This window comes from Coptis chinensis, chromosome 1 (genome assembly GCF_015680905.1).
Source record: "Coptis chinensis isolate HL-2020 chromosome 1, ASM1568090v1, whole genome shotgun sequence".
NCBI classification, from domain to species: domain Eukaryota; kingdom Viridiplantae; phylum Streptophyta; class Magnoliopsida; order Ranunculales; family Ranunculaceae; genus Coptis; species Coptis chinensis.
Genome location: NC_141456.1, coordinates 16365774 through 16437343, shown reverse-complemented (window position 1 = coordinate 16437343; position 71570 = coordinate 16365774). Strand labels below are relative to the sequence as shown.

General features: G+C 37.5%; 4 protein-coding genes across 10 annotated transcripts; 1 reads left to right on the top strand and 3 right to left on the bottom strand.

The window, feature by feature from the left end:
* The first annotated feature begins 20610 nt into the window (after positions 1-20610).
* Positions 20611-26743, top strand: LOC147522519 (Exostosin family protein). 4 transcript variants are annotated; one of them, XR_015213120.1, is made up of 4 exons: positions 20888-22046; positions 23523-24212; positions 25467-25617; positions 26483-26743. XR_015213120.1 is itself a non-coding variant. In XM_086594023.1 (3 exons), the coding sequence occupies exons 2-3, from the start codon at positions 21081-21083 to the stop codon at positions 24051-24053; spliced, it is 1497 nt and encodes a 498-aa protein (XP_086450149.1). In that variant the 5' UTR covers positions 20611-20868; positions 20974-21080; the 3' UTR covers positions 24054-24395. The 4 variants fall into 4 exon arrangements, 2 of the variants coding, with proteins under 2 accessions (XP_086450149.1, XP_086450145.1); XM_086594023.1 differs by lacking the exons at positions 25467-25617; positions 26483-26743 and adding an exon at positions 20611-20868 and having other exon boundaries at positions 20974-22046; positions 23523-24395; XR_015213121.1 differs by lacking the exon at positions 25467-25617 and having other exon boundaries at positions 20882-22046.
* A 1111-nt stretch (positions 26744-27854) lies between these two features.
* LOC147522518 (uncharacterized) lies at positions 27855-32363 on the bottom strand. Its single transcript, XM_086594011.1, has 8 exons — positions 32127-32363; positions 31784-31982; positions 31644-31715; positions 29939-30009; positions 29647-29803; positions 28979-29065; positions 28805-28894; positions 27855-28286 (listed from the first exon to the last, which is right to left on the bottom strand). The coding sequence occupies exons 2-8, from the start codon at positions 31928-31930 to the stop codon at positions 28167-28169; spliced, it is 744 nt and encodes a 247-aa protein (XP_086450137.1). The 5' UTR covers positions 31931-31982; positions 32127-32363; the 3' UTR covers positions 27855-28166.
* Positions 32364-33551: 1188 nt separating this feature from the next.
* On the bottom strand, positions 33552-64326 carry LOC147522517 (aquaporin NIP2-1-like). Of its 4 annotated transcripts, XM_086594001.1 has the most exons (7): positions 64155-64326; positions 63993-64045; positions 63778-63905; positions 63422-63646; positions 34252-34446; positions 34063-34124; positions 33552-33927 (listed from the first exon to the last, which is right to left on the bottom strand). In XM_086594001.1, exons 2-7 carry the CDS (start codon positions 64024-64026, stop codon positions 33675-33677), a joined length of 897 nt encoding a protein of 298 aa, XP_086450127.1. In that variant the 5' UTR covers positions 64027-64045; positions 64155-64326; the 3' UTR covers positions 33552-33674. The 4 variants fall into 4 exon arrangements, with proteins under 4 accessions (XP_086450127.1, XP_086450123.1, XP_086450132.1 ...); XM_086593997.1 differs by having other exon boundaries at positions 63778-64045; positions 64155-64320; XM_086594006.1 differs by lacking the exon at positions 64155-64326 and having other exon boundaries at positions 63993-64052.
* A 638-nt stretch (positions 64327-64964) lies between these two features.
* On the bottom strand, positions 64965-70692 carry LOC147522516 (GDA1/CD39 nucleoside phosphatase family protein). The gene is made up of 8 exons (XM_086593985.1): positions 69811-70692; positions 69065-69177; positions 68514-68621; positions 66929-66980; positions 66340-66513; positions 66075-66172; positions 65758-65954; positions 64965-65519 (listed from the first exon to the last, which is right to left on the bottom strand). The coding sequence occupies exons 1-8, from the start codon at positions 70370-70372 to the stop codon at positions 65249-65251; spliced, it is 1575 nt and encodes a 524-aa protein (XP_086450111.1). The 5' UTR covers positions 70373-70692; the 3' UTR covers positions 64965-65248.
* Between the last annotated feature and the right edge of the window lie 878 nt (positions 70693-71570).

Below are 71570 nucleotides of genomic sequence, written 5' to 3'. Positions count from 1 at the left end.
TCTTGGAGTCGCGGTGAATGCAGTTGATATAACGAAAGGGATTAAGGCCCCGGATCTAATGTAGCCTTCTTAATTTTGCTCTGGTTATCTTTTGAGCTATGCCTCGCCTTACCATTACTTAACTCGAAAAGCACTCCCCAATATATACGCCAAGTTTTTTTTTCCTATATCTATCATAGACTTTTCTTCTTTTCTTTTGGGTTTCAATGTTTATACCCGAACTGACGGCCCTATCCTAAAAGACACCTGAATTTGTGTTATGGGCCTCCAAAGTTGGAGTACGCACCACTTCTGGAACAGGAGCATGTGACACTGCCCCCTCACAAAATGTGTTATAAACCTCGATCCCATTGTTGGCAGGTTCTTGATTAGAGGATTCAAAATTTGAATTTTGAATTTCTTCCGCAACGTCTCCAAAACAAGGTGGCCTACTCAACTCTGTTTTGACGTCAGCAAAGCTTGCTACACAATTTTGGGGACAACTCTCGGAATGAAACTGAGCCACGGGAAAAAGATGCTACCTTGATTCGCTATGTCTTCCGCTACACACGCCGACCACTCTAAGATTTCTTCTTCCTCCAAAGCATCAATCTCGATATCAATCTCCACCCACACAGGAAATACATATCCCCTTTCTTCCAAGCTAATGATTCTTGGAATGGCACCCAAGTCAGTAACTTGGACTTTAACCCATTCTTTCTTACCACAAGAGTTCAAAGAATACTCATCAAGCTCTATTAAGATACCAAAATCTTTTATGAGGGAAAGAACTATTTCTTTGGTTCTGAGATGTAAAAGAATGCCCGAAAAAGCTAATGAGACTTCTCTGGTTTTAAAAATGGAGTTAGAGATACTGCCCAATTTTAGATTCCAGCGCTTAAAGATGACTTCCCTTTCCCCAAATGGAAGAGTTGGCATCTTCATCAATCTCTCCACCTCTCTCTCCCCAAATGATGTAGGATGAGAATGTCTATTTTTAGATATTTTTATTAGTAGTATTATTAAATTGATTTAGTTGTTTCAGGTATCTAATTATTCAATCAAATCAATTATCAAAGTTATCTCAAACCTAATATTTTTCTTCTCCAAAATATTTTTTAATCTATTCGTTTAATTTCTTAATCTCTCTAGTTCTATTCTTTCATCAAAGATTTCCATATATATTTTTTCATCAAATCAACTCTCTTATTTGAGTTGTTTCCCACCAGATCATCACACTGTCCCATTAGATATCAAAAAGTCCGTAACTAGATACGAGTAGCCAATGAATGAGTACTCTAAATAAGCAAATGAAAGCATAAAATTTCTCAAAACACCAAACAGATGTTGCTTATGTTTCATTTTATTGTAGTATGAAAAAATTCACAAATGGTTAAAATTTTGTGGCAGACTATCATGTCCTCACTTTTATTGTACTTTTGTTAGGAGTTCTCACTTTTCACTAGGCCAACTTCCTTCTGCTGGATTAAGCTATCGAGTTGGACCTTTATCAATATGGTGTACCATTTAGCCCAAAACTGATTAGTCGAGTTATTAGAAAGCCCAATTATTTGGGAGGTAGGGCCGTGGGGGTGTATAATCCCACACATATGCCTGCCGAGCCTATAGATTTTTACAATCTCCATTTGAGATGTCTTTAAAATTGTATATGCATAAATATTGAATGTCGAGTAGGAAGATCCTCTCCAACTTTCAGAGTGATGTTTTTGGGCATTTTGCAAAACTAATTATCTACACATAACGGCATTCCACACAGCTTAAAAGACTTGGATTTTATGCCATCAAAGACCATTAATACTGAGTAGTTGAGAATGCTCCCAGTGACCCACGTCAGCCCCCTTTTTTTCTCTCAGACTGACACATCAGATTTTACATAAAAAAAAAGAATTCTATGCCTGATTTCAATTGTTCGTAGCCCAAAATAGTTAAAAACTTCTTTCTCTACTATTTTTTTAATTCTACAAAACACTCCCAACTTTCAAAAAAAAAATTCATCTCTTCAAACCCTCTTCTCTTCTTCCAACAGGAGATGACATTCTAGGTCATCGACTCATCACTCTTTCCAGATTGCAAAACTCGGGTTTAAGTCTATTGCTCATTATCTCATTCAAACCCGACGTGCGCGCTGAGACAAATTTAGATTAAACTAAGAAATTGTTCAGACAAATTCTGGTTTTCTTTTTCACTTTCTGTAATTTCCCTTCCCTTTTTCCTATACTTAATACAATTCTCAGCTCACTTAGCAAAAAAAAAAAAAAAAAAAATCAGATGATAGAGTGATATCAAAAGTACAAAAGAAGATGTTGTTCTCTGGCAACACCTCTCAAATCCCTTTGTACCGAATTTCATTTTTGTTGAAGGTATGATTCAGCAGACTTGCACAAAGAAAAGAAAACCCCACATTCTAATCTAATTCTAATCTAATGAAAGATTATGGTTTAAACACCGAACAAGCTTCTCCTTTTGGTCGCCTCTATCTCTCGCCCTTATTCTAAATGATTTCTCCTTGAAGCCCTGCATATCAAAAGGTATATTTTCCAACTAAATTACTTTTATTTGTTTTAAGTTCATCAAAACCTTACTTTGTGACTTTTATCATTTTCAATTCTTTTCATGTAAACAAAACTATGTTGTGCTGATGTGAAATTTTTTATGTGGGTGTTATTGAATTGGAATTGGTTTCTGTCTGATGTATGTGTGACAGAAATTCGTTATGTATGTGTTTCCCAATTCACAAAGTTATCCTTAAAAAAAAATGAGGATTAGTTTGAAATGAGTTTCTATTATGTATGTGTGACCTGAGTTTCAGCATTGGCAATTCCATGTTGGAAGAAAATTGGCGCAGCATGAGCGAAAACGCGACGGAAGCCGTTGAGTTTCGCCATTCGGAAGTTGATGAGTTCGGGAAATGTTTAGTTGCCCAAATGGCATTGTCTACTTCCATAGAACTTAATCTGAATCTGTTACTTACGCTCACTTCTTTTTTCACCTTAAAATCTCAAGTAGCAAAAAGTAATTGGTACGAGTTACTGAAGGTTTTTTTATTCTTCGTTTTTTTCCTTTATATTTAACCTTAGCTTACCAAAAAAAAATTTGCAGGTGATGATATTTTTAAGTGCTCATGGAGTGCCACTTGCTTATGTGGAAGAAGCATGTGACCCTTACAAAGCAGAGATGGAAGAATGTGTGGATTTGATAATGGAAGAATTAGAGAAGAGAGGAAAAACTAATCCTTTTACTCTTGCTTATCAGGTACCCGCTCAATTTTATTTTATTTAGAAATATGGATGGATTCTCAGTTTGGTGACTCTTTATTGGAAGTCTCTGGTGATGCTATATAGTTACTCGAGGATGAAAAAGAAGTCTATTTGTAATTCTATGAAAAAAAGTAGTCTCAACTCTCAACTCTCAACGTCCATACTATTCCATACTTCACAGTTTATTCTTTTCAGATTATGAAGAATACGGAAGTTTTTCTATCCTTAATTGAACATTGCTTTTGATAGCTCTACTTGAACATTTATTTTTTCTTTTCCTTCTTTGTATCTGCTTGAGTGCTTGATATAAGAAACATCTTTTTTTTTTGAAACAGCGTGAGGAATATGTCGATAGCACCATATCTGAAATTCACAATACGTAAGATCTATATATGATCACACAGTGTTTTCTGATCCCTTCGTTGACCTAGACACAAAAATAAAGTAGGGGAATGCAACCATGAGAATTCTAATAAACCAAACCAAATATACTGAGAGTTTTTTACATTATGTATGTGTGACCTGAGTTTCAGCATTGGCAATTCCACGTTGGAAGAAAATTATAAAGATGAGCTTAAAACGCCGACGGAAGCCGTTGAGTTTAAGCCATTCGAAGTTGATGAGTTCGGGAAATGTACTCCTCGCGCTTTTTTCTGAATTTGGAAGTAAGATAATGGATTGAGACGTGCGATTAGTGGATTATAGAAATGTGTATGTTAAGACTTAAGAAAGTGTACCTGATAAAAGAGAACCGAAGCCACAGATGAAAATATAGCCGTCGGATGAAAGTAGAGATGCGAAATCAGATTCGTTGTTGAGTTGGGTCCAAGTTTTGGTAATTGAAATTGATTGTGGATTGTCGGATGATCCATGCTGATGGTGGGGTGTGCTGATTTTTTGAATTTCAGTGAAGAAAATTGCTGGGTGGTTGGAGTAGAGGGAAAGAAAGGGAGTTTGGAAGGAATTGGTGGTTTGTGGCACATGTGTTGAGCACGTGATATATTTGAAGGAAGTGGTCAGAGAGAATTGGCATGGACCATTCTTTTCTCTATTGGTTGCAGCTTCAGGGAGTGAATTTTAGTAGTTACCATTTCAAAGCTGCTGCTCATATAGTCATATTCTCATATGTAGCGAGTAGCTAGGTGGCAAAGAAGTGAGAATTACGTTCTTGGAATTTTGTAGAACCCAGGTCCTCTAAAACTTCCGATAAAATTAGGCACTTTTCAAGGATGGTAGATATTTCAAACAATTTTCAAGTGAATCTGTCCAATGTGTATATTTGATGCTCTTTTCTTCGTAGAAAAGGTAATCGCCCATTTCTTTATTTGCAAAATCAAATGCTTTTAATGAATTGCTTCCTTTAAAATCGATGTATGAGGATTAGGTTCAAATGGCTTATGCATCAAGGTATAATAACTCTCTTTCTTTCTCTTGGTGTTCAAATATTTGAATATTTGGATAAAAATGATTGCTTTTTGTTGTGGGTTTGAGTTGTTAGCTACATTTGGATAGAAATGAGGAGACCCGTATTAAATCTAGATGTATTATGAGCTTTGGAACTGTTTTTAGATTTTAAAGTTGATTGGGCATGTGATATTGTTACTTTGATTTTGAAGTTGTTATTATAGGAAAGCTTAAATTGGACTTTTGTATGATTTGTTGTAGATAATGGTATTAAGTTCTAGGGTGTTTATTAGTTATTGGTACTGGAGTAGATATGTTACTCCTTGAAAAATGTTTATCCTTTGTGACTTTTTAAATTATATATCAAAGCTGTTATTATAGGAAGTTAGAACTTCGAAAAATATTGATATTTTTGGTATGAGATTGAGTTGTACAGTAAAAAAAAATTTGATTGAATGGAATGTTGTCTTTTTTACTGGAGTACGTGTTTTGTGTAGAATTGGGCAGTCTTTTAATTAACTGTATATAAGTGTATTGGTATGAAGTACATAATAATCTATGTAATGTCAGCGATAGGATTTGATCATAGTAAGCATTACTTTGAATTCAAGCATTTGAAGTTTTAATGGATTAAAAAGAAAGGATGACCAAGGTTCCTAGCCGTATCAAAATGAATAGTGGTTTAAGTAGCTCCATTCTTTAAGCAAAACTAATGAATATGCTACCTGGCTCTTATTGTTAAGTAAAACTGGTGAATGTGCTGAGTAACTAGCTCTATCACTAAGCAAAACAGATAAGTGTGCTAACTGGCTCTATCGTTAAGCAAAACTGATGAATGTGCAGCTGGCCTTTTCGTAATTACCATAATGTTTGGCACTATATTGATTTCGAATCATTTGTGCGAGAATGCAACCGGAAATTTTTCTTGGTGCCATTGCAAATCTAATTGATGAGGTTGGAGGTGCCTGTAGTTCATATTGAGGGTCTTCCAGGTTAATGTTTCAAATGGACATGTCAATTTTCCTTCATCAACTGCCAAGATCTATATAAGATAGACATTCCTTGACTCTTTCAATGTTCTTTCTTTTTCTTCAAGAAGTTAATGACGTAATATATAAAGTTGGAAATCAAGAGCACCACCGGACATAGATCATGTGTTCCTTCTAGCAATCTCATCTGAACTACGTTGTATGAAATGAATTATGACCAAGCTTTTTTCCTATTTCTATGGAAAATTTCGTAAGTAGGGCATGTAACGTACACGTGGTTATACTAACATTGCTCTTGAAATGGCAGGATGAGTTGGAGATAATAACAGCCCACCAAAACTTTTGTTTTAACAGAAAAAATGGATGAATTCATTTATGTGCTTTCCAAGACGAACTACAGAGAAGTACACAGCTCCTTTCTAAGATGGACCACAGAAAAGTACACATCCCTATTGCGCTCCAAATGCTGAAGGACTTGCATAGGATTTTGGGTTGGTGTATTTCTTCACTACCTTTGTATCTGTTTAGAGTTAAGTGTGAAGACTTAGCCCTTGCAATGTACTAACGCTTAATCCAACACTTCTAAAATATTACAAGGCATGCATTACTTATGCTATTTTATACTTTTTTTTTCCAGAAATTATTGTTAGTTGTTAACTCAAACTATGATATGTCCCAAACTCCCAATGATGTTGTCTTAACATACATGCAGGCAAGCTATTCATACTAAGATCATGCAATGAGGCTACACTGAGTTTGGTAGCCTCCCTCATCTTCATTCGCTTGAAATTTGCGGAAATTCATTAGATGCTTTTCTAATGCAATTGCTGCGAAACCTTACTTCTGTACATACTTTGGTGATCAAGGACTGCGAAGAACTGATAAGTCTACCTGTGGGAATAAAATGTCTCACAAAGACTAACGCGGGATGTACATCAAGCTGTTGTGGATAGTTGGATTCTTTTCCGGAGGGATTAGAAAAGCTCGAGCGGTAACATAGCTAATGATTGAGGGATTACCGATGCTAACATCTCGCCCCTTGATCCCCGCCACATTTAACAGCCCTCCGAGTCGAGACATTAGAACTCAAAGACTGTCCAGAATTGGAAATATCAGCCGCGCAATTTCAGCATCTCATTTCTTTATACAAAAGTTTTCTTTTTCAGATGATTTTTTTTCAATAGATATACAAAAGTCTTCTGATTTATACAAAATCACAAAGCTAGCTATTGATCAATCATATGATTGTTATAACGTGGATTTGTGATGATATTTTCATGGAGTGTTTTCTGCCAATTTGATTTTCGCACTGCAATTTGTCAATTCTTTTTGGTATTCTAAGAGTATTCTCGAAAGAAAAAAAGAAAGTATATGTATGTAAACTGTTGAACTATTTTATGCCGGTATGGCGATCGATATCTCAGATGACCTTTACCTTTCCTCTGTTCTAACCGACCTAAAGTTAGACTATAGGGGGTGACTTCTTTCAAATAATTAACTTAAAGGGGTTCAAGGCGATAATGGGATCTAAAGACAACAACAATGCGATAGTGGCAATCCAGTTGACCTATATACCAGTCTTAACAGTGTGATAGTATAGTGTTGACTTTAATTCCTACTTCTCTCTATTTGTGTAGGGGAAGCTGTACGAATTAAAAGGTGTAGAGGAAGGCTTTTTGCCCTGCAAAATGAACTAGAAGTGCCTCGGGTTTGGTTGCCATTTGATTATGCCCCTAGATTAGCAACCAGAAGGGCCTCGGAGATTTTTGTTTGAAAGATTACAAGGTGATCTCTATACTTGAATTTTCTTATAGGCTACTAACAGAGAGGGATCAATTCATTGTTCTTGCATTTGATGGGGTAAGTATTACTTACCAAAAAAATATTTACATATTTACATTTTTTTTTGGGTGTTGTATTCATAGACGATTCCAAAAGTAACCCTAAAACAAGAAGTGCAACAACACATTCGACAAGTGGTGTAATTTGGCAATACATGTCTTTTTTCTAAAAGCATTTGTGTTTGCCCAAAAATAATTATGTCTCAGACGTCTAATTCTTTCCCCAAGCAATTATAAAGACCAACATTCCCAACTAATTTTAAAGCCCAACACACTAGAATAATAGGCTTGAACTTTTTCTTTTAAAACATTGAATAGTTAATTAGTTCATCATCAAAACAATAGCACAATATACAATTATAATAGCCCAGAGTAAATCAACTATTAATATAGTAAGCCGGCCACAGGCCGGCATATTGGCTAGTGATTGCCTAATAATTCAGACTAGCCTGTATCGATCCCCAAAATATATTTGGAATGCTCTGGAATAAAGCTCAAGTTGGAACAAGGCTAGACCGAATATTCTGTCCATCAAATGAGTAGTACTTGTTCTTGTGCATATATACACCAAATTGGTATTCAAGATTTCAGGTCTTCAACAAATATCTTTGCGATTTTCTTTGCCATTGATGAAAATTTCTGTGTTTATGCAGAGTGTTGATATTGTCCAACATTTTACCTTGGAGATAATTTTATTCACAACTCTAATTTTTTTTCCGTTTAAAGCCATAGCTCTACTAAGAGCATCTTTAATGGTAATACCAAATGAATACCAAACACTAAATTCTTAAAAATTTGGTAAAAACCATTTTCAATGGTGAGACCAAACCATTCCCATTTAGGGGTGTCAAAATGGCTTTTAAACCCTCAGCCCGCCCGCCCCGACCATGCTCATAGGCCGAAAAAGCCCTCAAAATGAGGCCTTCACACATTCGTGGGCTGGGCCTACCCAACCCTCAAGCTTTTGAGGGGAGAGTAAGGGCCTAGACTTTGAAACTTAAGCCCAGCCCTCATTAGGCCCTCAATATTTATTACATATATTTTAATAAATTTTTTTATAATATATTTCATTTTAGCATTAATATGCTAAAAATCACTTAAAAGAACGCTTATCTATTAAGTTTGTCAACCTTATAATTTCATTATAATATTTATATCATTTATATTTTATGAAATGAATTTAACTGATTTTAATTGACTAATACAACTTTAACAAGTTTTTTTAGTAGTTTGAAGTTTTAATTGTGAAGTGCATTCGATTTTATTATTTTTAACTAATGTTTCTCAATTTATTTTGTAAATCAAATGTATAACATAGTAACCGGCCCTCATGTTTGGCCCTCAAGCCCGGCCCTTCAAGTCCTCTCGAGAGGGTTGAGGGGCGGGTAAAGGCTTCGAGATTTAAGCATTGGCCCGACCCGACTCGGCCCTCGAGGTAAATGAGGGTAGGGCTAGCCTGGCCTCAAAACATGAGGGCTTCACTGTTTGAGGGCCGGGCTCCCATTTGGTGTTTGGTTTGATGTTGTATCAAATGTACGACGCGGTGTTCAATAAACTGCGTGGTTTTTCAAACACTGCATGGGTTTGTGGGCTATTGTGGGTTTTTTTGGCGTAGTTTTCAGAAAAAAAACGTGGGCTTTGAAATAACATGGGTTTTAGGCTAAACTGTACGACGCGGTGTTTCAAAAGGTGTGCGATGATTGAAACACCGCGTGGGCTTTGGGCTTTATGGCGCGGTGTTTCGAAAGGTGCGTTGGCTATTCTGGCGCGGTTTATCCAAAGCAGCGTAGTTTGGTGTCGAATTTTTGATGTCTGGGCTGAAGTTGTTTGGTGTTTATTTGGTCAAAAAATTTAGTGTTTTTCAAGTCTTACCATTAAAGATGCTATAACATAGTATCATTTAAAGAATGTTTATTGTTGAATAAATACTACTTTTGTCTATGATTTTAATTTGTAATCACGTTCGAATATTTATGGTTTAGCAATTGTCTCGCTTGATTTGAATGGTAAACAAAACTACCAGCCTTTTTTAAATTAGTAGAAATAATGCAGATCGAACGTTATGAACTTAACCAATTAGAGGGAATCTTCTATATAACAAAGAAGGGCGGAGTGGGTTGACAAATTCCAACTCACAAGGTGATACACAAGGTGATACGTGGTCGTGCCACCCCCTAACCATAGCCACTAAAATGTTTTCTGGGGTGAGTTAAGAAGTTTTTTTGGGGTGAGTTTAAAAGTTTATCTCACCTCACTCACCCCACACAAAAAAGGCCTGGACTGTTTTTGGGCTGAATTTTTATGGGCTGTTGAGCTCTGGAAACATGAGTAGGGGCGGATGCCGAAAAGCATGCGCGACCGTGGTCGCATCAGCGATGCATGTATCTATGTCGTACTCTGAAAATATGAATAGGGAGGGCAGATATGTTTTGGGGGCACCGAAGGCACGCGTATCTATGTTGTACCAGGAGGGATGCGATCCGGCACCGAAAAGCTACAGATCGGTCTTGCATCGCACGGATAAATACTAGTTTGATATAAAGAAGGTTTGGCAATTGAACCTCATAAACTCTGAGTCTAATAAATATCACATCGAAAGGGTTTGTTCATTCACAATTATTTAGATTACTTTCGTAGTTACATGTCTCATGCACTTGCATATATTCAACACTCATTCCATTTTCCAAATTCCAAAAGGTCCTGTATTGGGCACTCATCAAATTGGATTGGTTGCCCAAAAAAAAAGAAATATTACAAGTTTGCCATCAAAGCTCAGGCCCAAAAACCAATCCAACCGATCTCGCCATAACGAAACCCTTGGGTCGTTTGAATGTACACTCAAACGGTCTCGCCATGTCGTTTGAGTATATACTCAAACGATTTATCAATATCGTTACGATCTCACCATGTAGTTTGAATGTACACTCAAACAACTTCACCATGTAGTTTGAGTGTACACTCAAGTGGTCTACGCGTGTCGTTTGAGACAAAACTCTTAATATTTAGCTAGACGATATGGCGAGGTCGTTTGGACAGACTCCAGGACAATATGGCGAGGTCGTTTGGGGACTTTCTTAGGCGACATAGTTCGGTCATTTGGACTTAAAAAATTCGGTTTGTTTGTCACGATGTTCATTTTAAAATCAACTTCCACTTAATCAACCCAAACTCGAAACGACTTCTCAAGCTTGGGCAAACTCGAACTCAAGTTTAATCAACCAAATATTTCACCCAAACTCCAAAAAAACATCAAGTTTGAAATCATTAAATTTAATCAACCCAATCTTCCACCCCAATTAAGTTTAATCAACCCAATCTTCCACCCAATCAAATTTAATTAACCTAATCAAGTTTAATCAACCCAACCAAATTTGAATATATACTCAAACGGGACACTATTCGAATTGGGTGAAGTCGCCAACTTCAATTCCCATTGTTAATTTACAACTCAACACTCTAAGTATGAACACGCCAGAAAACTCGAAGTTGTTTTTTATTTATTTTTTGTTTTTTTTTTTTTTTTGAGTTTAGTCTCGCGAGAGAGATGATACCGGCGGTATGCGTTGAAGGGAGGGGAGGGGAGAGGGGAGGTATTGGGCTATTGTTGTTGGATTTAGTTGTCGGGCTTGAACCGGAAGCTGCACAATACAATTTGATGAGTGCCGCATTAAATCACCATTCCAAATACCAATTTGTTGTGTAGCAACCGAATATTTTGTTTTCATGCATGCTTTGTTATCGTGGCGTATGTAATTTTTTGTGAAACACTACAAAATTAAATAGCATGTGGTCAAGAAGGCTAGCTTAAGAATCCGTCAAGAACGCGATTTGCTTGTTGTCCTTTTCTCATTTAGACAAAAAAATAAAGAATTAAAAGAAACAGAATTATATAAAACTTTTCTATTTTGAATATTATGATTAGGATTTAGGAATAAGTTGAGAAGGGACAAATGCTAACATATATAGTTTGACAATCCTAAAAAATAAAACGACCATCATGCTCTCTTTATATTTTTAACATTCTTATTTTGATGCCCATTTTAATTATTTTTGGCATAATTTACGAGATCAGTGGAAATAACTAGGAAATGTTTAGAGATTTTGTTATTTGATTTCAAAGGAGACGTAGACACAGACGCGGCATGGACGCGGTCAACATGGTTAACTACACTAGACGCGGGTCAAGACACAGTCAGGACGCAGATTTTGACCAAAAAAATAAAAATAAATCAAATTAATATTAAAAAACTCAATTTTTTCATTTTTTATTTTATTAAAACTTATGACATGTTTTTAAAGTCTGATTAGGAAATATTAAACTAAATTTTATGGCTATTTATCTTAATAGTTTTGAATTTATGAATATTGATACATTTAATTTAGTTTTTAATGTTCAATTTATATAAAATAAAATTATAAATATTAATTAATTTTTGCATTCTTTGCCGCATTAGCATACTACCTTTTTTAGATATAGAGTCACCGCGTCTGTACAACACAGGCCATCACTTATTGTTCTACAGACTTTAAGTCCTTGACAATCAATGGCTTCAAACTTCTTGTTATCAAAATTAGTTGAAGATTTTTGGATTAATGAGATGGCTGAAACGTAGTCTTCATTACACAAATCGAAACGATTCTTGAATTGAACACACTAACCTTATTTTTCAGAAGCTTGTAGATAAACGTTTGTGTGTCAGTGATGTTCGTAAGTGCGTTTTGAATCGATATCTTTGCAATGAAGTGGTGATTTTGTTTTGAGATGTTAGGATGTGATTTAAGAGAGCTGACACAAAAACCATAGTATTTTGTATGGGACTTGTGCAAAGACTGCAAACAACCTCAACGTTAGTATCATTGCGGTTGTGATGGTGTTGTTGCTTTTTCGCGTAGAGAAAAAAATGAGAGTGACAAACAAAATAATGTAAGAGGAATTGAAAGAAACCATTATTTTCACCTTTGGACACAGGCTGCCACAAATGTTGACTTCAAATGTGAGAAGTTTGCAGGAATAAACAAAAGAAAGATCAATTTATAATAACAAAAAATAAAATACATGAGTTCACTAATCACATAATTAAGTAATGTATGTTACATTCTTGTCTAATACATGTTTTAGAAGAAACACCTCTTATTAGAATTTAAGTTTAGAGAAAATAAGATTTAATTAGTGTGTTATTATAAGGTGTTGTGTTATTTTCAATAAAACAAGTGGTAATGTTTGGAGTGACTTTGTGGTGGTTTGATCTCTTGATCTCTTTGTGGGATAATTGTTTAAGTAGAGAACGTTAGTCTCACATTGGAGAAGAAACACTAGTGAGTAGTGTTTATAAGTGAAAGTCTCATACTAAGGGTGTGCCCTTAGGGTACAAAGGATTTTGGGTTAGGAGGGAAGACTTACACAAAGCCACACACGCGCATGCACTGAACAAGGCCGGGCATGGGCTTGGGCACTTTGATCTCTTATTTTCTTTTTGGTAAACTGTTTCCAGATAAGTTTGGAAACAGAATTGGATATGGATTAGGAAACAGAAACGTGAATCCAATCCTTATCGGGAAACTGAAGCAGTTCCTTACAATTTACGTTTTTTCCTCTATAAATACTCTTATACCAGCAACCTATAGTATCTCCAAAACTACTTTCTAAATTACAATTTTGGTAATCAAAAGATCAGTATCATGGTTCTTCATTTTTCCTCTTTGGTTTATCTGCAGTAAACATAGGAGAGTAATAACTGACTGTTGTATCTTGGAGGTTGACGTGGTCTGTCTACATAAAGAGGAACAGACGCGAAACAACTTTAAAGAGAGCGTACCGATCCGTGCCTCAACCTTCTTTATATTCACTGTTTGTTCTTGTTGTAGAAATTATATTCCAAAAAATTTAAGGTTGTTTGACAATGGAACATGAATAAGGTAACCCATCCAAGTCCCACAATGACAATAGCCATAATCGACCGTTCAAGTTTGCTGGTGAGCATTTCAAGCAGTGGAAGGCGAAGATGATGTTCTATCTGACCCTAGTGAAAGTGGAAACCGTTCTAAGTGAACCGATTCCTGATGAAGATGTCCTGCTGGAATCTGCTCTATCTGTTGCTGTTGATAAGTGGATTACTGTGGATTTCAAGTGTAATAATTACATCTTGAACTCGCTTACTGATGATCTATACGACTTATACTCTGAACTTCTATCTGCTTCTTATGTTTGGGAAGCCCTGCAAAAGAAGTATGATACTGAGGAAGCTGGCTCTAAAAAATACATTATAAGTTGTTATCTTAAGTTTCAGATGGTAGATGACAAATCTGTTGTGTCTCAATGCCATGATCTATAGATTATTGTTCATGAGATACTTTCAAAATGGATGAAAATTGATGGGCAATTTTAGGTTGTTATCGTCATTGATAAGCTTCCTCCCTCTTGGAAGGATTTCAGGAACATACTTAGGCATAAGTCTAAGGAGTTTTCGATGGAGAGTTTTATTATGAGACTCCGTATAAAAGAGAAATCACGAAAACAAGACCATAATGAGGAAGTTGCCATGTCATCTGCCAAGGCTAAGGTTAATGTGGTAAACCAACAAACCAGTAAGACCAAATCCAGTTTGAAACCTAATAAGAAAGCCATGAAGAACAAACTTGTTAACAAGAAAGCTCTACATAATTAGAACCAAAATCAGGTGCATATGAATCAGAAACCACCCGTTGACATGTCAGAAGTTGTCTATTATACTTGCAAGAAGAAGGGGCATTATACTAGGAACTGTAAGTTTCGTAAAGTCAATGAGGCTAATGTTACTGTTGAACTTTTTGTTGCTATGAGAACTGAGGTCAATTCTGTTAATGTCTGTGAGGGGTAGTGGGCTGATACTGGTGCTTCTAAGCACGTTTGCTTTGATAGGAACTGGTTCAAAAGTTATACCACAACTACGAATCAGGAAGTTCTATTTGGTAAAAATCATATGACCAAGGTTCTGGGTACTGGTGATATTGAGTTGCAGCTCACTTATGGGAAGAAACTGCTGTTAAAGGATGTGCTTCATGCATACTCCTGAGATTATGAAGAATTTGGTTTCTGGTTTTATTTTGAACAAGGCTGGTTTTCAGTAAGTCATAGGTAGTGATCAGTATGTGATTACTAAGTGTGGGGTTTTTATTGGTAAGGGCTATGCATATAATGGGATGTTTAAGTTGAATGTTACTGATCTGAATAAAACTTCTACTTCTGCTTACATGATCTCTTGTTCTATTAATGTTTGGCATGATAGATTATGTCATATTAATAGGAAGTATGTTAAAAACATGAGCATACTTGGTTTAATTCCTAACTTGAATGATGATTTTGCACACTGTGAATCTTACACTAATGCGAAAATCACTTAAAAAAAAAAAAAAAAAAAAAAAAAAAAAAAAAAAAATCACAAATCAGTGGAGAGAAGTACAAATCTTCTAGACTTGGTACATACTAATATCTGTGAGCTTGAAGGAGTTCTGACTAAAGGTGGTAAAAGATATTTTATTACTTTAATTGATGATTGCTCGAAGTTTGCATATGTTTATTTGCTGAAGAATAAAAGTGATGCGTTTGATGCTTTTAAAGCTTATATACTTGAGATTCAAAATCAGCATGACAGGAACATTAAAGTAATTCGAAGTGATAGAGGTACTGAATATGGTTTTGCTGATTTTAATCTTTTCTTGCAATCACATGGTATAATTCATGAGACGACAACTCCTTATTCACTTTAAATGAATGAAATAGCTGAATGTAAGAACATAACTCTTAAGGAATTAATTGTTGCTATGTTATTTAGTTCTGGAGCACCCTCAAATTTATGAGGTGAAGTTGTTTTGACTATATGCTATATGCTGAATAAAATTGCTAATTCTAAGATAAAAGTTACACCTTATGAGCTATGGAAGAACAGGAATCCTAATTTGAGTTACTTTAGAACATGGGGATGTCTGGCTTTTGTAAGGAAGCATGATCCCAAGATCTCAAAGCTTGAGAGTAAAGCTTATGAGTGTCTTTCTAGGCTATGCTATGAACAGTAAGGCCTACAAGTTTCTAGATATGAAGACTAATGTCTTGTTTGAATAATCTGATGCTGAATTTCTTGAAGACAGGTTTCTATACCTATCTAGAAATAGTGGGGGTGCGTCTTCCTCCAAGGCACCTACTTCTGATGTTTCTGATACTTATATACCTAGATTACATGACAAAGATACTGTTACAGAATCTGAACCAAGAATAGGTAAGAAATCAAGGGTTGTTAAGGAACTGGGACCCAATTTTGTCACTTTTGCTTTGGAAGGAGATCCCTCTTCCATTGAAGAAGCTCTCGCATCTTCTGACTCTGAGTTTTGGAGAGAAGCCATACAGAGTGAGCTTGATTCTCTCATAGATAACAAAACTTGGGAACTTGTTGATTTGCCTCATGGTTGCAAAACTATAGGAAACAAATGGGTTTTAAGAAGGAAGTTTAAAACCGATGGTTCAGTGGACAAGTTTAAAGCAAGGCTTGTTATCAAGGGTTTTCGACAGAGAGAGAACTTTGATTTCTTTGACACATATTCACCTGTTACGAGGATAACATCCATTAGAGTATAATTTTATGTTGCTGCTGTTCATAATCTTGTTATTCATCAGATGGATTCTAAACAGGGATTTAGAAGAGGAGATTTATATGGATCAGCCAACAGGTTTCATGGAACCAGGTAAGGGTAAAAAGGTATGCAGATTACTTAAGTCACTTTATGGGTTGAAATAGGCACCTAAACAGTGGCATAAGAAATTTGATAACTTTATCATTACCAGTGGGTTCAAGATAAATGAAAGTGACAAGTGCATTTATTATAAGTACTCTGATGGGATATGTGTTATTATATGTTTATATGTTGATGATCTACTAATCTTTGGTTCCAATTTACATGTTGTGAAATAGACCAAGAACTTGTTGTCTTCTAACTTTGATATGAAGGACTTAGGTGAGGCTGATGTAATGTTGGGAATCAAAATTACAAGATTGTCTAATGGCATATGGCTGGATGGATCAGTCACACTACATTGAGAAAATGTTGAAGAAGTATAACTACTTCGATTGCATGGCTGTTAGTACTCATTTTGATTCATGTGTTAAATTATTTGCGAATAATGGTGAGCCTGTGAATCAAAAAGAATATGCAAGTATTACTGGTAGTTTGAGATATGCTACAGATTGTACTAGACTTGACATTGCCTATGTAGTAGGTGTTCTTTGCAGGTATACTAGTAATCTTGGCGCTGAGCATTGGCAGGTTAATGAGATACCTAAAGAGAACCATTGATTTGGGTATTCATTATTAGAGATATCATGTTGTTCTTGAGGGGTATACAGATGCTGACTGGAACACTCTCTCAGAAGACTCTAAGGCCACCAATGGCTATGTGTTTAGCATTGGTGGAGGTGCTGTATCTTGGAAGTTCAGGAAGCAGACCATTATAACACAGTCTACCATGGAGTCTGAATTGATTACTTTGGCTAGTGCAAGTGAGGAGGCTAGATGGTTACGAGATCTTCTCACTCATATTCCGGTTTGGCATAAACCGGTACCAGCCACTTTGATACATTGTGATAACACTGCTGCTATTAGGCGAGTCCACAATAAGTTTTATAATGGTAAATCACGACAGATTCGTCGTAAACATAGTACTGTCAGGGATTTTATATCTAAAGGTGCAGTGACTATTGATTTTGTGAGATCTGATGATAATTTGGCAAATTCATTTACCAAAGCTTTGGCCAAAGAAAAACTGTGGACTACTACCAGAATCATGGGACTGAAGCAATTGAAAGATGAACATCTATGATAGTAACCCAACCTAAGGACTGGAGATCCCAAGAACTAAGTTCAAAGGGAAGAACAAGTCATAGAATGTTGGTTGTGAGACATGCATTGTTACTTATCTGTCCCATAGTTGGATAGTAAAATGTATGAAATCCTGAAGCGATAAATAAAAGTTGAGGTTTTCTGGGAAAAACTCTTAATAAAGTTCTATGGTCCTTATGGGCGGAGTGCATAACTACAGGAGCACTCTTGATAGACTTACCTAGTGAATATGAAAGTACATGCCACTTTCTATGAGAATGAGGGCTGATTCTCTAGATCATTCACTAATCCAGGAAGATAGCACATGACATTTAATGTGTAGAACATGAAAGGAGAACACTGGATGTATTATGCGTGATTATAACTTATTGTATACTTAAGACCTAAGTTTAAGACTTAGTCACTTATGACTCTTATACTTTGAGTAATTTTCATTACGTAAAGGTTTAAGTCTTAGACACCTTCATCTATGCATAACATGTTAAAACTGATATTGATTGCCCTTAAGTTTATTTTTTATTTTGTTTTTATAAAAAATAAGTGGGGGATTGTTGTGTTATTTTCAATAAAACAAGCGGTAATGTTTGGAGTGACTTTGTGGTGGTTTGATCCCTTGACCTCTTTGTGGGATGATAGTTGTTTAAGTAGAGAACTTTAGTCCCACATTAGAGAGAAAACACTAGTGAGTAGTGTTTATAAGTGAAAGTCCTATACTAAGAGCGTGCCCTTAGTGTACAAAGGCTTTTGGGTTAGGAGGGAAGACTCACACAAAGCCACACACGAGCGTGCGCTGAATCCAACCGGGACGGGCCGGGCTTGTGGCTTGGGCTCTTTGATCTCTTTTATCTTCTTTTTGGTAAACCATTTTCCTTAAATTGTTTCTGGATAAGTTTGGAAACATAATTGGATATGGATTGGGAAACAAAAACGTAGTGGACTTGTATAATCCAATCCTTATCGGGAAACTGAAGTAGTTCCCTACAATTTTGGATCTACTAAGTGCTCCACGTTTTTTTCTCTATAAATACTCCTATACCAACAGCCTATAATATCTGCAAAACTACTTTCTAAACTACGTTTTGGGCAATCATAAGATCAGTATCATAGTTCTTTATTTTCTTCTTTGGTTTATCTGCAGTAAACAGAGGAGAGTAATAACTAATTGTTGTATCCTGGAGGTTGACGTGGTCTGTCTTCATAAAGAGAAACAAACGCGAAATAACCTTAAAGAGAGTGTACCGATCCATGCCTCAACCTTCTTTATATTCACTTTTTGTTTTTGTTGCAGAAATTATATTCCAATATAAGGTAACCACAACTTGAACACAAGTGTGATGAAGTGTCATTGTCTACAAGAACAAACAAAAGACTTTGTCTACAAGAACAAACAAAAGACTTTGTCTACAAGAACAAACAAAAGACTTTTGAGAAAGGAAGAAATGATAGGTTTGCAAATTCGAGAAGCCACCCACAAGCACGAGGGGAACCCGAATTTTATGTTCCTCAGGCTGAGATAAGATAATGAAAACATTGTAGTACTAATCATAAACAAAATGCTTTTGAGATTTTATTATTATTATTATTATTATTTTTTTGGGTTATACATACAGTTACTATTTTGATTTATTAATTTTTAAGTTCTTATGGCTAAATTGCCTACAACACAAACCCATGCATTGCATTGATTCATAATAATTAAGAAATTTGTTTTCAGAAAACTTTAATCCATCCCATATTTACCGACGCTTACTAGAATATATTGATTCATTTTCCAGATTGATTTCTGAATAGGATAATTTAGTCCATAATCAAATACTATTAGCCTGTTTAATTTTATCTGGGCTTAACCAAATATTTGTCATTTGAGCTTAATGATATGTTTGACCGACGTTAGGAGGTCTGTTGGGATCATTGGTTAAAAAAATTTATGTTTGTCCATCATCAAACAATGAGTGTCACACTTCCTTTCGGAAAAGACTTCGGTCCTCAGTGCTTAGGACCGAAGTGTGTCCAAAGCGACTTAGGACCACACATTTAGTATTTTTTGTTTTTTTGTTTTTAATTTTTTGAAGACTTTTTGTGTGAAAATGCTAATGTGGATACCAAATGTGTGGTCCTCAACCGCTTTGAACGCACTTCGGTCCTAAGTGCTGAAGACAAAAGCTTTTCTCCTTTCTTTATCATTTTCTTTCTCCCCAAAATCCTTCAATCTTTCCCTCAATTTAGGCCAATGTGAATTCTCTCTCACCCTTTACCTCCCACCACCACCACCACCTTCTTCTTCTTCTTTTCCCACACCATCATCATTATCTTCTTCTCCTCCTCTAATAATTTGTTAACTCAAATATAACGTTGGTGTAACACTCTATATTGTGGTTTTCTAATTTGTTAACTCAAATCTAACATCGGTGTAACACTCTATATTATATTGTGGTTTTCTAACCTATTCTCTATATTTCCTTTAGACTGATTTGGGCTTACTAGTAATTTATTTTCTCAAGATCTACCCCGGGCATAATTAGCCAAATGTTGAATCAAGAGCCCTGTCCATGCTTTAAATTCCTAATCACACTCGAATATTTATGGTTTAACAACCTGTCTCGCTTGATTTGCATGGTGAGCAACATCAGCAGTTTGTAAATTAGTACAAGTGTTGCATAACGTTAGGAGCTCAATAAATTAATGGGATTTAGATGTACAGGGAACTAGAGAAGGTGTGGCAGTTGAACCTTGAACCTAATAAACTTTGAATCAGATAATTGTCACACCTAAAGGTGTTGACCTTGGCAGATGACATCGCAATTTTGGTTGTGCAACTCATTTTAAATTATTCTGAGCATGTAATGTACCATGCCTATTTAAATTGCCATGACTTCTTTCAATTGTTTATATTTTTTTTGCATATAACTTTGGATGACCGTGGTGGTGTGCTATTTATATTCTAAATAAAATAGTATTATGTGTTCAAAGTGATTTTTGAAGTTTTAACTTAATTTAATCGATATAATCTTTATATAAATATTAATTCGAATCTTTAGTTTCATCTTAATCTATTACGTATCGTATCTAGCTCAGCATAGACCACTCGTTTTAATACATCCAAATTTTTTATTGTCTCTTAATCATGACTTGACTTGTGCGTTAGAGTTAAATCACTAATGTGACCGAAGGAACTAATTGAATTTTGAGTTTTGTCGTTTTCTAAGGTTCTTGATTTTATTTCTTTGATATATGTCACATTCAATTAGGTGAGTGATGAAGTGTCATTTTGCAACAAAAACAAACAGAAAACAGTTGAGATTTGAGAAAGGAAGAAATTGTGTGTTGTGTGATTGTAAATTGGAGACACGAGAAACGTCTCCCAAAACTAGTCTAATTTGTCCTCACACGTTTCAACAAACTCACCACTAATAAATATACTAAATTAAATTAAATACCGATATTTTATTACATAAAAACTTTGCTGACTTTTCACTTGTCATAAAAGAAAAAACAATCATCATATATCAGGTATGTTATTCTCCATTTAATATTTTCACTATTGCATGCTGAATGATTTTTCTTGAATGCGAGCTGTTTTTATGGGTTTGATGTGTTGTTTTATTTTCTGTGTAGATTGATGTGAGAAGAAGGTATGATGTGATAGAATCTAGCTCAAATGTGTAGTAAGTTTGGAAGGTAACAAGAAAGAGGAAAGTATTTTTTGATGTTTCTGGGTTCCCATGAATTCATCCATGTCAGAAAAGAGTATGAAATCTTCGAGGTACCTTCTGTGCTTAGTCACAATCTCCATGTCTCTTTTGATCCTCTCCTCTATCTTCCTGCTTCGGTCCAGTAGTGTTGCATTGATTAATGGATCAGTTTTTAGGCAAATACTTGTTAATAATTCATCAGCATACATCAGACCCAATACCAACAATAACAGTGATAGGTCTCTTGATACAACTAGTCGAATTAGTGGGAAAGTTCCCAATCAAAATAGTCAAATTTCCATTGCGAGCAAGGAGGTAATAGAGGAAACAATAGGGAGAAGGAATGTATGTGACACGAATCAGGCTCTCCTTAAGATCTTTATGTATGACTTACCACCTGAATTTCACTTCGGGTTGTTGGGTTGGAAGGGTAATGGAAATCAAATATGGCCAGATGTCAGTAAACTCAATCGTATCCCCTCGTACCCTGGAGGGTTGAATTTGCAACACAGTATTGAGTACTGGCTCACTTTGGATCTTCTCGCGTCAAACACACCTAGTATTATGAGGCCTTGCAGTGCAATTAGAGTGTTAAATTCAACCCAAGCAGATGCAATATTTGTGCCATTTTTCTCATCGTTGAGCTACAACAGACATTCAAAGACACACGGAAAAGGGAAAAAGAGTTTGAACAGGTTGCTGCAGGAAAGATTAGTTGATTTTTTGGTGCGTAGGGATGAGTGGAAGAGGTGGGGTGGAAAGGATCATATAATCTTGGCCCATCATCCAAACAGCATGTTAAATGTAAGGAAACAGTTGGGTTCTGCCATGCTCGTGCTTGCAGATTTTGGAAGGTACCCAGTTGAGATAGCGAACATTGACAAAGACATAATTGTTCCTTACCGTCATGTTGTGCGAAGCGTCAATGGCGATTCGGCAGACTTCAATAGGCGTCCGATACTGGTATACTTCCAGGGTGCAATCTATAGGAAGGATGTAAGTTGGTGTTGTTCATTTCCCTTAATTTCAGTTATTTGTGTCCTTGTTTTGTAATTCTTTATTCATCTGCCAAATTATATGTCATTGTTTCACAGATAATTGTTAACTATAATTGCAAAGAGAGCCTATGACTGAGTTTGGAATTCTCCTCTAGATTTTGCAACTTTTCATTATTATAGAATATAGTATCAGTGCTTCAAAAGTGAAAAAGTTGCTTTCCTTGCCTCATGCATGTTGTACTTTAAGGTGTCAGTATCCTGCTGCGTGCTTGCATTAAGCTAGAATAACTTGGGTGTAATTTGTGAGTTAGAGACAGCTGCTGTGTTTCCGGGATCCTTAATTTGCCTAGAAAGATTTTTTTTTACATTTGATCTATCGAGAGTAGACTGTATGTCAGAAGATGTACTCCTCTTCTTGCAATAGCAGTAGACATGATTACATAAATTTCTTGTTAACTTGGTGCTAGACATCGTGAAGTGGGATGAAAGCCCTTTTGTTGTGTTTCTGCCCTATAGTGGAATGGAAAACAGGATTGGTATTGGATAAACCTACAGGAATTCAACAACACTATATATAAGCTTAGCTATTTTTAGAAAATGGGCCTTTTAGACATGGTCAAGGTCATTTAAACCATATCAAACATGTGTTTTTCCATGTGTTTTGGCCATGCTGCGGCACCATATCAACTCACAAAAAGTGTTTCCAAGTCGTTCGTACGTCCATTTAAAATTTAAATACGTGGGTCCTCCATAGTTTCTGTGCTGTTAAAACAATCATATTCTGTTCTCTACTTCCCTTAATAAGAGTTTCCTTTCCAGACTGCTCTTTAATTTTATTTTAGTGAGTTTTTGTTCCACCTGAAGTGTTATAGACTATAGTACTGTCATGTCATCGGCATTGGGACTTGGAGATAACCTTTATTGGCACCTCCATAATGTGAATCGGACGACATTGATTCCCGTGAGACATTCCAGTATGCACTGGAGTTGGGACTTGGGAGTGACTGATCTTTATGACTGTGTGTCATATGCAAACCGTTTAACTGAATAACTTGTTTTATTTTTTCCCTATTCTTATAGCTGTGCTTTCTGTTTATGGATCCTCTTCTCTTCTGTGGACAATTTCGTATTCACATTGCACTGAAAAACAGTTTACACATTCTAGTCTACTTGCTAAGATATCTTCATGAGTTCTACTCGTCCTTTTTTATTTTCTCACCATGTTTTACCATTTTTTTGAAAAAAAATTCACTTCAAGTTCTAAAAGCCTTCTGATTGCACTGATAAACATTTATATTGCAGTGAGAATTTTAGGGTAAAATTGTAACATGCTACTAGATAAAATATTTGTTCTGAACTCTACTTCACCCTTTTGATTTTCTTTGTTCCACACCATTTTACTATTTTACCATTATCGTGAGCAAAAATTTCACTTTGCTTCTAAAAATATATTTTAATTTAATTTATTATTCAGGGAGGATTCATTCGTCAGGAACTGTATTATCTTCTCAAAGATGAGAAGGACGTGCACTTTACATTTGGAAGTGTTCATGGGAGTGGTATTAATAAGGCAGCCCAAGGGATGTCGTCATCCAAGTTCTGCCTAAACATTGCTGGAGACACCCCCTCTTCTAACCGATTATTTGATGCAATTTCTAGCCACTGTGTTCCAGTGATCATCAGTGACGAGATTGAACTCCCTTATGAAGACATTTTGGATTACTCAGAATTCTGTATATTTGTCCCTGCGTCTGATGCTATGAAGAAAGGATTTCTATTGAATTTACTCAAGCGTATCAAGCGGGACAAATGGACCAAGATGTGGGAAAAACTAAAGGATGTCGCAAAGCATTTTGAGTATCAGTATCCATCACAGCCAGGAGATGCTGTGGATATGATCTGGGAAGCCATTTCCCGCAAGATATCTTCTACGTCTTCTGTTCAACTCAGACTTCACAGAAGGAATAGATTCCGCCAAACTCAACTGATGGGAAATATCAAGTAGCTTCATAAATTTACACCTTAGAGATCTTTCTTTTTTGGAATCTGCAAGGGAATCTTGTGGAACCTCATCTGTTTCAGATGCTCTCAGAGGTGCAATGTTTTGGGATCCTTCCAAATTTATGCTGGGTGAGCTGGGCTTGAGCTTGCAACCATCGTTGAGGTACAATATGGACTCTGAATTTTAGTCCCAGACATAGGTGCTTGGTATTCTTCTTCCTTTTTCCCCAAAAGAATTTTGGAATAGATTCTTCTGTTTATTGTTAATATCACTTACAATTTTGAAGTTCTTCACTAAGGGGTTATGTTTTCAGAAAAAAGAAAAAAAATGAGTTTCAGTTATAAAGGCTGATATTGCTTCACTTATATAGTTATATCTGCTCATTATAAATGGCCTAAAACCCTATTGATCATAAAAACAACATACTTAGAAATAAATAATTAAAAAAACTCTACCTAACAGAACAATTTAGATGTTTTCATGCTCATTATATCAGGTTGCCATAATAAAAGGGGATAAGAAAGAAGAAATAACAGAGAGCAAAAGAAATTCTATAAGCGGAATCGTATGAAAAACTATATCCATAAAGTTGAAACGATGATAAAGAATTTTTAACCGTGTTGTGCAAGTGGAATTGCTTTAAAGACAGAGATCATTATCTCCTAAGTAAAAATGAGAACAATTGATGCTTAGTTATTGGGAAGCATGCATCATCTTCCATACAGTACCGCCTTTTCTGGGCCATTGGTTAGGCCTCGTGCTACTTGATGTGTCTATGCGCAAGGCAGTTTGTAAGGTTCATCGTCTCAACATCTCTGTCTATGCACATTTCTACAACAATACCTTTTTAACTATCGAATAATAAGAGGAAACCAAGCAATCCACATGGAAGAACATGTAAAGAAAGCAAAGCCTGTTCACCATCCTTCTTTAGTTTCTTTCCGCATAATGAATATCAATGTGTCTTGCTTTCTTTATCCATTTCCTTGCCAGATTCTTTGTAGAGAATATATAAATGTTATATCAACTTCTGTTGTGGATTGGGTCCGATCCTCGCCGAACTCTTCTTTTGCTTGACTCATAGGCATCAGAGAGTGATGGTGCAGGTGCCAATTCATTCTTGTTGTGTAGGTCTTCAGTGCTAACAGTGCTTAGAATACGTGACTTCTTCTCAATTCTTTGTTCTTGGTTCCCTTTGAGGACCATGTCTATGCTTCTCAGGCCTGAAACTCTGTATGGTTGAGCTATTAAGAACCCAATGCAGACAAGAAGGATAAGCGCCTTAGAAGAACAGAAAACCATGATTTCTGCACTGACCAGACAAGAGGAATTGAAGTATCTCTTTATTTAGAAAAATAAGGGAATAAGAAGATCTCAAGCTCTAATCCTTCTACTTGTTATTGCTCATTCCTGTAGATATAAGCCTGTGGTTTATCTCTTATGAGATTTGTGGGGTTTAAAAGCACAAAGCATAGAGGGCCCAGAACACCTAAAGAATTTTCTGATGCATCCCAATCATAAGCCTGCAGTTGAAGCAATTTAAGGGTGTTTTAGAATACTCTGACAGGTATAACTAAAGATGCTTCAACACCACCCTTGAGAAGCTAAGTATCTTTTCATTGGTTCCTTACATCTCTATCATTTGGCTGCCTTTTGTCTACTTAAACTACTCTGCCAATCGCCACATCATCTGCTTATGTTTATGTCATCTGAGTATCTGACAAATGATTACGTGGGACCCGCAAAATATGTTTAATCACATTCCCTTATGAGTACACCAAGTCACCAATAGTTATGTTAGTTATTCTGTGCCCATACACCAGTAGTTCACCTTTGATTATTTAAAATAAAGTTGCTTATTTTGTGGTTTAATTCTATTATTAAACAGCATACTAGAATTAGTATTCAGAGGAAAGAATTCACTGAAATGCTGTCAGGGAAGAAAAGAAAGAAATGGTTGAGATAGAAAATGGGTTGGGGGATCTTGACTAGAGAATGACCAACCTGTCCTTCGTTATAATCAATTTAATGCCCTTCTTGTTCATGAATTTCCAAGTATTTAGTGCAAATTGCTTATGCATATTTTATCCTGAAGATGTAAGTTATTCACCCAACTACTGTATTTTGGTAATATTATTTCAACTTTTCTCCAAGTTAAATATTATCACAGAGTGAATGGGCATCCAAAAGTAAGACGAGCCAAGATTTTGATTTTTGAATGCAACAGTTGCAAGCAAGCCATAAAGTGGAGATATGGGGAAGGATGGGGAATAGAACCCTCTCCGCCAAAAAACCAAACACTTGCTTTATGCCATTCTAAGATCTTCCTTAACTTTAGAATTCCAAGCTCTTATATCCATGCAACTAAACAACAGTTCTTGGTTTCTTGTGCTAAATAGGTTCTTTATGCTTTTCTTTTCTCTTTATTTCAGTTGCTAGAGCCCAAAGCCCACCATTCAAAGTTCAAAGAAGACTCACTACAAGCTTCTCCTGTTCTGCATGGGGATGTGTCATCCCACCTCATCTATCTCCCTCTCTTTTCTTTCTTTCTTTCTTGTTTTAGGTTTTCTCGTTTATCCATGTGGACCATCTTTTCTTTTAACTTCTCTTTCTTATATACTGGAAAAAGAATGCCAGTTGAGAAAAGAATTAGAAAAAAAAAAGCACAAAACAAAATGCTTCCATCAAAGAAACTTGGGGTGAGGGATTTGTGGTGTTTAAGTTAATGCATGAAAGACTAGTCGTAGTCCAAGCCATCTAACCAAACTTTGAACCATTACTAGTTGGAAGTTTGCTTTAAGCTTTCAATTAAAGTTAAAGAGTTGTATGATTGTTGCTTTGTAGTCTTATATTCCTACACAACAAGGTTATATAGATTTTATTTTGTATCACGCACACAGGATAACCGAGTACTGCATAGTGTTTTTTAAGCATCTAAATTAAAAACATGGCATTGAAGGTAACATTTTAAAGCTTGACAGAGACAGCAAAGGTCGATTGAATTCTTTTGCCTTCCATGCACAAGTGCACAACACAGTGATTAGCCCCCTTCACAACCTATGAAACAAGAAAACAATCTGGCTAATTCTAAGGATCTTTGAATTCAATCTTCGATTAGAACACTTCTTGCCGAAGTAATGGAGATGGAATTCCTTTAAACCCAGGTGGGGCCATTGCTAGATTGAGTACGGGAATGTACTTTAAAGGCTATGTACTTGATGTGGATTCTCTCCAATCTCGTTTTTATCGTTATTAATTTGAGTTAGAACCCCACTACTTCTTGGGAATTTTGCTTACGAAAAGAACAAACCCAAAGTGAAGCTTCATTAGATATTTAATCATGTTTGTGTTTAAAGCTTAAGTCTTTAGAATTTCTTTAAACAGTGACAGTTCCAAATCGAGCTTCCCCAGCTCACTATAAATGTCTGGGTCCAATGACCCCCTCCCCAAAGTAGAGATCGAAAACGAAAGAAATATGCGGATTGATACATTATGTTTGTTGGTCGATAACATTTACCCTGTTTCCCTGTTAAGGGTGAGATTGGACTCAGACAAGTACGAGTTGCATCCCTACAAAGCACAGATAGATTGGAACCTGGATATACCATTCGCTTCCACCTGTTCCCTTCATAATCGAGAAAATTTCTATAAGCTTCAAACGCCAATCTGATAATACTAACCGTCCTTAGCCACTTCATCCCAACAAACACATTCTTGTTCCACTAGTACGTTGCAACATGTTATTTGTGATTGTGGTTTTAATCATTAAAGCTTTAACAATTTGAATTATGCTGTTAACACGACTTTAAACAAAGTGATACTGAATCATACTAATGAAGTACCAAAAAGAAGAGTCATATTCAATTACAACATTTTCCAGGAACCATGCCCCAATGAGACCTGAACTATTGATTGCAGGAACAAAAACGCAAAGAAGCACACACTTGTAACAAAAAATAGAAGATATATTACACAACCGCACAATGGCGGGTTGCAGGTATATATATGCAACCCTTCCAGTTTCTTCGAGTACTGAAAAATTATATTGAGTGACACATCTTCCAAGAATATAATCTACCCTCTTCGAGGGAACATTATCACTATAGTATCCCATCATTACTGGTGTGGTTCTGGATGAGTCACCACAGGTCCAGGCACGATTGTGAAATGCAGACCTTGCTCTTGCCCAGATTGCAGCACAAATGCAACTTCAGACGCTGCACGTCTTGCTTCCTCCTAATGTGCCAAAATAGTAGACAATCCCACACACAAGTCAAACACTAAATCCCTAAAACTTAATGGCAAAAAGCAATGGTCTGACTGCCTAAGACAAGTTTCTATATGCAGTTTGACCATAATGACGTACCTAAACATTTATGAAATGGTCTGACTTTGACATAATCCACTCTTCAAGTTAACATTTATGAAATGGTCTGACTTTGACATAATCCACTCTTCAAGTTAACGCTGATTTTTTTTACTTTTCAACTTGTACAATGACTTTATAGGGATAGTACTTTCGGAACTCCGAATGAGTTACTGCTAACACATGATTCTCAAACGTCTGTATGCAATGGATAGACAGTGAAGATGACCATACACCATCACAGACACGAGCAAATTTCACCTCTGGTTAATTTATGAATGCTTGGTGTGCATACATATAAAGGTATATGACCACAAACCAACCTTACTTAAAACTGAAATAGAAAACAGAGAGTAGAAGTTCTAAATTTCCAATTAATATTGACTACCTCTATTTCCCTTCTGCGCTGCAAGACACTGATAGCACAGGCCATTATGTAGAAAGGCAAAAGAAATCCAAAAGCACGCAGCATAAATATCTGTTAAGTGTCAAAGAATTGGTCAAATACTGCAGCAGGATCTGAAACCCTAAATATATGAAAAATTATCCAAAGCTCACGTACAGAGAAAAATGTGGAAACATCTTCATCATCCTCATTGTTAGAACTGGTCGTCTCAAGTGCATGTCTCAAGAGGAAGAGTGCCAGTAACTTCATTAAAACAAATAAAATATACATAAATTACACTCGAGAGATTTACAAATACATGTAAAATGACAACCACATGAGAGCAATATTATGGAAGATATAACTATGCCAAATAAGCTTGAAGGGAAGACCATAAAAAGTTGACAGTAGTTTTAACAACATAGGAAACTAAGGTTACAGATGAAGCAGCCTCCAAAACTTACTTAAGATCGCTTAACAAACTCTTGGAGAAAAGATGAGAATAGCAAAGTCAACATCAATATTTTCATTTCTGTTGTTTCATTTTTCATTTTTCTTATAAACACTTATATGATTATTTCTTTTTCTGATGACTATATTTCTTTCCTGGAAGAATTATCAAAATGACAGAATAGAACCTAAATAGGAGAATTACAAACCTACATGCACTACATGCATCTCCAAGCAAGTCAAACAAGTGAGGATATTTTCTTTTTTATTTTCAAAACTAGACTACTTAAAATATCTTCTAATCGCTTATTCGAGCACATCATTTTTACCCCCCACACAAAAAAAAAAAAAAAAAAGTCCTTTTTAATGGTTGTGCAATTAATCACAGGGCTTACAGTAAGAGCGGCAAAGCGGCAAAAAGCAGATCCACTGGCATTAGTACCAGCGTACTCATCATATTGGGCCTCCAGTAAACGACGTTCTGCTGCTGCCATTGTCACAAACCGAGGATCATGCAAACCAACAGGAGTTCCAGATATCAGCCACCCTCCACTGAAATAAACAAAAAAAGGGGAATGTGAACGGTGTTGCTTGGATCTTCATTCAACATGTTAAAGACTAAATAAGTGTCTTTCAATCTCCAAAAAATAAAATGAAATAAAATAAAAAATCAGAGATAAAACTTGCCTAATATCAATGGTGGTATCATCAGGGCGGGGTTGAGATGGAACAGGCGCAGTATATCCAGGCTGGTAAGTCTAAACTTAAGAAAAAATCTGAGTCAGCAACTGGTCCAAACTCCATCATATTGCAGCAGAAAACAAATATGGACAAGTTTGGTTGATTGATATACATATCAAGTTCGAAACTCAATGAACATAAAAAGCAATGAGAGGGGAGCATATGGATGTAGATAGGGTTGTAGGGAAAAAAATAAAGAAAACACACACACACACACACAGAAAAGAAAAGAAAAGAAAAGAAGAAGGCCTGAAGAATAATAGCCCTGAGCAAAATGAATCATATTCCTAAAAATCTTTTTGTCAGAAACAGAACAGTAGCGACCAACCCAGTTGTGCAAAGAGCTAATGACCTTTAATTACAGACAGCTGCATCTGGTAATCTTTGGGAATCAGGTAGTCATGAGTTGCGACCCCAAAGTTTTGGGAATGACCATCATCATGCTAAGGTCCTCAAAAAGATTGAATGGTAATCTTTCCTCCATCTTGAATTAGGAAAATTGCGGAATAGTGCTGCGACAGGCTATTGAGGTCCAGCCAGATTTCCTAATTATGTGTAGCTATTTCATTTCATAGTGAATTACTGGGTAATTGGCAGCAGCATATATCACATTAAACCAACATAGGACTCCACCATAATTGTTTTTTTTTTTGCTCGGTAAAAGTTAAGTTGTATTAATCAAAGAAAACGTAGGTCGAGATACCTACCATTACAACAGAAATATAAAAACAACTCAAAAATAAACCAACCACCCTCCTCAAGACTCTCTATAAATAATATCTTCCCATCTAGCTACAAATTGTTCAAAATGAATGTTTCTTAGGTCCACAAAATTTTTACTCCAATAACAAAGGAGCCCTTTGATATCTAGTACGACTTTCTGGATTACCATAGCTTTGCCCTAAAAAATACATCTATTCCGTTCCAACCAAATACCCCACATAATTGCAAAAGGTAGCATGTTCCATATTCTTTGCCCTCTCGATGAAAAAGGCCATGTGTACCACTAAGTAAGGAGATCCACCACTCGACTAGGACTGACCCAAACCATACTAGACTCCCAATGAAACCAAGACCAAATTGTCCAAGAAAAAGGACAATGCAAAAGCACATGATTAACCGATTCCTCAACCATCGAGCATAAGGGACAAAAATCTAGAGTTTGAACCCTAAAATTTCTATTCCTGAGATTGTCAACAGTAAGAATATGCTCTGAAGCTGCAGACCAAACAAAGAAAGCAATTCTCGTAAGGACTTTGGAACCCCAAATTCTTGAACCTGGAAAATGGGGAATGGAAACAACCCCATTATTTTGGGGATACCAAGAACGAGGGGACTCCACCATAATTGTAATCGTATTGTGAAGGAATGTCTTAACTTTCAATACCATAGAAGCATCTTGATTCGGTTGCATGTATAGGGAGACAGAGAGTACATTGCAGCAAAAAAACAGCAATCAGTTTGCTTATGTGGGTTACACATGAAGTATTTTTTCCTCGAACTTCTAGGTTCAATAATAAGATGTTAAAACTAGAGCAGCACTCCTGATAACGTTTCATATACATTTCAATATCAGTTTAACTTATTCCAATATTCCATTTGGGCCACGATTCATGAAAAGTGAATGAGATTTGAAGGTATATGGACATACCTGGTGGCAGATTTCACAAGTGATGTCCTTCTTTTCGTCACACCATCGCTGTACACAGCTCCTGTGAGCATACTGAATAAAACAATATTAGAATCCACATTATTAAGCTGTCAACCAGGCACTGAAAAAGATAAAGATACCTTCAAACTGCCACTACAAGAACAAGGGGCTTCCAAATTTTTAACATGGTCTTCCTCTTGACAAATTCTACATTCTACCGTCTGTATCAACGGCGATTCTTCCTCCACTACCATTCTCTCCACATTAATCACCACATGATCACTCATTTTTTTTTTAATCAAAAATGCAACTGTCTCTTCTCACCACCTAATTATAAAACTGTACGTACAATAAAATTGAAAAAAATGAAAAAAAAGATGTTAAGAATGAACCCTCTAGAAATCCATTCTGAGGGCCCACACAGAAACAATTTACAAGAAAAATAATAATAATAATAATAAATAAGAGATGCAAAAGTAGTACCCTTTTCGCGCGATTGGCCGTGTATCTCGGTACACGAAAATCTCGTTCCGAGCTGTGTCTAGCTTTCCGTAATGTTCGTCAAACGTTATGTTTTATTTTTCTTGGGATTTTGCCGAGTTTTCGCTCATTAATAAGTTCCTATTCCACCGATATACGGAGGAGGATCCATATCCAACATTCCAACACTTTTTATACGACACCCAACCAACAAATAAATCGGTAGAGAGAACCAATTCCGGTCCAAAATGGAAAATAATCCTTAAATACAAATAGCACATATTTTAAATTAATATCTTTTTATTTTAGTCTTTATGTTGTTTTGGTATGAACAATGATCTCCTCATGGATAAATAATGATTTTTCATATCCTAAATAAATAAGAACAATGATTATTCATACTCTAATAAGTGTTTCTTACTGATTATACATTGTGTTGAGGTATGAATAGTGATTGTTCATACCCCAATATGTATTTTCTTACCGATCATACATTATGTTGAAGTATGAATAATGATCATCCATTCATTCATACCCCAAATAGATATGAACAATTATTGTTCACTAATGATACATCTTGTTCATACCTCATGTTGAAGTATAAACAATGATTGTTCATTCTGCAGATGCCGTGTCGTTTTGGTTGGGTCGAGCTGTTTTTTTTTATTTAACATCGAGGGAAAACTTGACTTTTTACCACCCAAGCTGTTTTTAATTTCACATCTGGATATATTTGTCCTATAATCTGCCCAGCCCTTGTTAGTGATTAAAAAAAAAAAAAAAAACGGATTTGAGAGTGATTTTTTCTTCCTTTTTGTCTTTGAGAGTTACTCTCTGTTTTATGTTGAACTAAAAGCTAATACTTTGCGGATAATCCACAAAATTTGAGGTCATTTTGAAATTTCTACCCTTTTCAAAAGTTGATTTGAAAATGTTATTTTTTACAACTTTTTTTTACCATCTTTAGACATTTCCAAATGAGCTCATTTTTGTAGAGTTGTTATCCATAGTAGAAAGATGACATCCACAAAAAATCAAGTCGTAAGTAACTATCCATGTCCAACTTATTGGCTTAGAGACGTAAACGCTTTTGAATTAGAGATTCTACTTTCAAAGTATAGTAGCTTGAAAGTATTTTACTACAAAGTACAAACAATTTCAAGATGCCAACTTTTGGTGAAAGGCACGGGATAGAGGGAGGAATCTGAATTTTAGTCTAGTATGATGCTAAGGGATCCATAACGGACCTACCACACAAGTTGCCATTTTTCTTCAAGCTGTTTTTCGCATTTGAGATTTTTCTTCTTGATGCTGCAAAAGCCATGAGAATTGTTTCTTTGAGTTTTGATGTATGTATATACATCTGCCTAAATTGTTTTTCTTTGTACCAGGGTCTCAAAGTCAGAATGAGTAATTACTACTGAGGCATTAACAGAAAATACGAGGACAACCCTTCATAATAAAATTTTATATACACTTGGAGATGTTCAACGATTAGGCCGATTGCATTTTTCTTTATACACCAGTCCAAACCGTCAAATAGCTAAAGATTTATATATCCAGATGATCTTTATCAGCTATGTTTCCCTCACCACTTTGTAAACGATGAATCTTAAAAGAAAATGATTGCGGGGAAATTGCATGAACTGGCCCGTCTGAAACCCTTATCAGGTTGTATGACCATGCCCCCATTAATGTTCCAACTACAGGTCCAAGCGCGTATACCCAAATGCCTTCGTAATATTTGCTCGCGATTGCTGGACCTATACTTCTTGCTGGGTTCATCGAGCCACCTGATATCGGCCTGAAATGATTCGATAAAGCATGGGTGAGAAACTAAGATCATCAATATTTAGGGCCTAACTTATAAATGAATCAATTGGTATCTCATATATGATATATCAATGAATGCTTGGTTAAATGGAGATAATTTGCTTACCCAGCTAAGATGGATGTGATGCAAACTGCAGAACCAACTGCTATTCCAGCTAACTCTCCAATCTAAAAGTTAAGTATTAGAAATACGTAAAACACACGAACTGCCCATCATAATATAAACATACTGATCTTGGTAAGAAATAAAAAACAATAATCATATTGCAATATATGATTGAATGAAATGTTTTACAGCTTTAGTATCGGTTGACACGGCTGAAGTGATGAACATCATGGAAAATGTGACAACTATCTCCATGACCAAGGCTTGAATATCTGATCCATAAGGAGATGTAGTGCCCACTCTTTCTATTGGTTGCAATAGCTGCTGAAGTGTAAAAGATGCAACTGTAGCTCCTGTTACTTGAGCCGCAGCATAAAACGGAACCTGCAAAAAGAACTTTCTACGTGAAATTTAGATCGAGAAGAACTGTATGTAAAGGATAATGGAATAGACTAAAGACCAAAGCAACCATCATTCTCACTAGTACATGGAGAGAAGTGAATTTCGGAGAAGATAAATGTGCCAAAAGAGAAGCAACTTTAGCGAATGGGCAGCAACAATGGTGGCCTCACAGACCAGACTTCCTACATAATATGGAGAACCAACACTTCACTTACTATGGATTTATTGCTTAAATCGTTGTAATGTTGGAGGGGCTACAAGAGTCTCTCACCTGATATAACTGTAACTTTTTCTTTTTGCTATATACACTATTAGCACCCTACGCTCTCAACCAATCACTATGGTCCACGTGTCCAGTGTCCAAAGTCTAATCACAGGTCTAACATATGACCTATAATCTAAGTCTACTCCAAAAGCAATAGGTTGCACACGACCTAACACATTAAGGCACACATACAATCTCTATAAACATAAATCAATTCGAGCACAATTAAAGCATTCATTAATAGCACAAGGAGTTAAACAGATTGTATCGAGCATCCATCTCAAGAGCCAAACATAATAGACGTGCATCATAAAAGGAAAGGAGAGCAAGAGCTCAAATCATTATTACATAATGTCTCCACGAGGAAAACGGGGAGACAAACCAAATCAATAAAAGGAGGATGAATCTAAACATCTGAGGACATTCCAGATCTCTCCCAGGATGAAAACCGCCCCAATCAAGTTTAATTTCTATGGAACTACATATGACTTGATTCTAGTTCGACAAAAGAACTAGATACGTAGGCAACTTCACATAAGAAGTTTAGTCAATACTATCAATCAATCATTTTTGGTTATGTAAAGGATAAACGAATTTTACCCTTTTATATACACAATTACCTTTTAGCAAAAAAAAACATGAGACACTTGACTGTGTACTGATGAGTACAAGACCCTGAAGTCCTGAACTAGCTCTTTCAAGTGTTTTTGTGAGGTGTAACAATGTATATGATAACTTTACTTGTATATGTATATGATAATTTTATACATAGTATCCAATCGTCTAAAGTATTGACTCATTCTATTCAAAATTTGAAATTAATTAGTATAATCAATTTAGTTTTAATTTTGAGAGCCCATTTTTACTTCTTAGAAATATATCATATCTCATGACAATTTCAATACAAATTGGGACAGGATAAAATCCCTCCGTTCTGGTTTTAATAAGGTGCAGGGAATGGACCAACGCAATGAGGCGGAATGTGTCCTTAAGTTATCTTGAACCGCAAACACAAAGAAACACTGCATTCCAAAGTTGCAAAGCAAAATTGACCATTTGCTGCAAACAAATTTCTTATTTTTCATGAAGAAAAAGAGTTCCAAAGCAAAGTAGAATGTTCATTGAACTTGCAATCCGCATTCGGGCGATGCAAAGCAGTCCATTATTAAACCAATTACCATAAGCACCAACTACTATTTGAACAAACAGCCACTAAGAACGAGTGTTCACTAGCCTCTAAGGAAATTTTAAAAGGAAAAGATTGCAAAGTAGTAGTATTGTTTTGTTTGCTTAATGTATAGGGCATATATGACATGAGAGTTTGGTGGGTCAAGTGGGCGATGCAATATAGGAGATACAAGACCAGTAGCAGGGAATCGGATCCACGGTAACCTAACTGCATGGAAATTGCCGCGACATGTGGAAAGACAGGGGACGCTAGATTGAAAGAAGATCAACGGACCATAAGAGGCGGTTAGAGAAAGAGAAAGAGATATAAAGAAAGTGGGGAGAAAGAAAAAAGAGAAGAGGAGAGTAATTAAAAGAGAGAAAAGTAAGAGAAGACAAGTAACGTCATAGGGTGCAATAAGAGTATATACATTTTGGCGCCGTCTGGGGGACAGAAGAGAGAAAATGGCCACCGTAGCAAAAAGAGGAGTAGAGGAGTGGGAAGACCAAAGAAAACAGCAGTTAGAGAGCTTGCAGAGGAAACAGAGAGTGTCGAGGTTGAAGGGGTGGGGGAGGAAGAGGTGTCAGATGTGGCAGCAGACGCCACCAGACTTTTTCAAGAGGAGATTGTTAGGTTGAGAAACGAGAATGACAAACTAAGAAAGGAAAGGGAAACCATACATGGGAAAAACGGACGGAAAAGCATCACCAAGGCAAATGAAAGCGGAAGGCGAGATCGAGGAACATCCACCACCGGACGGAACAAATGCCGGTCTCCTCACACTGGAGGTGGTATAGGTAATGATTGAGAAGGATAGAGAGATGAACCGCGTGCGCATAAGACAAAGGCGAGCCGAGGCTGCTAAGAAGAAGGTAGCAAGCCTGTTTGGTTATGTAAAAGAACCATTTTGGCAGATTTGATATGGAACTCGGAAGTGCCGAAGAAGTTCTCTCAGCCTAGGTTTGAGAGGTATGATGGGAAGGGAGACCCAACTGATCACTTGCACCATTTTCAGCAACAGATGCTGTTATGGCAGGAAAATAAGTATGATAGCTTCATTTGCATGATGTTCTCCGCCAGTCTTAAGGGGGGAGCCTCAAATTGGTATTACAGATTGGCTTCGCGGAGCATCAAAAGGTTCGAAGAGTTGGAGCTAGCACACATTTGTTTCATACATCAGAAAAGAATGGTGGTTGATATCGCGGCCCTGTTTAACATAAAACAAATGTCCGCGGAGTCATTGTGAGAGTTTTTGTGTAGGTTCAAAGAAGAGACATTGCGAGTGGAAAACTTGGATGAACACACAGCGGTCATAGCTTTCCAGCACGGCTTGAGATCGGGAACCAGAGTTCACGAGTCAGTGTCTAAGATCGAAATAACTTCTTTGCATGCTCTGTATCCAAAGGTAGAGAAATACATACGATACGAGGACATAATGCAGAGGAATGCGAAGGAACATAAGAGATCAGGGAAGGCAGTGCAGACTGTGGACAGAGATGAACGCAAGGGAAAAAGTAAGGTAGAAGGAAGAGAGAGAGGAGTGTATAGAGGGGAAAGCTGTGGTCCAGAGAGGACGGGGGACCGAGGCAGAAAGGATATCCGAGAAAGGAAACCATATCGCGAAATGGAGCAGACTCCGCTCAATAGGCCTCTAGAGGAAATCTTGCCTCTAATTAAGGGGAAACAGTATTTTGAGGGTCCACGGAATACACCAGTAGAAGTGGAAGCGGAAACCGCTCTGCGCATATCATCAAATCGGGAATCATGCAACTAATGAATGCCTTGAAGTGGTTGGTGGAGAGAATGATTGAAAAGGGGATGCTTAGGGAGTTTGTAGCAAAGGTTCGTCAAGAGGAGAGGGTGCCAGCTCCAGCTAGAATTCTAGGTACCATCAATGTAATCTTCAGCGGAGAAACCCTGTGAAGAAATGCACAGAGAAAAATGAGAAAGACAAATGAGCCTACAACGGTGAATGAGGTGGTGAGCATACCGCGGTTAGTTCGAGGAACGCGAGGGATGAGGAAAGCATAATGTTCACCTAAAAGACTTGAGTCGATGAATTTCCCCGACGAGAGGATGCATTGGTGATTACTATAGCGATGGGCAATTATCCGGGTAAAAAGCGGTGTTGATAGACCGCGGAAGTTCAGTGGACTTGTTGTTGAAGGGGGCCATGGAAGAGATGAACATCGTTAAAGATCAGTTGAAAGCTCCTCAAACCAATCTGTATGGGTTCAATGGCAGTATGACAGAGCCCATGGGAGAATTGATGTTACCGCCACAAAGAGCCCGACAATGGTATTCACTAGATTTATGGTGGTGGATTCTAGTTCTCAATACAATGCCATTCTAGGGAGAAGATGGATCCACGAAATGAAGGCTATCCCATCAACCTTTTATCAAGTGATCCGCTTCCCTACAAATGGGGGTATGTATGAGATACGGGGGGATCAAGTGGCAGCGCAGAACATCCATCAGGTTACAGTAAAGAGTATGGTCTGCGGCATAATGAGGGAGGGGCCACCTAACCGGGATCGGCCAGAAGCAATTATAGGAGGCAAAGGGTGGCTGGTTGAAGTGTCTGAGCCCTTGCCGGGACCTAAAACATTGGATGAACTGGAGGTAGTGAACATTAGGGTAGGAGATGAGGAAAAGTTTACCTCAGTGGGAGCTGAATTGTCAGAGGAATGGAAGTGCAAGCTGGTGCAATTTTTATCAGAAAATGCAGATATATTTGCATGGGTAATCGAGGATATCACGGGTTTAGACCCAGAATATGCATGTCATCATTTGCATATGAAGGAAGATGCTAAGCCGGTAAGACAAAGAATGAGAAGCATAAGGCCCAAATACGCGGAAGGGATTCGCGAAGAGTACAACTGAAGGGGGCAGGAATAATCAGGGAAATTGAGTTTACAGAATGGTTGTCAAATGTGGTCGCGGTATCGAAAAAGAATGACAAGGTAAGAATGTGTGTCGACTTCACAGATGTAAACAAGGAATGCCTGAAAGATTGTTACCCTATGCCCCGGGTGGATGAGTTATTAGATAGAACAGTAGGTTTCAAGGTGTTTTCCTTCATGGATGCCTCGATGGGATACAATCAGGTCGCAATGGTCGGGGCAGATCAGGAGAAAACTACCTTTGTAGTGGAGGGTGGTACTTATTGTTACATCAAGATGCCCTTTGGGTTAAAAAATGCAGGGGCAACCTTTCAGCGGTTGGGAGAAAATATGTTTGAAGGAAAGATTCGAAAGGGGATTGAAATATACATTGACGACATGGTGAAAAAAAGTATGATGGAGAAAGAGCACTTAGAAGGCCTTCATGAGACTTTTGCCATACTGCGCAAGCATAAGCTGAAACTCAACCCCGAGAAGTGCACATTTGGGGTTACGTCAGGGAAGTTTATGGGCTACATAGTCACCCATCGCGGCATAGAGGCGAATCCAGAGCAAATTCAATCTTTGGTTGAAATGTCGTCCCCGCATAATGTGAAGGAAGTACAAAGGCTGGCGGGCAGAGTCGCGGCACTTAATAGATTCATTTCCAAATCTTCGGATAAATGTCGGCCTCTATACCACTTGCTAAGAAAAACACCTGATTTCCATTGGACCGCGGAATATGAAGGGGCCTTCCAAGAATTGAAAGAATATCTAGGGAAAGCACCCTTGCTATCGCGGCCGGAGCAGGGAGAGAAGTTGCACTTGTATCTTGGTGTTAGTGAGTATGCGATAAGTTTAGTTCTGATGAGGGTGATCGACAAAATAGAAAAGCCTGTGTACTTTCAAAGAAAAACTCTACTAGATGCAGAGTCCCGGTACAGTAGGATTGAAAAGTACGCTTTGGCCTTGATATTTTTAGCTCTTAAGTTGAAACCTTACTTCGAAGCTCACTCTGTGGTGGTAGTAACAAATTTGCCTCTCAAGCAAGCGTTGAAGGCCGAGAAGTCAAGTAGAATGCTGAAATGGGCGGTATTACTCAGTTCTTATGAGATTACATATCAAATAAGGACGGCAAAAAAGGCGCAAACCATGGCGGAGTTTCTGGCCGAATTTCCGGCTAAGGACCCCACTTGGGGAGAGGAAATGGTAATGGAATCTGAAGGGGAGGTTATTCGCGACCCTTTAAATCCTTAGGATATCCGCAATAGGCGGAGAGTATTCGCGGACGGTTCAGCAACTGATATAGGAAATGGAATTGGGGTTGTACTAGTGACTCCGGAGAACACTCGAATTGAGCTATCTATGAAACTGGGGTTCGCAGCTTCAAATAATGAGTCTGAGTATGAAGCAGTGATAGTTGGACTAGACTTGGCCAAAGATCTCGGGGTAAACGAATTGTCTGTTTTCTCATATTCCAATTTGGTAATTTGTTAGGTCAATGGAGGGTTTGCGGCTCGCTGCTCAAGGATGGCGAGGTACCTGGAGGTCATGCAGCGTAAAGCAAGCAAGTTTGACAAAATAACTTTTGCCCACTTAGGCCGCGGAGAGAATATACACGCCGATGCATTGGCTTATGTTGCGGCGATTCTTCCTAGTTCTGAGGGTCGGACTATTAAAGTTAGGGTTTTGAGCAAACCCAGTACATCAGAGGAGGGTGGGGTTTAGCTCACCACGGAGAGGGATCCGGGTTGGATGGAACCAATAAAAGCTTTCTTGAAAGGAGTAGAGACAGAAAATAAGCAAGAGAGGCGCATAATAGAACAGTTGAGTCAGAGGTACACAGTGCTGGGGGATGACCTTTACAGAAAAAAATTTAGCGGACCATTGTTAAAATGTATTGGTCTGCAGCAGGCTCAAGAAGTTCTGGCTGAGGTACATGAAGGTGATTGCGGGAGTCATTCCATGGGGCGAACAACTGCTCACAGGTTGATATCACATGGATATTTCTGGCCCCATATGAAGAGAGATGCCACGGAGTACACCAAGAAATGTGAGAAATGCCAAAGGTTTGCACCTTTCATACATGCACCAGCTGAGCCCTTACATAATGTGTTCAAATTTCGCCGCGTTTGCCATGTGGGGACCGGATATTGTAGGGCCTCTACCCATGGCGAGTGGAAAAAGGAGGTTTATGTTGGCCGCGACTGATTATTTTACCAAATGGGTGGAGGGTGTGGCCTTGCAACAGGTTAAGGAAGAGAACGTGAAGAAGTTCTTATAGGAGAACATCATTTGTAGGTTTGGGCTGTTGCATACAGTCATCGCAAATAACGGAACGCAATTTACAGGGAGAAAGGTGCGAGAGTTTCTTCAGGCGTTTAAGGTGAAGCAGGGGTTCTCAGCCCCTTACAATCCAGAGGGAAATGGACAAGCTGAGGCATCGAACAAAATCATAATGGATAATTTAAAGAGAAAATTGGAGGAGCGAAAAGGCACATGGGCGGATGAGTTAAATCACGTGTTATGGGCGTATCGTACTACACCGCGAACATCCACTAAGGAATCACCATTCGCAATGGCATATAGAGTAGAGGCAGTCATACCAGTTGAGATGATAGTGTCCACGACTAGGACACAGGCTATGGAAACAGGGATGAATGAGAGGATATTAGCAGCGGACTTGCATTTGGTTGAGGAAAGAAGAGAAGTCGCCCATATTCGGTTGGAAGAGTACCATAGAACTTTATAGAGACAGTATAATAAACGGGTAAAGCCGCGATCTTTCAAGGTGGGAGACTATGTGCTGAGGAGAGTGACCCCGGCCACCAAGAAGGAAAACGAAGGAAAGTTAGGTCCAAACTGGGAGGGACCTTACATCATCAGAGAGAAGGTGAATTCGCGTATGGGGCTGCGGGCGATGGCGGGAACAAGATAGAAAAGCCATGGAACATTAGGCTGTTGAAAAAATTCCATGAGTAGGGTATGTTAACAATTCTGTTAAACACAGAGTATCGTGGTGGCAGTTATGAAGACCGACAAATGATGTTCATGTCAAAGTTTATTTTGTCGATAAATAAAGAATACAAGGCTTTCATGTGTATCGGTATAGAAAGTCAAACTTAGGGGCAAATTGTGTTGCCCCATCGCTTCACTCACACCCAAAGAGAGGGGGACGAGCCCATCGCGGACCACATGTCCGAATCAAACATGGGGGCAAATTGAGTTACCCCATCAGGCTTCACAGCCGCCCAAAGACAGCGGGGGGAACGAGCCCTTCGCGGATCACATGTCCGGATCAAACATGGGGGCAAATTGAGTTGCCCCATCAGGCTTCACAGCCGCCCAAAGGGGGGACGAGTCCTTCGCGGACCACAGGTCCGAATCAAACATGGGGGCAATCGAGTGCCCCATCAGGCTTTGCATCCGCCCAAAGATAGCGGGGTTGCTGCAAACTTCGCGGAAGGAGAATTCAATTTGGGAAACAAAGCTGCACTAAACCTACTTCACAACTCAACATAAACCTCAAAGTACGATTTGAAATTACACTTCTTAAAGAGTTTTTAATAGCCCAATATGAGATGAGGGAACCAAGCAAACACATTCGATTGAGGACCTGCTGGGCATACCCAGAAAAACAGGCAAAAAACATATACACTAATTCAAATTTCATCAAACACAGGATGTGGATTGCAAAAGTACAAAAATACAAAGGCCAAATACATTCAAACAATGTAATAAGGCCACCGTTGTTCTTCTACCACGCCTTTCTTCGAGGAGGAAACTTCATCCACATCCACAGCGGAAGCAAGATCATCATCCACAGATATAGGTGAGGTAGCTGCATTGGGAGTGGGTAAGGGTAGCACTGGTGTAGCAGCTTCTATTGGGGAAGTGACCGGTGTGGGAGCTGATATTTGAGGTTCAAGTACTGGAGCTAGAGCTGGAAGAAGACGCCCGGCCGCATTGAGCTCTTCAAGTTGTTGTTTAAGTTCGCGGGCAATCATCTTCTCCGCTAGACTTCGGAAGCGATCCGCGGCATCCTTCACGGCTTGGTCCACAGCGGCCTGGATGGCAAGCTTATTCGCCTCCTTCTGGCTTTCCATTTTGGAAGTAACACCCGCTACATAATCGCGGTGCTTGTCTTCAGCCTGCTGGAGAGCTCTTTGGGCCTTCACAGCTACGATTCGAAGATCGTTCAGGTCCTTCTCCAGTGTGGCATACCGGGATTTCCAGCTGTCGGGCCCCTGAATTTCCTGTTTCGCGAGCTCCAGAGATTCTAGGGTGCTGGTGAGGCCGCACAACACATAGTCGACATCTAGACTCAGCTGAAAATAAAACTGGTTACAAAGGTGTGTAATAAAAAGGATAGAGAAGAAGTTAAGAAATAAACCTTTTCCCAGCCATGGTAGATAGATGCTCTATGAGAGGCCAGTGAGCCAGAGTCACCATAGGCTTGGTGGTCCTTGGGAAGATAAGAGCTAAAGAAGAAGGATGTCGCGACGGCAGGGTTCTCCAAGGCCAAGTCCCGAATAGTAATAGCACGATCTCTAGCCTTGAACTGAGTTGCCACACGTCAGCCACTGTGGAAGATGGGGTCCCCGATGGGCGGGGGTCTTTCCCGTGACGGTGCGCAGGACCCATGGGCCGCGCCTGTGCAGCAGGTGGTTCAGGGGTTTGATGGCGCGGTCCGAGCCTTCTTGGCTGGGGGGCTTTTAGTCACAACTTAGGTCGGCTCATCACTCTCAGAGTCGTTGTCCCATAGTTTTAGCTTGTTGGGGGCCATGGCAGGGGTAGGAGTAGTAGAAGCCTGATGAGCAAAATCGTCTTCCCAGTCTGCTAAAGCGGAATACGAAGAGGGGGCGGCGGTATCTGGGACAGCTGGATGGGATTAAGCGGCGGATCGTCTAGCAACGGCTTGGGAGTGGTATATTTTGGTGTGTACTTGAAGGACTTATGGGCCTTTCTCTTAGGGAGCGGGGAGGATTTGGGATGTCTTTCTTTGGGAGATGGCGGGCGATATAGGGGTCCTTGGTATTTACCAATGTTTTTCAACGAGAGATCGAGAATAATAGGGTTACCTTTCTCTGGATCGATGCCGAGAACTTCACACTGGGCAATTCCCAGATCGCGGAGTCCTTGAAAGATTTCGGAGGATATGTCGGTGTAAATTTGGGATCGCGAGTCGGGTCTCCAACCTGAGTCGGAAAAGAGAGACAAATTAAAATCAAGGTTAGAAAGCAACATCGCGGATCAAAAGATTTTACGTACCACGTTTAAGGAAACTGAGATTCCTCAGAGAAACTTCAGAGGGAAGGTCAGCGGAGATAAAACTACCCGACACATACAAAGGATAATAGTGCCAGACCTTATCAGAAGTAGTGATGTGGAGGACAAAAGACTTTTTCTGCGGACACGTACAGATTGACTGGTACCCTATACTACCAAGTTTGGTGCTCTTTTTTATATAATAGTAAGCTATCATATCACGGAGTTGGATTTTTGGAGAGTGGGTTTCATTATAATGATTCACGACATAAAGGATACGCCAGAAGTTACCTATGCCTTGGCACGGTGGAATATTGAAGTGGTTGCATACCTCGACATCAAGAAGGGTTAGTGGAAAGCGCAATCCAGCCGCTATCTGGCCATGGTAGCGATAAGGCAACCGGGTCGCGGCTTTACCAAATGAGGGAATTGGGTGATGCCAGGCACGTGTTCAAGTACCACGTCAGCCGGGATACCATAAGCAGCTTTAACTGCATCTAAGTTAGGTCTATAGTGGTTCGACGGTGGGGGAGGAAGAGTGGTTTTCCTTCCCGAAGTAGACGGTTCAGCAGTAGGGCTAGTAGAGCCCGAGTTCGGGGATTCAGATCTAGCCACAGTCTAACCGCTAGATCTGGGAGTAGAGGACTCCGACCCAGTGGATCTAGTAGCTGAGGTGCTCCTTGATTCAGACTCCGACATGACGGAATAAATAAAGAGAGGAACGCAATTGAAGCGAAAATGGAAAGAACAAAATAAGAAGGGAAAAAGATGGAAAGTAGCGCAAATAACTATAACCAGATAACAATTGATGGGATAGAAAAGAGGGAGACAAACCTGAGATGCAAGGCAGCAATGGGTAACAAAGCGAAGAAGAAGAAAGACTTGAACGAAGCTGGAGAGCCCACGAAAATGGAGAACATTAAAGGGAAGGGGAAGAAGCTAGAAGATGAAGTGAGAATAAAATATTGGAGTGGGGGTTTTGAGGGAAGAGAGATGTTTGAGCGGGATTCTAAGAGACAGGGGCAAAGAGATAGTCTCCAGAGAAAAAGGACCAGGAGGAAGGTGACGCGTGGGGCCTCGAAAATCGGAAAGACAGGGTCGATACGCGTGCGTTTCGAACACGTGTGAATGCTGACAGAGCACGTGCCAAGAGGGGAAATGAGAGAGGAGAGTGGTTCTCGGTTCCGTTGGTTGTCCGCAGACCATATAAAGACCACCGAATGCCAACCAAACCGAGAGGGGCATCTGTATAGGGCATATCCATGACATGAGAGTTTGGTGGGTCAAGTGGGCCGATGCAATATAGGAGATACAAGACCGGCAGTAGGGGATCGGATCCGCAGTAACCTAACTGCATGGAAACCGCCGCGACATGCGGAAAGACAAGAGACACTAGATTGAAAGAAGATCAACGGACCACAAGAGGTGGTTAGAGAAAGAGAAAGAGATATAAAGAAAGTGGGGAGAAAGAAAAAAGAGGAGAGGAGAGTAATTAAAAGAGAGAAAAGTAAGAGAAGACAAGTAAAGTCATAGGGTGCAATAAGAGTATATACACTTAATACCTAGCTCTTTTATTTGGTGCATTAAAAAAAAAAAAAATTACAAGGAACAGGACAACCTGAGTTGATGATGAAAAGTTGTAAGGGACGTGACACAACGTTCAAGTGATCTTCATCACTGACCACAAAATAACAACTCCTGCATAATGCTGGAAACTGTAGGAATGATCACATTTGAAGCAGTTGATTGGACAGATTGGTCAGTCGTTTTACACTCATATTCCGCTAATTGAAAAGTTGACACTAGTGCTTTCAGAGCGGAGTTGCACAAATCGTTCCCTTCAGTTATCATCGTTGAGGATTGACACATTGGAGCGGTAGATGATGACATCCTTCCTAATGTCTCATTTGAATTAGGAAACTTCTCTGAAACACTTCGTTTTTCACTGCATATTGAGGTGGCATTACCCCCGACTAGAGGCAGCGATTCGCCATTTGGTTGCTTCCTAATGTCACTAAATTGCACATTCCCAAAGTTAAGAAAGTTGATTCCTATAGGTGCTTGTGCAATGTTCGGCACGGGTTGTTTAGTAATAGTTTCCAAAGAGACTGGTGTTTTGGGACTCATAATTTTGGACATGTTGAGAGTTTGTTGAGAAGTGCTTCCATGCTTGTTCAGTTGCGTCGCTGAATTTGCACTACTCCGCAAAGTTAAATTCTTCACAGTTTTTAGCTTAACAGCTGATGCTGGGTAGGAACCATTCGCAGGTGGCACATTATGTGAAAACAGGCACGCAGCTCCATTATGGGTAGGAACCATTCAGATTGGTACTTGTGACAAGGATACTTGAAGGGATCATGATCATATGGACAGTCAGCCCCTTTCAAGCAATTGCTCAGGAAATACTTGCAAAACTCTGGTTTCTTAATATCATGTGAATATTTGCATGAATCGCCCTGATGACAGTTTCCTTGAAGATAGTACTTGCAGTATTTTACTTCTGTTGGTTTTGATATTGGCTGTAATTTCGTTTAACCCATGATTTTTTATCTTTCTCTGCTCTTTTTCTTCTCTTGTTTCTCTTTTTGGATTCTCTCCTTTTCTCTGTCATCACTCCAGCTTTCTTAACTTCATTCCTTTTACTTGGTCCAGCATCACAAATTCGATAAATGTCACTGTAATCCAACCAACTTCTCCTTTCTTTCGATTCCGTAATTGGTATATTGGATAACACTACTTTTTCATCTATTTCCTTTTCTCCTTGTTTAGTAGTGCAGTCTATAGAAACCTGTCCTTTCTCTACATTAGGCTCGTCAACTTTTATTGTATCTACCGGACTCAAACTAGTTAACTGGTCATTATCGAAGCCGAATATTTCCCCTTCCTCAACCTCCAAAAAATCCCTCACAAATCTATCTACATTAGTATTGTTACCTTCTTTTGAAGCTTGTTGTGACTGAATGGGAAGATAAAGAGATTTTTGACGAAATTGGTTGCAACGAGAGAAAACTGGAACGAGAGCTTGATAAGTTTTGCTTTGTAGATGACATCTTTTGTATGGTGGAATACCTAGAGCAGCATCTTCTTCTTCTACACACATGATTGAATACTATAACCCACGTACTGGTATTAACTGGGTTTTGTTAATTATTTGTATTCGTGTTTCTTCTCTCAGGTATGGATAGCCGTGTCTAGTGTCCAGATTGCCAAATTCAACTTCTAATTTAGCAATTAATTGGTTTTCGTTTTGTAATTGGACAGACCCACTCTCCTTTTTCGTAATCTTAGGATTCTAATTCGGGCACATGGAATTTTAAGGTGGCACCAGGCAATTCAACTCTTAAAGTTGGATGCTTATTGAAGATCATAGTTCCTACTTCCTAGTTCGGAATATATCTATGATGTATCGACACTACCCAGTCTAAAATATAGACATGCAAAGTAATTCACACGGTAAAACAGTAAAAGTATCATAATGATTCTTTATATCATGATTAGCATTAGATTCTTTATAAAAGTAATTCACACGGTTGCCTTGATTCGTTGGGTTCATAGATTAACTGCTGAGTTGTTAGAAGTGTATTCTAAGAAGTCGAGATCAGTGGCTCCAATACAGTTATCATCGGTTCCTATATGTTGGCAATCACCAATTCCTAATTACTTTAAATTCAATGGCTCTTCACTTGGAAACCTGGGACCTGCAGGCGCTGGAGGTGTTCTTAGAGATGTATTTGGACAATTTGCTCTGGATTTTGCTACTCCACTTAGGCAAGCTTCAACTTTAAAAGCTGAAGTTCTAGCATTGCGGACTACAATCTGGCTAAGCAGATGGAATTGTGCAATGTTGAATTTGAAACTGATTCTCAGGTTATCTACAATCGTGAAGAATAAATCACAACAAATTCCTATAGACATCAAAGCCATTGTTTTGGATATACAAGATTTGTTTGTTGAAAATTCCACTTCTAAACTCTACTGGACATATCGGGAAGGAAATTTTGAGGCGGATTATTTTGCAAAATTGGGATCTAATCAGGCATCACATCAAGCTTGGTAGTTGAATCCCATGGTTATTCGAGAAAACTTGCCAAATACGCTTTCACATATGCAATTGGGTGTTACCTCTATTTGTGTGATAGGCCACCTAAGAGCATCTCTAGGTGGTAGTATCACCTCCCAAATTCTTCAAATTTGCTTCTAAAACTCGGAATTTCGCAGAAATCCAATTCTAAGTGGAAGCATATTCGGTCGCATCACCTGTCTAACCGCATCCTTGTTCACAAATTTGGAATTTCGGATGCGGATGCGGGGCGACAGTGGTAATGTCGCGCGCCATTGCAAATGTCAGCCTAATTTTTTTTTTTACTTTTGACACACACCGCCGCGGGTAATGCCGCTACATGAAGTTATTTTTTTTTTACTTTTTCAATTTGGTGTGACAGTAGAAATGTCGCATTGAGTTTTTTTTTTTCAACTTGGGGGGCGACAATGGTAATGTCGTGCAAGGTAGCCCTTATTCCAAATTTGCGAATGATATTTGCGACTACTTAGAGTTGGTCAAAATTTGCGTCTAATTTCTCCAAATTTCGCTTTCAAATTTGAAGAAAATACTACCACCACCTAGAGATGGTCTAAGTCTGTAACTAGTCTTTTGTTAAATGACTCGGCTGCTACTTGAACATTTCGTACCTTTCGGTAAATGAATAAATAGAATGCATTTTACCAAAAAATATATATATCATGATTAGCATTAGGGGAAATTTGTCCAAACCCCCCACTTTTGTCACCACTTTCCTATATTTGTAAACATCACGATTTCCCCCCGCTCCGTTTGACTTCTATCCAAATTCCGATGGTATTTCACCTAATACCAAAAGTACCCCCTCAATAATGTACATTGACTATATTCTTTTCCAAAAAATCAACATTAAACTCAGAACCCATGGATCTAAAACACGAAAATCTCAAAGGAAAAAATAAAATAAATGAATCAACCCAAACTAATAAACATTCAAACCAGAATATCCTTGAAACCAAACAATCAAAATTGAGAAATCTCAACCCATGAAATCAAATGAGAAAATCAAAATGAGATCGCAATGGTGTTTCTATGAGTTTATCTCCGACCCATTCTTTTAATCATCTCACATTTAAACTTTGGGCTTTTTTGGGGAGATTGATTTTGGCAATGGGTGGAGAGTTTGAGTTGAAGTGTTGTTTGTTTCCATTTTAAACTTCAAAACATTGTTTGTATAAAGTATAAAGTATAAACTAATTTTGGGAATCAAATACTAGTTTATGCAATTGGATTAAATCCTCAATATATCTTCTTCAATTGCTTGAGGTTTGGTTTGGGGAATTTGAAGGATGGTGGAGAGTTGGGGTGGTGGCGTTAATTCCAATGAGGAGAATTGGTAATTGACGATGGTAGATGGTTTCACTAAATTGGATTCAAAGGGAAGTAATAGATAAGAAGTAATAAACAATTTATACGAGACAACAACACAACCCGATACCGACCGATACACTTTTCTCAAATTCAATACCCAAGAAGAAGGTGCCGATATTAGATTAGAGACGAAGCTGCGGGTGATGATAATATTAATGGTGATTTACTGAGTTTGGTGGAAAATTGGATTCTAGTTTAGTAATAATGGCCATGCCGGTGGTGGTGGCGCTAGGTGATGAAGATTGCCCTGTTTGGGGCATCAGTTCGCTTTGTTCATTTTTTGTTTTGTTTCAGTTATGATGTTCACCATTAATATAAAAACGATAAAAGAAATCTTCAAAGGTAATTTAGTCATGTACATCATTGAAGGGTACTTTTGGTATTAGGTGAAATACTTACGGAATTGGGATGGAAGTGAAATGGCACGGGAGAAATCACATTTTTTGAAAAGGTGGAGGGTTTATTATAAAGTGATGACAAAAGTGGGGGGTTTGGACAAATTAACTCTTGGCTTCTTATTCAAAATACGAAAACGCTCTGCTGCGGCTGAAAGCAGTCTTCCCCTTTTTTGTCTAAACTTCAAAATTTAAACTTTCTTCTATAAAAGCTTGCTGACTTTATCTTGTATAACTGTTCTTACTCCTCCCTTCCCCTTTCTGAGTTTTTCTCTACTCTGATACACTCTGTGTCTAATAGTTTCTTTTTAGTCAGTTTGTAAGGTTTGTCTCACACCCCCAAATCAGTTCTCCCTTGGGATGGTTTAAATGGAGCTCACGATAGGGGGTGTCAACAAGTAGGTTGGAGCCAGGAGAATCATCAAAATCCAAAATTGAAGAATTACAAGATGAAATGCAGACCCTCTTTTGCTCTAAGGAAAAGAGAGTGGTAGAGATTGGTTGTAAAAATGAAGAATCTAGTACTGAGGGGCAGACCACCTTGTTGGGTAAGTTGTTTGGGGAAAATCTATACCCATACAAGTCCTGGCAGATGAACTGCACAGGGGCTGGCAAACGCGAGGTAGTACAAAGGTAGAAGCTATATCAAAAGGGGTTTATAAACTGATTTTTGAGAGCTCTGTGGAATATGAACATATAAGAAAAAACGGTCCTTGGATGGTACAAGGGTTTATCATCTCTGTTAAAAAATAGAAATCTACTGAGTTAGTGGATGAAGAATGGAAATTTGACATGGTAGATTTTTGGGTCCAGATCTATGGAATCCCAAGTAATCGGATAAACGAAGAGAATGTTAAAAAGGTGGGTCTCAGTCTGGGCAAAGTCAAGAATATAGACCTTTTGTGCTTGTCAGAGTTCAAAAAACCGGTGGCAAGGGTCAGAGTTAAGATGGATATATATCAAGGAAAGGCTTCTCAAAGGAGTAGATCTCCGAACGGAAGTGGGAGAAATTTTCCAAGTAACTTTTAAATATGAAAAGCTTTTATTTCTGTGGATGCATTGGGCATGATATTCACTTCTGCTACCAAAGAGAAAAATATAGTATGGATATGAGGAAGTATGGTGGATCTCCAAAAGATGTCAAGAACAATTTTTCCTTCATGATGCGAGCAAATGTGTTCTACAATGGTGTGGCTAGCTCATGTCATGTGTTAGTGACTTTCTCTGGTACACCACAAAAACCGAGATACGACCAGATTCCATCGAGGAACAGAGGCTGACCGGCGAAGAGGAACTGGAATGGGGCTGGTCTTCTGGAAACACCACCAAAAAAATCACACGTGGCATCTAGCTCTGTTGACAGGCAAAGGGCTTCTAAGGAGAGAGAATCATGTAGGACCGATTGGACGTAACGACTATTTCGAAAGCAGGAAGTCGAAGCCGAGACCGTGAATCTTGGGATGGGATGGGGGCCCAAATTCCTCTGAAAAGGCTAAAGGGCCAGAGTTGAATGCCCAAGCCCATGAGGAACAAAACGGAAAAATAACTAGACTGACAACACATGGCCCATCTCATGGGGCCTTGGTAGTTTGGAACCCGGATGAGAACTGGATGAGTATGGAAGTGGATGTGGATATGGGTAAGGGAAGTGGACTAAAGAAAACAGGTCTAATCCATGATAGGCCCACAATTTCTGGAAGGCCTGAGGCTTGGCACGATATGGGTCGGGATATTGTCGAAAGATGAGACCTAGAGTTGGAGATTGCTATCTTGGGAACTGGAAAAGTTGTAGGGAATAATGATGCCTCGCCGAAAAACAGTTGTTCTCATTTTTCCGAGGCAATTATTCCTCTATTGGAACACAGTGAAATGGATGGGACTAAGCGTGCTTCGATCAAGGCTAGGGCAAAGAAACCAAGCTTTCGTTTTATTGGATTACCTACACGTAGAAGAGGATACAAATCGTTAGCTTATCAAGGAGGGAAAAGGTGTGGTTTATCTGAATGTGTTAGGAAGCTTTCTACAGAGGGTGGTGTGGGGAAAAAAAGAAAGGCGATTAGTATCTTTGGTCAAGAAAGGGAGACATTTTCGATGGGAGACCATGGGTGGGGAAGGATTAGCTTAAGACTGGTTGCGCAAAGATCAAAGAGGGCAAAGCTTGAAGCTGATGATTTGAGGGCAAGAGGGATGGAGAATTTACTGATACCGGAGAATGCTCCAACCATCTCTATTTCTAGTGATACGATGGAATCAAATGAACCATCCCACTCCGATCACTCTATGGAGTCTAGTGTTCCATCCCATTTTTTGGAGCAAGCATTCCTGAAGAATAGATCCCCTCAGATGCTTTCACTGATGAGGATGAAGAGGACCCATCAGAAGAGGAAGAAGATGACACATCAGAGGAGAAAGAAGAGGACATATCAGTGGGAGGTGGCCAGGACATGGTGGTGTACAATGAAGACTACTATGATGAGGTCCCATTGGGAAATGCACCAAAGGAGTTGGTACAAGGTAGTCAAGAGGGGGTGGGATATGAGACTGAAGAAAGTATTTCCCCAGCCTCTTGCTATTGATGATTCAACGGTGGTAAGACGTCCAAAGTTCATTCTCAGTAAACAGAAGAAAGGAAAATGATATTCTGGAAAAAAAGGAGAGTCTAGTGGTTATGGTGGAAATAAAAGGTTTGATGGTATTAGTGGTGAGTCCAGTAGCAGTGGAGGTCTGTGTGGTGCTCCTCCAGGGTTCGCGGTGGCTGTCCCCAAACAGCTGCCTCACCAGAAATGATACACGCCTGAAACTGTCGGGGAATGGGTTCCTTCACGACAGTTCAAAATCTAAAGGATCTGGTGAGATAGCATCAACCAGATATATTATGCTTATCAGAAATTAAAGTAAGTTACAGTAGGGTTGGTATGTTAAGAAAAGTAATCAAGTATGATCATGTTTTTTGTGTACCGGCTTCTGGGACTAGAGGTGGCCTTGCTCTTTTGTGGAAGGAGGGAGTGAACCTGGAAGTGATGGGAGCTACAGCAAACCAAATATCAGGTAAACTTATTAATTATCATAGTAATGAGCCTTGGTTTTTCACCTTTGTGTATGGGGAACCTAATGCAAGTCTGAGACACCGGTTCTAGATAGAATTAAGGGAAGTGGCTCCCTACATTCCTGATCTATGGCTGGTGTTTGGAGACTTCAATGCGATTTTATCTCTTGATGAAAAAATAAGAGGTAGATCAGTCTTTACAAAAAGCATGCTTGATTTTAACTTTGTTATGAATGATCTGGGTCTAATGGATTTAGGATATAAAGGTCCTAAGTTTACTTGGAATAATAATATAAGGTATGCAAATAATATCATTGAACGGTTAGATAGAGCTCTTGCTTCTTCTGACTGGTTAAATAAGTTTCCCCATATACTAGTTACTAATGTGGTTAATGCTACTTCTGATCACTTATCTCTGAAGATCTCTCTGAAGGCAAATGAGGAACAAGCTGACCTTTTAGGTTATATAGTATGTGGCTGCAAGATGAGTCTTGTAGACCTACTATAGACAAAGCTTGGAACTCAGTCTCTCATGACTTACCTGACTGGAGTTTTATTCATAATTAAGTTGAAGAGTACTGTTGAGAGTCTTAAAAGCTGGAATAAAAAGGTTTTTGGTAATATTTTTTATAACATTAAAAAGACTCAGAAAGAGTTGGACAGAGTTTTACAAAGCCCTTTTAACTCTTCTAATTTAGAAAAAGCAAAAGTTTTAAAAAATCAGCTGTTTGACTGGTATGAAAAAGAATAAGCTTTCTGGAAACAAAAGTCTAGTCAACACTGGATTAAAGAGGGAGCAGGCAGGAACACTAAGTTTTTTCATCTATCTACTATTTATAGGAAAAGAAAAAATAATATAGATAAGATTAAAGATGATGAGGGGGTTTGGAAAGAAGGTAGGAAAGAGGTGGGTAATACTATAAATGAGTATTTTGAAAATGTTTTTGAATTTGGTAACCCTCCGGAGAATGAGGAGATCAGTAATCTTTTTACTCCTTGTATCACTGAAAGAGAAAATCAAATTCTTATTGCATGCCCCTCCAGAGATGATATTTGAATTGGCATGTGGTTAAGAAGTTGGGGGCTCTTGAGTCCCTTAGACCAGATGGGTTCAAGGTATTTTCTATCAACAATGCTGGGATGTGGTTGGGGATAGTATTATTGATTGTGTACAAGATTTTTTTATGCATGGTAAGTTGAATGCTAGTTTTAATGAGACCTTTATTGCCCCGATTCCTAAAATATCTAATCCTAATCATACCTCTAAGTTTAGACCTATTAGCCTTTGTAATTTTTGTTATAAAATCATATTTAAGTTGTTAGCTAATAGATTAAAGGCTCACATTAATAAGATTGTCTCTCCTTTTCAAGGAGCTTTCATAAAAGGTAGAAACATAGGAGATAATATAGGTTTGGCTAGTGAGATCTTTCATAATATGAAACATATGAAATCAGAAAAGGGTTTTGTAGCTCTTAAAATGGATGTGTCTAAAGCCCATGATAAAGTAGAATGGTCTTTTATTGATAAGATTTTCCAGAATTTGAGATTTAATGCAAAGTGGAGACTTCTCATCTCCCAATGTCTTTCTACTGTTTCTTTTAAAGTGTTGTTGAATGGAGCTCCTCTGGATACTGTTATTCCTAGCAGAAAGCTGAGACAGAGAGATCCTCTCTCCCCTTACTTGTTCATTTTGGTCTCAGAAGCTCTGTCTAGGATGATAGCTGCAGCTGAGTATAAAGGGGAGCTACATGGGATTAAGATAAAAAAAAAAAAAAAAAGCTCCACCTATCACTCATCTCTTGTATGCTGATGATCTTATTTTGTTTACTAAGGCAAATCTTACAGAAAACGGGAATTTGAAAAAGATTTTGGAAGATTATTGTGAGGTGTCTGGACAAAAAATAAACTATGATAAGTCTAGTTTTTATAGTAGTAGGAATGTGAATACTAAACATAAGAAGATTTTGAAAAAGTTTTGGAAAATGAGGTTTTTTTAAAAGAAAGATAAGTATCTAGGGGTTCCTATTGTCCTTTCCAGAAAGAAAAGAGAGGATTTTGATTACTTGGTTGATAAAGTTCATAGGAAGATCAAGGGATGGAGGGCTAAAGTTCTTTCCTTGGCTGGAAAAACTACCCTCATTCAGGTTGTTGTTCAAGCCACACCTATTTTTGCTATGGCAACCTATCTTCTCCCAGTTTCCACTTGTGAAAAGATAGATAAGGCCTGCTGAAATTTTTGGTGGCATGAAACAGAGGAAAGTAAAAGTATCCACACCATGGGGTGGGATAGCATTTGCAGACCTAAAACCCAAGGGGGGGCTTAGGGTTCAGAAAAACTATAGATATGAACAAAGCTATGCTTGCTAAGTTGGCTTGGAAAGCTTTCACAGATAAGACTTCCTTATGGGCAAAAACTTTTATAGCAGTGTATGGAAGGTATTGGTTTGATGTCAAAGAAAATCCACCCCCTCATGCATCCTGGTTCTGGAAAGGGATACATAGGGTAACAATTACACTCACTGATGGGTGTGTCTGGAGTATAGGGAAAGGGAAGGAGGTTTCCCTGATGAATCAACCTTAGCTGAGTATCAACAAAAAGCCTATTAACATAAGTGATCTGATGCCTATGAGGCAAGAGCTTTAGAATCTCAAAGTGAAAGATATTATGATGGAGGATGGGAATGGCTGGGATATAAATAGGATTGATCACCTATTTCCACCAGCTGTTACCAAACTCATCAAGCAAGTGATCATCAGACCTAATTATGGTGATCAGGATAAACTTAGGTGGATGAGTACTAGAAGTGGTACTTTCACAGTTAAGTCATCTAATCAGAAACTGATGGGAAATCAAGAGATATCACAGTCTTCCTCTATGAACATGAGGACTATTAAAGCTATCTGGAAAATTTCTATCACTGCCAGCATACAGATTTTTCTTTGGAAGTTGTAAATGGGTAGTCTCCCTACTGAGAATTTGCTCAATAGAAGAGGTTTGAAGGGTGACTTTTCTTGCCCCTACTGTGGAGAGGTCCAAGAGGACCCAGAACATCTTTTCTTTCAATGTGAATGGGTTCAATCCATTTGGTTTGGCTCTAACATTGGGGGTAGAATGGAAGAAACAACAGGAAATAATGTAAGAGAGTGGATGGACTTGTTTGTTGAGTAGACCAAGGATCATGATGATGGAATAGCAGAAAAAAGGATTTTAGCTATGATAATCATGCATGAGCTTTGGGAAACAAGAAACAAAATGAAGTTTGAAGGCAGAAGTAAGAACAGAGAAAGTCTAATTAGAAGGACTTTTGCAATGTGGACTAGGGTCCTCAAGGTTTTCGAAAGAGATTAGGGAGTTGGGAAGCAACAGCCCCAGAATGGAGTTTCTATAACTTTAAATAAGTGCCTTAGTGAAAATTTATTTCCAGTTATTGAAATAGATACAATACTAATAAGATTTGATGATGCTTTCTTCAGGAACACTGGAGATGTAGCAGTTGGGGCTATGGTATGGGACAATGAAGGAAGTCTAATAGGAGCAGCTTCAAAGAGGTTTAAAGCAACGGATGTGGAAGAAGCAGAAATAGTGGCAATAGAGGTAGCAGTAAAGTTGTCTAGGAGTACAGTAGCTAACTCCTTCTTGTTTGAGGAGGACAACAAGCTAGCAATTCAGAATGTTGTAAACTCTGTGGAATCAAATTTGTGTAATTGGAAACTTGAACCTATAAAACTGATGGTAGATGAGGTTTGTAGGTCTTTTGGGTTCTGTAAGTTTCATTGAATTAGTAGGGAGTGTAATAGGGATGCCCATGAGTTTCATTGAATTAGTATGGAGTGTAATAGGGATGTGTCACACCCCAAATTTCCAGACAATATTTATAATTGTTTTAAATATTGTCTGGAAATTTGGGGTGTGACATTTTGGTATCGGAGCCTAGGTTAGCCTAGAATGAGAAGGTCTAGGTGATCCTCGGATTGTGGTAATGGGTAGTAGGAGTGTTTTTATGGTGTTAAGTTTTCTTGTTGTTTTCAAGTTTGTTTGTTCCCGTTTTAGATTTTGGTCTTTCGCATTTTCGTATAAAGGAGTGTTTCTCAATCACGTGGTTTTTAATTCATTATGTCCACATGTAAGGTTATACATTATTGTATATGTGTATTCCTTTTAAGGTGTGTATACTTGGGTATACACTTATATCTAATTTCTAATATTTGTTTATCATGACCTTTTGGTGCAAGTTGTAAATGAAGTGTAATTAACCTTGCTGACATGTTTTAGATTATCACATAAAATTCAGTCATTGAGATATGATCAGTTAACTTAGAAGAATTATTGCTTGGCATATGTTTGTTTGGTTAATCTACATTCTTTTCTAGAATCTCGGGACGAGATTCATTTAAGGTGTATATATTATAACAACCCCAATTTTTAAACAACATAAATTAAATTATTTGATTGAAAATAACTATTATATTATGAAGTCTAGCTTATTCTAGAATTTGTTTAGCTATTGTTGATTTTCAAAAAAATAAGTTAATGTTTTTACTTGAATTGTTTGTTAGAACTTATGTGGGTATTTTATAATCATTTTGGGCTTGAAAACATTGTTAAAATGTACCCATTCATATAGGTATGGACCTTGGGTGTTTTTAGACCCATTGGAGGCTCATAGGTTACCTTAAACAGACTTAAAACATGGAATAAATAAAAGCCGCGAATTTTTCTCAGAAAAATATGATTATTCAAAATCAAAACCCTAGCCTCCAATAAAAAAGGGGAAGAGGAAGAAAAGAGAAAAAGGGGACTTAAAAGTATTGGGCTCACCGTGACTATTGATATTCATAGTTGTTTACATCTTGTAGACTTAATAAGGTGAGTTATATTTATTTCTTTTATTGTTTCCATAGAAATAGGATATGTTGTTTGTTATGTGTGATCATATGGATTGTATATTGGGAGGATAAAGCCATTAATAAATTGTATAGAGTTTTGTGAAGAAGATGAACAGTTAACAGTAAACACCATTCTAGAAAAGTTGTCTGCGCAGTCTTTTAATTCTGTTCAGATGGAGATCTTTCCACACACGGATGTCTCTCAAATTTAATCCATAGTTTCCTAACACATTGTAGTCTGACATATTAAAATTTTAGACAGATCCAACGGTTGGATTTCTGTCGAGGTGCGCATAAGCGTGACACGTCGTAGTGTTTCTACACCAGAAAAACTGCAGTGTGCAGTCTTTTGTTTCTGCTTAGATGGTGTCGTTTCCATACTCGGATTTGTATGAAATTTAATCCATAGTTTCCTGACACATTGTAGTCTGACATATTAAAATTTTAGACAGATCCAACGGTTGGATTTCTGTCGATGTGCGCATAAGCATGACAGGTCCTAGTGTTTCTACACCAGAAAAACTGCAGTGTGCAGTCTTTTGTTTCTTCTTAGATGGTGACCTTTCCGTACTCGGATTTGTATGAAATTTAATCTATAGTTTCCTGACACATTTTAGTCTTCCATATTAGATTTTTAGATTTATCCAATGGCTTGATATCTGTCAAGGCTTCCATTAGTGGGACTAGTCGTAGTAGAAACTACACCAGAAAACTGATGGGTGTAGTCCTTTGTTTCTGTTTAGATGGAGGTCAACCTATTATCGGATTGACCTCAAATTTAATCCATAGATTCTTGATATCCAGTTAAATGACATATACAAATTTTAGGCAGATCCAATGGTGGGTTGTCTGTCAAGGCACGGATTAACAAGGTTGTTAGAATTAGCTCAAGTTTAAAATAGATATAGTTGGGTGGTTACATGATGGCATTAGATGATGGTCGGTGGTTATTATACTTTCGATATATTCTTACTATCATTGAAAATATTGGTGTGGAATGAAAATATATCTATATGTTTTATTTTATCGTGATTATTAAAATATTTGGAGAATTGGTTAAGAGCTACGTAAGGCTTGATTCTAATCTTAAAAGATTGGATCGTGAAATGACCTTTATGTGCAGTGCGATCACTATATCTATAATATATATATATATATTAGTTTGTGTGATAACTATCGATTGTGTTAGAAAGAAATCGTTGTTTTGATACTACATAAATATATATGTGTGAGATAGAAGTTGTATATGAATATAGACTTTAGTATATGTAGATCTGTTTTGGACATTAGTGTGTGTGGACTTGAATTTGGGTTAATGAACTATTTGTTTACAATATTGTATATATGAGTGTGGTTATGTAAATTGTATTTGTTTGATTATAAGTCCGTTTACATTAAATTATGCTTAAGTGCTTGATTTGCCTTGACTTGAAATGACTCTCTACATGTGTGGTCTGTTTTGACATGAGTAATGCTAGTATAATTATAAGTGATAATAATGTTTTTAAAGTGTCGCCCACATCTTTAGAACTCTCCATGCCTCGAGGATTTGGTAATGAGATATTATGACTTGTGATGTCATGTGATAGATGGGTATTCATTGAATGTGCCATGAATGACACAGGTATTTATTGAATGTGCCATGAATGACCCAATAGTTTGGGCTGCCCTAGAGAGGAACTAAGGTATTAAGCCTTGGGTTGGTCGTATTCCTTGAATGTATGAGAATGTAGGTTTGGGTATTCCTTGAATGTGGCGGGGAATGACTTAGGGCATTCATTGAATGTGCCATGAATGGCCCGTTAGTGTTATGATGGGTATTCCTTGAATGTGGCGGGAATGACCCAAGGTATTCATTGAATGTGCCATGAATAACCCGATATTTTGTTATGCCCAAAAAGAGGCTTTGTGATTATGTGTATGGAAAGCCCGAGAGATATTTTGTGACTCACAAGTTACGAGTTTACAAGATAAAAAAAATATGTTTCACGGAGGCGATATCCCGCTTGGGACATATGTCTTATAGTGGTTTTCGGTGTGAGTGAGGCACACGGATATGTGTGATTTGGCAAATGTGTGTAGTGCAAATCGTGGAGTAGGAACTAAAAAGGTTGGGTGTGTCTTTGAATAAATGAGTCAACGAGATAATTAATAAGCAAAGTAAAATATTGATTTTCGTGTGATGGAGTTATTGCATATGATGTATATGATTTCTTATGATAAATGCTTACGTGGTTTGTATGAGTTGATACTCACAAAGGGATGAATGTACTCCTTGGTTGTGACTTTTCCTCGTTCTCATAAGTAGGCAAGTGATACTAAAGTAAAAGTATATGAATTGTGTAATGTTATGGATATGAAGTGTAGCGGTAAATAATATTAGTAAATGATTGTGATTTCTATGTATTTGTGAAATGACTATAACTTGATATGTTATTCTGAAACTATTAATGACTTGTGATAGTCCGAGATCTATGGTTATGCTTGAGAAACTTTATGACGTAATGATGTCATATGAATGACTACCCTTGATGAAGGTATTATGATAAGTGGTATTCCCCAAATATGCGGGACGAACCAGATAATATCAATTAGACTTAATTGTCTTAAATGAGGTTTGGTTATGAATGGAATTTTGACCTTTTGAGATAAATCATTTTATTGTGATGTCTAACTCGTTTTTTTGGGAGGGTAGGATCTATTAATCTTTTTGCGAGGGGCGTAAATATCCTACCCTAAGGCGACGTGTTGGCTTAAAGGTAAGGTATACCAAACACATATTTAATTAGGTTGTCATATGTGCATTTAATAAATGGAATGTAAGTGGTATTGTATTGTGAGTTATTTTGGAAAGTTGGAATGACGAAAATCTTGTTATATGAGATTCTTGGAATTTGTATGTTGGGGTGAAATCTTACTTGGGAAGAAACTACACGCCGTTTTGGAAAACGGAACTATATTGTCTTCCAAGTTGAAATTGTTTGAAATGTTACATTTATTCATTTAAAAGATTATTATATATTTTGTTGTTAGTCTACTCATACCAAAGAAATTCAATTTCTTTGACCCATGTTTGCTTTGTTTTGCAAGCGTGGGTGTGTTCTTGGAAACATAGATGGTGGAGTCACGATGGATAATGAGGCGTGATTTGGAGTTGCTCTTGGAGTCTTAGTTTAAGATTTTCTAAAGAGTGGGTTAGTTTCTTTATAGTTTAATAATGTAATTTAAGGATTTTTTTCCTTTTCGTTTCTTTTGATTTCAGTTTTTGTATATATCGTGTTTGATAACAGGGTTTTGGGTTTTGTTTCACCCCGGATTTCCAGATAATTAAATATAATTGTTTTAAATATTGTCTGGAAACAATATTTTTAGACTAATATTTAAAACAATTCTCCAAATATTTAAAATAATCACGGGTATTGGGCTCTTAACCAATTCTCCAAATATTTTAATAATCGCGATAAAATAAAACATATAGATATATTTTCATTCCACACCAATATTTTCACGATAGTAAGAATATATCGAAAGTATAATAAACCACTCGACCATCTAATGCCATCATGTAACCACCCAACTATATCTATTTTAAACTTGAGCTAATTCTAACAACCTTGTTAATCCGTGCCTTGACAGACAACCCACCATTGGATCTGCATAAAATTTGTATATGTCATTTAACTGGATATCAAGAATCTATGGATTAAATTTGAGGTCAATCCGATAATAGGTTGACCTCCATCTAAACAGAAACAAAGGACTGCACCCATCAGTTTTCTGGTGTAGTTTCTACTACGACTAGTCCCACTAATGGAAGCCTTGACAGATATCAAGCCATTGGATAAATCTAAAAATCTAATATGGAAGACTAAAATGTGTCAGGAAACTATAGATTAAATTTCATACAAATCCGAGTACGGAAAGGTCACCATCTAAGAAGAAACAAAAGACTGCACACTGCAGTTTTTCTGGTGTAGAAACACTAGGACCTGTCATGCTTATGCGCACCTCGACAGAAATCCAACCGTTGGATCTGTCTAAAATTTTAATATGTCAGACTACAATGTGTCAGGAAACTATGGATTAAATTTCATACAAATCCGAGTATGGAAACGACACCATCTAAGCAGAAACAAAAGACTGCACACTGCAGTTTTTCTGGTGTAGAAACACTACGACGTGTCACGCTTATGCGCGCCTCGACAGAAATCCAACCGTTGGATCTGTCTAAAATTTTAATATGTCAGACTACAATGTGTCAGGAAACTATGGATTAAATTTGAGAGACATCCGTGTGTGGAAAGATCTCCATCTGAACAGAATTAAAAGACTGCGCAGACAACTTTTCTAGAATGGTGTTTACTGTTAACTGTTCATCTTCTTCACAAAACTCTATACAATTTATTAATGGCTTTATCCTCCCAATATACAATCCATATGATCACACATAACAAACAACATATCCTATTTCTATGGAAACAATAAAAGAAATAAATATAACTCACCTTATTAAGTCTACAAGATGTAAACAACTATGAATATTAATAGTGCGGTGAGCCCAATACTTTGCGTCCCCTTTTTCTCTTTTCTTCCTCTTCCCCTTCTTTTTATTGGAGGCTAGGGTTTTGATTTTGAATAATCATATTTTTACAGAGAAAATTCGCAGCTCTTATTTATTCCATGTTTTAAGTCTGTTTAAGGTAACCTACGGGCCTCCAATGGGTCTAAAAACACCCAAGGTCCATACCTATATGAATGTGTACATTTTAACAATGTTTTCAAGTCCAAAATGATTATAAAATACCCACATAAGTTCTAACAAACAATTCAAGTAAAAACATTAACTTTTTTTTTTGAAAATCAACAATAGCTAAACAAATTCTAGAATAAGCTAGACTTCATAATATAATAGTTATTTTCAATCAAATAATTTAATTTATGTTGTTTAAAAATTGGGATTGTTATAGGATGCCCATGAGTTGGCTAAATGGGCAGTACAGGGTCAGGATGTAAACCATGGTAGATCAGTAGTGTGGTTCTGCTTTTTTTAAAATGTTGTTAGCTTAAAAAAAAAAAAAAATGGTAGACTCAACTCAACTCTTAGCATTAGTGCATTTTGTCATAAATTAGTCCTCTGCTTTTTAATATATAGATATGTTGTTAGCGAAAAAAAAAAAAAACAACAACTCAACTCAACTCGATTAACTCTTAGCGGATATTAAAAATTCAAAAAGCCCAAAAATTTTACTCATAAATATTGAAGAGTCCAATGTCGATAGGGTGTTAATAATAGACCCGAACCCCTATTCGGGTTGTAGGTTCCTCCCTGTAGTCGATGACTTAATGAACTTCGCCCATTGAGGTTCCATCGACATGAGTGAAAAGACATCGAGTCAAAATGAGACGTGGGCTCGACCCCACTCTACATGACTACATGGATGCCATGATTGTCATCACACATTTGCCACCACCATGTGGGTGCGTTGTACGTATCGCAATGCTTATTCACAGATATCGGTAGGGAACGTACAAAGGAGTGAAGGACTGATTAATTTCATATTAGGCGGATTTTTTGAACAATAATGGAGTGAGGTACCTGATTCCAAGGAAAATGCCTCACGGCTGCGAAAGCTAAAGTGACTGCTGGATTCATGTGCGCACCCGAAATATGTCCAACAGCGTAAATCATAACTGTTACAATGAGACCACCTGCAATAGAAGCTCCCAACTTTGACACCTTATGTTCGTCACTTGCACTCAATGCCGCCGATCCACATGTCACAAAAACTAGTAGAAATGTTGCTATTAGCTCTGCTACTACCTATTCATTTACTTGATCAAAACAAAAACAATTAATTGGACATATAGACTGTTTATACATATAAAGAAAAGGATCGAATAGGTTTTAGCATATATGAAGTAAAGAAGTGATGGTTGAGTTATTTAGAGAACCTTTTTGTGAAAGCCTGGAGGATATTGTTCTTTGTAGAAGCTCCAAAAGAAACTGCGTTTTGAAACTTCGAGTTGTGCGTTTTCCAGTGAAACCTTGTCGTCTGCAGTAAATATAATGGGCTTGCGGTCTGTTGCCATATTCCACCTTAGAAAACAAGTGTGGTTATGGAAGAAATGAGTTGAAGTACCCAATATGCAGGAAGTTCGCAATAAACCTTTAGTTAAGGATTCTCTCCGAGTCTTTATCATCTGCGCGCCTAGCTATAAGCTATATGACAAGAACAAAATGTAAGGTCCTTAGGTCCTATTGATTTGTGAGGCTCACTGGTATAAGTAATTAGAAATGCACTTCTAAATTTGAGAGAACTTTAGATTACCTCCCTGATTATTTGACGTTGAAAAAAATTGTATCCAGATTCCAGAATATATCAAATTTGCACCATAAAAAATTGATGATCCAAAAGAAGAAAGTCAAGTGAGGTACGTATATCATACTATCATGTACATAGCTCCAACTAATGACATATAAACTACAACGTCGACAAGAATTAACTTCAATAGCATCCCCACCTAAAGTCCCCCAAACATGAGAATAACCAGTCAAAGGAACACTAAAGAGATGTCATTACTTCCAAACCTCCTTTCAAAGTTGGGTCATCAAAGTTTCAAGTGGCGTGCTTTTACAGTAGACGAAACATTAGGGGTTAGGCTTAGCTCTATTTTCTTTTATTTTATTGGTCCATTGAGTAGATTTTAAGATTTCTCCATCTAGTGGGGGAATCCTAATTGGCTTCTTTAGTGGGGTAATACTAGTTAACCCAAAGAAAATAATATGATTTATTTAAGACTAGAAAATAATTTGAGAAGCCGAGGTATGTAGCTTTCTGTCTGAATCACGCCCAAATCTAGAATTCTATCATACAAAAGTGTGGACGACTATTATACACATATGATTCAACCCTAATAAGAACAAGTCCCTATTATCAATTAGGAAATTCTTATTGAAAAGATGTCTTGCCAAAGCACAACCAGTGCTCCACATTCGTTTTCAGTATGTAGTATTTAAGTGCTCAAGTCTGGATCTAATTTTGACTTTTTTTTAGTGAAAGCACAGGCTTACGGATAAGCATGATCATGGTATCAACCACCCTACCGGTTATGCTGTTAGTGTTAGTGAACATGAGTAATTATGTGTAAAGCTCAGAACAATTATATTTATATGTGAAGAGATGAGATATTGTGATTCAATACAATACAATGGGGATTCTGCAGTATCCCCATGATGTAGTTTTCTATTCTGGGAAACATCTTACAAGATTGGCAACTGAACAGCCTTTGAATACATGATCACGTAGAGGGATTTTCTGGGCACAAAATGGGGAAAATTCAATAAAATGGTCAAAGTACAAGCATCCCCACCTCCCTTTACAAAGCCCAAGCTTATGGGTGGCATTCCCTTTTCTCTCAATTATCATCTGGTGACGTGTGTAACAATGTACCGACCTTTTTCAAGATCATAGATTGTCTTGAACTGTGGTTTCCGCCACTTTCTTAATAACCACACTGTGAAAATCAATACAGCGGCGATAATAAAAAGAGAGAACCTCCCAGTTGAGTCACCACTGAGTACAGCAGAAATCCAGTCAGAATGTTCTCTGTCCCAGTCGGACATATTTTGCATGATAAAAGCTCCTAATGCCCAGTCTAATGGGATGTCTCCCACCTGATTCGTGAAACCAATCCTGCAAAACAGTTATTCCAATTAAAAGGCCATTAAATGCAATGAATATTTGAATACATTAGAAGAAAAATAATAATAATAAGAAAAGGTACACGGTTGGTTGTGAACTAATATATCTGTATCCTCATTATCGAGAATTCATTTAGATGTAAACTGTGCAAAAAAAAAGTTTCTAATAGATCTCTCCAACATGCGAAAGTATTTCATGGTATTTAACAATGCAAGTCAGAACTCAGTACCTTCCATCGTCCAAAGCTATTCCAAGACTGTCATGCAAAAAGGCCACAATATATGCCGAAGAGAAGCAATATCTGAGCAAATCTTCCTTCTCCAGAGTGTGGTACTTCTTTTGTAGTTTTGACCAATCCTCTCCGCAAAACTTTTCCCCAGCCAACATCAAGTCAGATATAAATGCCTTGGAAGACAATCCAAAGAACTGATCCAAAATGTCGAACCAATAAAATGCATAAGATATTGTTCATAAGACTAATATTCCAAAAATTACAAATGTTTCCATATTAAAAACCATAGTCCCTAAAGGAAGTAATCCTTGAACCTTTGATGTGTAGAAGAAATTCTCTGTGGCCAACAATCTTCCCCGAAATTCAGGTACAAAAGTATTTCCAATGTGGCAACGTTGATAGGAGCACTCTTCTGCATCAGACATGAGAGTGTCAATATGTACTTTTTACAATTTAGAAACAGAAACTCTATACTCAAAATATGTTCATTAGATAAAATTAATTAAAAAAAGAAATAGAAAAACATAAAAATGTAAATTAGAGTGAATTACAATGGTAAGCTAATGAAAAACTTGCAACCTTTTCCTTTCTGTAACAGCTTCAGTGCGGCAGTTCTACACTCAGAGAAATTACCCTTGGCATGAAGGGATGGAAGATATCTACCAGGCGAGAGACTCAAAGACCCCATGTCATGGGCATATCCTGAAGGAGTACAAGGGTCTACAACTACTCCATCTCCACCAGATATTGCAGCTGCATAATTGAAATAGGTTCAGAATATTGGGATTAACCAGCCTGGTATAAAAAAATTCTGGAAGCATAATTTTTTTTTTGGTCGATAAAACAATATTGTATTAGAATATCAGTGTGAGAGGTTCACACTACCCTTATAATAGTTACATCAAAGTTGCACTATAGATTCCCAATCAATTACAATTGAATCAAAATTCAAATTCCTAACAGTAGGAAGATGAGATACCCAACCCCAAATGATGTATTTGCAATTACAAATAATACTATTTAAATCACAAAACTTATCATCAAATGGCAAGTGATATGTTAACGATGCAGTTTAAGGGACAGTTCGGAAAATTACGAAATTCTGTTAAACAAATAAGAATAAAGAAAGAACAAAGTAAACGAACTCTAAAAAGGCATAACTACTTACAATTCCAGTCTCTTGAAACAAGTAATTCGTGTAATGACTCATAAGCAACATTCTGCAAAAGATATAATAGTTAACGTCTATACATATACTTAAGTGCCACCATGATACACCCATAGCATAAATAAAAAAAATAGATAAAACTAAGAAATCTAAGATTTTTTTCCAGCTGAAAAAGTTTCACCAAATGTCCTATAAAAACACTACATATAGACGAGCTACGAAATGAACTTCAAAAGAACAGTAATCCCGTAGAACTCTTAAAAGACACCCAGAGTACCACAGCAAAAAATAAAAAACAACTTCCAAAAAAGTAGTAAAATGGACAAAGGATGAGCAGAAAACATGCTACATCCACCACAAGTGTATATCAGGACAAGACAGAAGATGACAATCTAAAAGCCCGGAGTTGATGGTTTGCATATATGACTATTCCACATTGTACTAGAATGACTAAATTGTGAAAGCCTAAACACGTACTGTTCAGTATTTTTCCTATAAGGTTTCTAATTCTGTGATGTCAGATTCCTGAAGGCCGACAAGTGTTTGATACAGAGGCACAGATACAACTAACAAATAGTTCTTTGTCTGAAATATATCACAGCTGAGTTGAGAAAAACACTAATTTAAAAGGGTAAGTCAGGGCGAGACTTGCAAGTTCAATTTACTAGAGAAGATGGAAACAAGTATTAAATTATATTACATGGCACGCCATATTTCAGAAATAATCCATGGATGTGTCCATGTATCGGTGTCCGACACAACACATGTGCATATTGTATGTGATATACCTCAAGATTTTGTATTCCACCAAGTCGGACACTCAGTAATCGTGTCTGATACAGACACACGTATCCATGTCAATGTAACTTTGGTATTAATCTACTCTTCAAGGCAATCCAAAATCTTAGATGCATATCCCTACTAGTTCAAAATTGTTTTATGGAAAAACATGTTTAGTATAGTTGATTCTAAACTAGCATTTGAGCAGATATTATATTATTTACATCCTAGAGATACAGTGAGAAGTGTCTACGTGGAAACTTTGATCACTAAAACCAATTTTTATGTGCGAGTTCTCATATTGACGACTAGTAATGAAATTTCAATAGCCAAATAAATGAATAAGAAGTGGATGTGGGAAAGCACATCTTTGCCCGAGACTTGAATAAGATCATCTTTGAAATGACATATTGGCATCTACGTCTAGCGAACCTGGGTATAAGGAACGATACTTTGATAATGACTATAATATTCAGTATTGATATGATCATGGTAAGGATATCAGTATATGCTACCACGGTTAAAAAACCTGAATTTTTCAAACGATATTATTATCTATGTGAGCTTGCAACAAAAAGCAGACCAAATCAACCAAAACTTCAGGCAGAAAAATTGAAGAAGGGTGAGGGAACCACCAACAACTAGAGAAAGAGATACTCTTTCAAATCAGTGCAGTAAATGAACTCGTTTAGTAACGACAATAAATAAAATAGTAGTAGTAGTAGTAGTAATAATAATAATAATAATAATATAAATAAATAAATTGGAAAAAAAAATAATAAAAGTATTTTGATATGATAATTACCTGACCAAAATGAAGCAAGCTGTGGCTGTAGAGATTGTAAGTAAACTTCCCATACTTGAGGGAATGAGCAAACTCAGGGGGAAGCGGCTCACTTGAAACAAATGTAACCTGGATAATCAAAACAGTACTCATGATAAATTCACATCTCATGCCTCCTCACTTAATATTGATAAGGAAACTCATAAACAAATAGATCCTAATCATATGATACATTTGACAAAGTTCTTGACTTCTTGATATGTAATATTAAAGGGAACCAAATCATGGCAACTTAACAAAGTTCTGCATATTTCCTGCACAGATTGCTCTGGATTTGCATTACTTATGTTTGTATTCAAATAGTATTGCACATTTTGATGGGTCTAATCAGTAAGCCTGTGTTACTAGTTTCACAATAAGAAGAAAACAAAACAAAATGGTTTTCTTCGGGGAGAGTTTTCCATTTTCAGCACATTTCTACAAAATGTGATGGAGCACATATAATACAACGAAAACATCTTATCTACATATATACAAAAACTAGAACACAAGAACTTAGATTAAAACTCAACCTGAGCAGATGCCCCGCCTAGTTCAACTATCCCAACTGTTTTCTGAGGATCACCTCCAAGAGTTCCAAGAGCATAATTTGCTGCAACCCAAGCATATATTCCTTCATCGGAGCCTACACCAATGATACCACCTACTATTATGCTTCGATAAAATTAACTGAACATACAAACCAGTATGATGGTTGAAAACATTCCAAGTTGTTACTAAAGTAGCCAATGTTCAGGAACTAACGAGGCACAAGTCCCATTACTAGATAATTTGTAGTACACCATGGATAAAAAAATGAACTAAACTATTAACAAATTTTATGCAACAAGAGAACCAACAAAGTAGATATACATGCTCGTCAATATATTAACCAAGACAGTTGCATGGTCAGATACAATAACAGAATCTACACTTCAGTACTTCACGAAGCCAACATTCTAAGGCAGCCTAGCTTATTAAGTCACAAGACAAAATCACAAAACGCAATAAAAACCTGAAGCTTGAAAAGTTGAAGAAATCAAGACATTTGAAAAAGGATCTTTATGCAAATACTATGATATTAACATCACTAAACTGATCATACACAAAACAATATGCTAAAAACCTCCAAGTTCTGCATAGCTTTTACAAGTAACATTTAAATAATTTCTCATTCTTCTAAACACCATTCAAAAGCAATATTACACCTAGTGTTAAAAAAAAACAAAATGCAGCATACATGGCAATTGTATAAAAAACACGGAACAAAGTCTCATACCAGTAATAACAGAAGCCCAATCATCTCGAAACATAAACCCCGACGATCTCAAAACCTTCCTACACGACTCCAATATCTTCTCCTGCACACCAACATCCAATCTCCTCAACCCGGCAGTAGCCATAAGTCTAATTTCAGTCTCCCCCCAGTAAGTCTCCGGTACATTCTCCTTCCCAAAGTCCAAAAGCTGAACCAAAGAGTCCCCAGCATTAAATGTATCTCGAGCAAACGAGGATAAACCCGGATTAACTCTCATCGACGCCAACCCCTCTTTCCCAAAATCAAATTTCCTTGACCCCACTTTAAACACATGTATTCTAGTACCAGTACTTCCTCCATCAATAAAAATACCATAATGTGTTTCAAAACCGGAAGAATTTGGATGACTTGTCGTAATAATAATAAACATAAATAAAAGACTAATTATTACGACAGTAAGTAACATTAATACATTGCATTTGGAGTGTTTGGAGTTGGGCTTTGAATGGGGTCGAAATTGGTACTTCATTGTGTCCATTTTGTGATTTTTGTTGACTAATGTTCGGGCATTCGATCTTCGCATCAAAATGGTTGATATCAAAAGAGGGAAATGGGTGTTGGATGAGAATTTGCTCAGAGGAGATTAGAGAGGAAGAGGGTCTCTCTTTTTCTCCTCTGTTTTTTGCACCATGGAGAGATTTTGAGATTAAGGATTAAATATTTAATTAATTAGTAATAATAATAATTTTGTTTTACTTCCGGGTCGATCGGGTTCATGTTGCTTTCAATTTGGGTAAGTTCGTCGCCACTTCGTTAAAACCGTGTTGTATATATCGATATCTTGTGACCCACTCACGAAACACCAAAACTTTATAATTGTGTACTGTAAAAATACTTAATCTAATTTTTTTTTTTTCGATGTGGTTTACCATTGCATTAATTTGAATTTGGTATATAAAACTCTTTGGTTAAAGTTTGTCGGAGAAGAAGAAAATTTTTACACTAACTGGAAATCTTATGAAAATAGGATTTAATTTAATAGTAAAAAAATTAGAAACTTTGAAATGAAAATCATTAATCATGAATTTTCAACCTATCTAAATCCATGCTAAATTCGGTTGAAGATAGAGGTTGTTGATTGTGAAACGAATATTGTAAAGGTTCAAGATAAACTTTTACTTTCAAAATCCCATAAAGTCCGAGAACGAGTAACCAACTTCATTGTGTTTGGATCTTGACAAAGGACTCTAATCAAATACTTGGACGCAAAATATCAAAATTCAATGCATTCTCGAATAATTCCAAAAAAACATAGTTTTCTTAACCACTAATCAAAATCTCTCCCATCCCTTAAGTATTTCACCCTACAACACAGAACTTTTCTTAATTTTACATAGATGCCTAAGGGCATCACCAATGGAACCTTGATATGGTCCTCTATCTTCAAATTTAAGAGAACAGTATATAAATGAGATTCCACAGTCTCTATATTTACCATCTTTTAAAACTTTCTCTATTTCTATCACATTTATTGAGAGCCAAGTCCGTTTCACGAGATAACACCAAAATGGATCATAATAATTTCAGTTGAGCAAAGTTGGTCAAAGTTGTTAATGTCTTGGAAATATCTCAGGTTCGAATTCTAAACAAGTTGTGTATTTTTTAAACTTTTTGTACTAAATTTAAAAAGAAAAATAAAGGGTTCTGTTATTGACAAACCCCATTTTTGTGTTAGGTGGACCCCGGCCCAATTTGGAGTCTGTATTTATGTTGGGCGCAAC

Excerpts from the sequence above, each read along its gene's own strand:
- LOC147522517 (XM_086593997.1), bottom strand. The coding sequence starts at position 64,026 with ATGATAAAGACTCGGAGAGAATCCTTAACTAAAGGTTTATTGCGAACT. Across the intron at positions 63,647-63,777 it reads CTCCAGGCTTTCACAAAAAG|GTAGTAGCAGAGCTAATAGC; the intron begins GTTCTCTAAATA and ends GTAAATGAATAG. Across the intron at positions 33,928-34,062 it reads ATCACATCCATCTTAGCTGG|GCCGATATCAGGTGGCTCGA; the intron begins GTAAGCAAATTA and ends GAATCATTTCAG.
- LOC147522519 (XM_086594023.1), top strand. The coding sequence starts at position 21,081 with ATGAATTCATCCATGTCAGAAAAGAGTATGAAATCTTCGAGGTACCTT. Across the intron at positions 22,047-23,522 it reads GTGCAATCTATAGGAAGGAT|GGAGGATTCATTCGTCAGGA; the intron begins GTAAGTTGGTGT and ends TTTATTATTCAG.
- LOC147522516 (XM_086593985.1), bottom strand. The coding sequence starts at position 70,372 with ATGCGAAGATCGAATGCCCGAACATTAGTCAACAAAAATCACAAAATG. Across the intron at positions 65,955-66,074 it reads ATTTCTTCTACACATCAAAG|TTCTTTGGATTGTCTTCCAA; the intron begins GTTCAAGGATTA and ends ATTTTGGATCAG. Across the intron at positions 65,520-65,757 it reads ATAGCTTTGGACGATGGAAG|GATTGGTTTCACGAATCAGG; the intron begins GTACTGAGTTCT and ends ACTGTTTTGCAG.
- LOC147522518 (XM_086594011.1), bottom strand. The coding sequence starts at position 31,930 with ATGAGTGATCATGTGGTGATTAATGTGGAGAGAATGGTAGTGGAGGAA. Across the intron at positions 29,804-29,938 it reads GATACCACCATTGATATTAG|TGGAGGGTGGCTGATATCTG; the intron begins GCAAGTTTTATC and ends TGTTTATTTCAG. Across the intron at positions 28,287-28,804 it reads AGCGCAGAAGGGAAATAGAG|GAGGAAGCAAGACGTGCAGC; the intron begins GTAGTCAATATT and ends TTGGCACATTAG.